Below are 69,400 nucleotides of genomic sequence, written 5' to 3'. Positions count from 1 at the left end.
GCCCTAGAAGTGACACACAGTGGAGGTGTCTGGGAAGGTGCCTGGGGGCTAGTCGCAATTACAGGAATGACCACACCCTGGACTGACTGGGGCTATAGATGTGCCCCAGGACGACCGCAGATGGAGTGGGTGTGGGGCTTCTCAAATCCAAAGGTGTCAATGTCTGGGATCTGGAGAGAGGTAGGCCTGGGTTCAGGGCAGCCTTTGCAGATGACTTGAGGTGTGGCCTTGGGCAAAGCACTCTGTTCCCTCTGAACGAAGTGTGATTGCTTCTCAGTCGACCCTGCTGGGATGCCATAGGCAGCTAATGCAATGGCTGAGAGACAGCTGCTTTGTAAACTGTAAAGTACAGTGCCAGCCTCAGCAAATGATAGTGCTGCCACCTCTGTCAGAGGCCTCCTGTGGCTGTTCTAATGAGTGAGCAAGGAGCTAAAGCTTTGGTCTCCTTGAGGAGCTCCAGGATTGGGGGGTAAGAGGGGACTTGAGAGGTTGGGGGTAGGGTTCAGCCTTGGGAGGCCCGGGGGTGAGATCACAGGGGCCTGATCTCAGCATCTGGTCTCTACCCACCAAAACTCACAGCCACAAGGCACTTCCAGCCCTCATGGTGGACAGAGATCTCGAAGTCAGCGACTTCCTTGTACAAATGGGGAGATCACGGCTCACAGAGGGCGCAGCCACACCCAGGGTCACACAGTGAGGGCAGAGGTGAGATCCCAGGCTTCCTCTCTCCCATCCGGCAGGTTTAAGGTGAAACACGTGTCCTCCAAGCAGATGTGACTCAGTGACGTGTGTTTATTCCCAGAACCCAGGGAGACCGGATTCCACAGTGGAGTGAGGGGTCACCCTGTCTTCCTCTGACCCGGCTTCTCCTCCGTGGGGCACTCAGATGCGAATGTGGAAGGTGCTGTGCAGAGAGAAATGGAGTCAGTCATCAGGCAGGGTGGCCCTCCTTCGTTCCCCGCCCCCCGAACTCTCCCCCAAGGAGTCCCTGAGACAGGCAAGGAACCATAGGGGGAGATGGATCCCCTCGAGAACCCCAGACCATGGCCCCCCCTGACTCCCACAGGGGTGGAAAGCACACCTCTCTGGATTGGAGTTGACATTCCAGCTCTGCCCCAGACTTGCCGTGGGACTCTGAGTGGCTACCCCTTCCTGGGCTTCAGTTTACTCTTCTGTAAAATGGGGATAATAGCCATCCCTCCTGCATGGGGCTGATATGAGGGCTAAGGGGGCAAATGCGCAGAGGGCTGTCACACAGAGGTGCTGTCCTCAGTAGGGTTCATTCAGTTGTCATTGTTTGTGTCTCTGTCTGCTAGGAGACCAGCTGTGCTTCTCCAGGTAGAGGAGGGGGGCCCTCTGTGCATATCAGGACGCCACCCAAAATAATAGCCACGACAGCAACGCCAGCACACACATACTGAGCACCTATTTTGTGCCAGGCACTGCTCTAAAGCTTTTCCGTGTGCTGACTCAGGGGTCAGCCCACTTCTCCGTGAAGAGCCAACCAAATGGTTGATATTTCCAACCTTGGGCAAGGACTCAGCAGTCGTGGCCAATACATACACAAGCAGGCCTGGCTGTGTGCCAATAAAACCATTGATGGACACGGAAATTTGAATTTCATAACCATTTCATGTGTCATGGAGTATTATTAGTCTTTAATCTTTCCCCACCATTTAAGAAATGTAAATACCATTCTTAGCTCGCAGGAGGTACAAAAACAGGTGGCTGGTCACCCCGTGTATTAATTTGCTATCAGCCCTACTGTGGGGGCTCTGCTTCTCTCCAGGACTGCCAAGTACAGTTGTACACTCTGTTCACTGCAAAATGTTTGGACAAGAGAGGGCTGAAGACCAGCCATGTTCCATTCACCCAAAGAGCTGCATTCACCCACAGGGGATCCCCAATTATCCCCATTTTAAAGATGCAGGGACTGAAGCCAGGGAGGCTGGGAAAATTCTCTAAGGTCACGAATGAATGGAGGAACTTCCACAAATGGAGTCTGCGAACTAGTTCCGTAGCAGCCCCTCTCGGACGAGGACATGGATTGTGCAAAGTGGCGAGGAGTGGCACACCTGAGGAAGTCGGGTGCCCGCAGGATCATGTTCTGGAAGTCTTCCAGGGAGAGCCGCCCATCATGGTCGCCATCGGCCTCATCTAGCACCTTCTCGCACACCAGGCTCACCTCCTCAGCGCTCAGCTCCCCCCGTGTCAGCTTGGTCACTGTCTGCTCCAGGTCCCACGCACAGATGTAGCCGTCATTGTTAAAGTCTGTGCGGCGGCATGGAGGGGATGTGGGGTAGGGGCACAGCTGGGGGCAGGTGGGCTGGGCCTCTTGCCCCCATGTTACAGAGGAGGAAACTGAGGCACTGGAGAGAACCCAAGACCCTGGGGTAAGAGCTGGGTCCTGCTTCGGAATTGGGCAGAGTCCCACTGGGAGCTCATTCATTCACTTGACAAGTATTTATTGAGCACCTACTATGTGCCAGGCACATGTGACTCTTTTTCATCTACTCAACAAGGATTTAGGGAGTGTCTACTATGTTCTAGGTACTGTGATAAGGTTTCATTCATTTGACAAGTTTTTAGTGAGCACCTACTGTGTGCTAGGCACTGTGATATACTTTCATTCATTCATTCATTCATTCAATCAACAAGTATTTATTGAGCACCTCCTTTTTGCCAAGCATGGGAGACAGATGGGGAAGAAAACAGATACTGTTGCTGCCCTTGGGTCTCATCAGAAATAAATCAGTAAGAAATGAGCAAGTTCTGAACAGAAATTAAGCAGCACTGCTCCGAGCTGGGAGAGAACTAGGATGTGGGGTGGAGAGTGATTGAGGGTGGAAGATGCTTTCGACCTAGACTTCAAGGTGAGCAGGAGTCACGGGAACAGTATTCCAGGCGGAGGAACAGCAGACACAAAGGCCTGGAGGAGGAAGAGTTTGGCGTGCTGGAGGAAGAGGGAGGCCAGTGTGGCTGGAAAGGAGTAAGTACTGGGATGAGGTCAGCAAGTACCAAGGTGGGGTGCAGGACAGGGTCAAGCAGGGCCTCGAAGCCCCCAGGGAGACATCTGTGACGGCAGGGCAGCCCCTGGCCCCAGGCCTGGTCTCGTTCCCTCTCCCCATCCCACCCCCGAGCCCTGCACGCACCATAAATTTTAAAAGCATAGTAGGCTTTGAGATCGCGGGGAGCCATTTCGCTCATCACGGAAAACATGTCCAGAAAGTTGTCCAAGGTCATGTGCCCATCCCCGTCCTCAGAGAACACCTGGGCAATCCTCTGGCGGAACGGGTTGTCCTGGGGACAGGAAGCAGGGAGGCCACCCCTGACCCGGAACTCAGGGCTCCATATGGAATCGCTCTCAGCACCCACCTTCCTGAAACCTCCAAGTACTCCCCACCTTAAAATTTCCTCCCACCCACGATCGCCGGGACAGGACTTCAGGCAACTCCTCTCTCTGCCCCTGTGGTCTGGGCAGCCTTGACCCCACTTCGGGCTCCAGATGCACCCACGTGACCTGGTTGAGGCCAATCAGAGATCCTATGCTCGGCAACCATGATTGGCTCTGGGGTAGGCAGGGTGACTCACACTGGCCAATCAGGGGCTGCACTGAAAGATGTCGCTGGAGGGACCTGCTTTCTGCTAGTTGCAGAGCTGGCAGGAGGAATTTGGGACCGCTGGGGCTTCTCTTCACTAACTCAAGCGGACAGGCTGCCTGAGACTGAAGCCCCTTTCCTGGAGGAGCTGAGAGATGGAGGGTGACTCCGAATACATCCACAGAAACCCTGGTTCCAGCTGTACCTGGCGCTAGCTCCGCCCCTGGAGTTTTTCCTCCTGTGTTCCAATACATTTTGTCCCTCTCCAATGAGGTTTCTGTCCCTTGTGATAAAATGATCTTTTCTCAGTCACTCACCTCACAAGTCCCCTTAGGCAACACAAACTATGTGACAAACATCCAGACGAGAAGAACTTGCTTTTTTAGTGGCTCCCGCTATGAAAAGCAGAACTCGCATTCCCTGAGTACTTGCCATGCAGTAGGCCCCGCGCCAAGCCCTTTACCTCCATTACCCCCATCCCGTCATTCCAACAACCCCGAGTTTGAATCCTGTCTCTGTCACATCCTAGCTGTGTGACCATGACCAAGTGTCTTAACCTCTCTGAACCTGACTTCTTTCATCTGTAAAATGCATCCACTTCATAGGAATGCAGCTGGGGACCTCCCTACTATTTTTTCCCTGCTGCCCCTGCCCCATGCCCCATGTATACCTTCAGCTCAGGCATGCTGCCGATGAGCTCGTAGGGCACCTTCACATCAGGACAGCTGGTATAGTCGAGGGGGACAAGCTGGGGAGCCAAGTCCTGGTAGCGATAGAAGAGCCTGGTGTGGGGAGGGAAATACCGGGAAGGGCTGGGAGATGGGATGGGGAGGACTTGTCCCCTTTCTCTCATTCTTGCAGCTGCTCCTACACACGGAAGGATCGTGGGTCCCCAAGAGTCATCAGCTCTGGGCTCAGTCCTCAAGCATATAGAGCCAAACACAGGCACGTCTACCCCCTGGGGACTGGGCCAAAGTGGTGAGAGGGCCCCAGAGCTAGGGGAGACTCAAGTAGGAACACTGGTACTGGGCTTTGAAGAATGAGTAGGAGCTGACCAGCTGATCTTAAGGTGAGATCATGTCACATCAAACATTCAGAGAATCTGAGTGAATCTATGAATCTCTGGATATCATCCCATTGTTGACCTCTGACTCTAAAGACCCCCCATTCTCACATTTTCCTTCTCTTGCCCCATAATAAAAGCATTCCCTAAATTGGGCGGGGCAGAGACAAAAGGCCAATATTCAGGGTTTTTTAAATGCATGCAAGGTATTTTGCAAAACACCAAATTCCACCGACACTACCTAAATGGTGAGGCCACCTCTCCACTCCCATGTCCTCACCCGCTGACGCCCTATCTTCACTGGGGGCATGAGAAGCAGCAGCCTTGTAAAGAGCATCCTTGGTGAGTCAGAGGTCCCCAAGCAGCTAGGGGCTGTTTCTGAAGGAGACGGGAGCCCCTGGGTCATATGATGGCTAGGAACTCAAGGAGGGGGTATCTGGAATTTCAGTCCTGACCTCACAGGTCCCTGATCAGGCCTCCTCGGGGAACAGCTTGGGTTTGAGCTTCTGTGTGGACTTGAGCATATCCCTCTTCCCCTCTGAGCTTCTGTTATTCTGCTAACAAACAAGAGGCTCAGGGTGAACGAAATGTCAGCCCTCAAACTCCTTGGAGCTCTGCCCATCTGCAGAGCCCGGGTCAGCCTCCCCTATCCAAGCCTCAGTTTCCCCATCAGTAATCTGATCGTGATGGCCAGGGTGACCCTACGAGCTGTCCTCACCCAGACAATGGGGCTCACTGGTGAAAGGTGTGCCCATCAATAATGGATATCCCGTGCCCACACAATTGGGGCCTTGGCCCCTATCACTCTGTATCTGAACCCCTGCCAGCTTGGGTTTCACAGCTCCAAGTTCATGGGTCGGGGCCTCTGGACAATGGCTCCACGGGCTGAGGAGCAACGTGGGATACCCATCTATGCCTCTCTCAATCATGCCAGCGACCTGCAGCGGCCTCAGCCTGCCTTCCCGCACCCTTACCTTGATGCCACCCCCGCAACCCAGGGCTGACTCTAGCCTCTGCCCCCAGGTGCCCAGCCTCCAGTCCCAGCCTCTTCACACTGGCTTCAGGGGGATCTTTCTAACATGCTGATCTGTCCCTCCCCCACCCCTGCTCACATCCTCTCCATGGCTCCGCACAACCTTTGGGAGAAAGCCCAAGTTAATCAACCTAGAGACTGTGACAATATGACAAGATGTGTCTTCTCAGCGTCCCCGTCTCTGCCTCCATCCACTGACCATGCCCGTAATCCTTCCCTTTGTGTTTTAACCACCGTGAGGCACTTAGACCTGTCCCATTACAAATACCCTCCAGCAACGGATAGAAGGTTGTTCCCAGGTCTCCCTCCCTTTCTCCCCAGACTGACCTCATGATTTCCTTTCTTGTGAAGAAGGTGCAGTCCTGCGGAGAGAGAGGTTGGCTTGGCCCAGAGCCTGCCTCAGGGGCCCCCTTCCTCTCCCTCCCACTGCACACCCATCCCTGCCTGATGCTGCACACAGAGCTGCACCAGGAACCCTTGCTGACTGCACTCCCGAGACAAATGATGCTGCCCCCACTTCCCAGGCCAGGAAACCAAGGCTGCCGAACCTCCTGTGGGCCCAGCCCATCACCCCTACCTGATATGCTTCCAGCTGCTCATGAGTGAAGACTGTCTGCTTGTTGCCCATGGTGAAGACCACTGCCAGGACTCTGGAACTAGCTCCCAAAGCCCCAAGTCTCTTCCAGACCACACAGGTTGCCAGGCTGCTGCACACCAGCGTCTGGGCAAATCTCCCTGCCCTGGCTGTCACCTGCCCACCCGCCCTATCACCCCCAGCCTGGTGAGATCAAGTTACAGCCAAGCTCTCTGGGCAACAGCCTGAGTATGTCCATGGCCACCAGGACAAGAAGGACTGCCGGAAGTCATGGAACAGCAGACCACATCTGCCACAACTGGGTGAGGCTGGGGGTATGGGGCCCCTTCCAGAGACAGGCAGGGTGATGGAGAGACTGCAAGCATATCCCAGCTCAAATACTAGCTCTCCACCTACTAGCTATGTGCCTTAGACAAGTCACCTGACCTCTCTAAGCCTCATTTGTAGGATGGAAGTTATATTAGTACCTAACTCTTTGAGTCATCCTGAAGATCTAATGAGATCATTAATGCAACCAAAAAATTTTTTTGACGATTGGGCATAAATTTTAGACGCTGGGAATATAATAACTGGGTGAACAAACTAAATGAGGTTCCCCAGATATCCACTCCCCAGAGATGATGATGATGATGGTGATGGTGATGTTATGGCTTAAGAAAAGTGATCCAAGGTGTAAGTTAGAGAAACAGTTGGTTAAATAATACCAAACAGAATTCTTTATTGCAAGACTTGTCAGAGCCTTTAGCATGCTAATGTTCACCTTGCAGCCTCAATGGGTAGATACAACGTAGCAGCTGCCAACCTTATTAAGACCTAGAATCCTTTTGCGCAGAACAACTGGGAGTCAAAAGTCCTTAACCTGGTGCTCCATGCTTTTCTTGCTCTGTGTCTTTCCTGTCTCTCCCTTTCTTCTCCTGCTCAGCCTTTTCCACTGTCACACCCCAGCCCCCCTGAACTGCTCTTGGATCATCCCCTTCCCTCTTCCCCACTCTCTGGACTATTACAGTTCCTCCAAGTCTCATCAACTCTCCTCTGGCCCAGGGTGTGAAACCATCTTATAGCATATGACTGTGATCAGGCTTTAAAGACCCCCTTAGGATGATTAAACAAACAAACAAACAAACCCCAAAACCTGACAATATTGAGTGTTGGAGAGGATGTGGGGCAACGAACTCTTATTAATTGCTGGTGGTGATGCAAGATAGATCGGCCACTCTGGAAAACGGATCAGAACTTCCCTGTAGTTAAAGATGCACTTAACCTGTGACTCAGCCATCCTGAGTAGTTACCCAAGGGAGATGAAAAGATCTATGGGCACACGAAAACCTGTACATGCCCACAGCATGGAGAATATACTTGCAAATCATATATCTGATAAGGTACTAATCTCCAGAATATATCAAGAACTCTAATGAGACTACAATAAAAAGATAAATTACCCAAATTTTTAAAAATGGGCAAAGATTTGGGGGAGGGGATGAATAGATGGAACACAGAATTTTTATGGCAGCATTTTTCTTTTTAAGTTGGCTCCACACCCAGCATGGAGCCCAATGCAAGGCTTGAACTCATGACCCTGAGATCAAGGCCTGAGATGAGATCAAGAGTTAAATGCTTAGCCAACAGAGCCACCCAGGAGCCCCTATGGCAGTGAATCTATTCTGTATGATACTGTAATGTGGTTACATGTCATTATACGTTTGTCCAAAACCATAGAAAGCACAACACCAAGAGTGAACCCTACTGTAAACTTTGGATAATATGATGTGTCAATGTAAGGTCGTCACTCATAACAAATGCACCAATCTGGTGGGGGATGTTGGTAGTAGGGGAGGCTGTGGGTGTGTGGGGGCAGGGAGCACGTGGGAAATCTCTGTATCTCCTGCTCCATTTTGTTGTGAACCTAAAACTGATCTAAAAACAAAGTCTATTAAAACAAAACAGAACAGGTAAAGGAATTGAGTAGACATATCTCCAAAGAAGGTATACAAATGGCAAATACGCATATGAAAAGATGTTTAACCTCATTAGTCATTAGGGAAATGCAAATTAAAACCATAATGAGATACCACTGCATACCCATCAGGATGCCTATAACAAAAAAGACAGATAATAGCAAGTGTTGGCCAGGATGTGAAGATACCGGAACCCTCATACACTGCTGGTGGGAATGTAAAATGGTGCAGCTGCTTTGGAAAATGGTTTGGCAGTTCTTTAAAAAGTTAAACATAGAGTTACCATATGACATAGCAATTGTCACTCTGAGGGGGAGAGAATTGATGTCCACATAAACACTTGTATGTGAATGCTCATAGCAGCATTATTCACGATAGCCCCCAAGTAGAAACAACCCGAATGTTCATCAATGGGTGAATGGATAAAGACATTGTGGTCCATTCGTACAACGGAATATTCTTCAGTCATAAAAAAGGAATGAAGCACAGATAAATGCCACAATGTGGATGAGCCTTGAAAACACCATGCTGAGTGAAAGAAGACACAAAGGCCACATAGCGTGTGATTCCATGTATATGAAACATCCAGAAGACGCAAATCCATAGAGACAGAAAGTGGTGGTTGCCGAGGGGTTGGGGGAGGGGGATGGGAATTGACTGCTCAAGGGGGTGGGGTTTCCTTCTGGAGTGATAAAAATGTTCTGGAACTAGATAGTGGTGATGGTTGCACAACTCTGTGAAGGTGATAAATCGCACCGAACTGTGCACTCTAAAAGGTGACTCTTATGGTATGGGAATTATATCTCCATTTTAAAAAATATTTGTACATGAACAGTGATAGCGATTTTGTGCATAAAATCTAAAACCTGTAAATAACATAAATGTTCTTCACCTGGAAAATGGTTAAACAATCTGGGGTCCGTCCATACAATAGACTACTACTCAGCCATAAAACGAAATGAACTATTGATAGACACAAAATGAATGAACCTCAAATGCGTTATGCTAACTAAAAGAAGCCAGACTTAAGAGGCTACCTACTGGATGATTCCATTTATATGACGTACTCAAAAGGACAAAACTATAGGGACAGAAAACAGATCAATGGTTTCCAGGGGCTGCAGATGGGGGAACAGGGGAATCTTAGGGGTGATGAAAACTGTCCTATATTTCTATTGTAGTGTTGGTTATATGACTGTATTCATTTATCAAAACTCATAGAACTATACACCAAAAAGAGTGAGCTTCTTGCATGTAAATACATTTAAAAAAATGAAGACAATAAGAAAACTAATTAGCAAAGATCTCCTTACTCCCCAGTGCCTCATGGTTGAAATCCAGATTCCTACGCCTGACCCCATCAGGCGCTCTGTGATTTGGTTGTGCCCCCACTACCCATCGACAATTAGTTATTGGGCACCTACTGTGTGCCAGGCACTGTCCTAGGTCCTGATAATACAAAAGCAGTGCTCTCATGGAGCTCACATTCCAGTGGGCAAGCAATCAATAAACACGTAATTAGGAGTGCTTCCAGGAGGAAAAATAAAACAGGGCAGGGATAGAGGGAGAAGAGGTTGAGCTAAATAGATTGGGAAGGGAAAGCCCCCTGATGAAGTGATATTTGAGTAGTGACAGGAGGGAAGTGAAGGAATAGTGAATGGAAGAGAGTCCTTGCCAGTGAGAAGAGCAAGTGCAAAGGCCCTGAGGCTGGAGTAAGGTTGACACAGTTGGAGGAGGGCAAGCTGGCGGTGCTGTGTTGGAGCTCAGCAAGCACTAATTACAATTAGTAAGCTGCTGCTCATGTCAGTCAGCCACCAGAGGCTGCCTCGCTGACACTCAACTCCAATAATGGGATTTTTTTCTTTTTTGCATTTCCAAGAAATGATTTTTCATGGTATAAATAAATTAATTTTATCTCTCTATGGATAAATTCCAGCTTTATTATGATAAATAATATGCAACTATATCCTCTTATAATATAGGATAGAGAACATAGAATCATAATGACAATACAGTGTTTCAATAATCATCAGGGGAAAACAAATCAAAACAACAGTGAGATATCACTGTCAGGATGGCTATTATCAAAAAAACCCCGAAAGGCAACAAATGTTGGTGAGGATGTAGAGGAATGGCAGCCCTGTACACTGTGGGTGGGAATGCAAAATGGTGCATCCACTATGGAAACCAGTATGGAGGTGCCTCGAAAAATTAAAAACAGATCTCCCATAGGATCCAGTATACATCCAAAAGAATTGAAATCAAGGTCTCAAGAGAGATATTAATACCCCTGTGTTCATTGCAGCATTATTCACAATAACCATGATATGGAAACAACCTAAATGTCCATGGATGGATGAAAGGATAAAGAAAATAGGGCATATACACGTGATGGAAAAAAGAAGGAAGTTGTGCAATGTGTAACAACATGGATGACCTTTGAGTGCATTTGCTCAGTGAAATAAGCCAGTCGCAGAAAGACAAACACTGTAGGATTCCACTTAGATGAGCAGAAAGTAGAATGGTGGTTCGCAGGGGCTGGGTGGGGGCGGGGGGGGGGGAGGGAGAATGGGGCTTACTAGCCAACAGGTGCAGAGCAAGATTCATCAAGCAAGCTGAGTGAGCTCTAGAGGTCTACTGGACATTGTATCTATAGCCAACGATAATGCACTATACACTTAAAAATTTGTGAAGAGGTTAGATCTCATGTTGAGTGCTCTTACTACAATAAAATACAATAAAAAACAAAAACGTAACCACCAAATGACCCAGCACTTGCCCTCTCGGGCAATCCCAGAGAAATGAAAACTTACGTTCACATAAAAACCTGTAACGGATGTTTTATTCATAAGATCCGCAAACAGGAAACAACTCTTGTATCTTTCGACAGATGAATGGTGAAATGAACTGGTCCAACCATATCGTGGAACGCTACTCAGCAGTAAAAGGGATACACCTGACAACTTGGATAAATCTCTGGGGAATTATGCTGAGTGTGTGTGTGTTGGGGGGTTGGGGAAGCCAATCTTAAAATGTTACATACCGTGTGATTCCACTTACATAGTGTTCTTAAAATGACAAAATTATAGGAGTGAGAACAGGTTGCTGGCTGCCAGTGTGCAGGGATGGGGTGGGGGGAGGTGGGTGTGAATCAAATGCATCAAGAGGGATCTTGGTGATAATGGACAGCTCTGCATCTTTCCTGCAGCAATGCCAATACCCTGGTTGTGATAGCGCACTAGAGTTTGATAAGATGTTACCATTGAGGGAAACTGGGAAAAGGGTACAAGGGATCTCTCCGTGTCATTTCCCTGTTGTTTTAAAATGTTTTATTGTGGTAAAAATAACACGTAAGGTTTGCCATTTTGACCATTTTTAAGTGCACAGCCCAGTGGAATGAAATACGTTTCACACTGTTGTGCAGCCATCACCATCTGTCCCCAGACCTCTTTTCATCGTGTAGAACTGAAACTGTCCCCATGAAACAGCTCCCCATTCTCCCCTCCCCCAGTTCCTGGAACTCACCATCCCACTTTCTGTTTCTGTGAATTTGCCTATTCTGGAAACCTCATGTAAATGGACTCATATGGTCTTTGTCCTTTTCTGTCTGGCTTCTTGCACTCAGCGTGTCTTCCGGGTTCGTCCACATTGTAGCGGGTCTCAGAATTTCTTTCCTTTTGAAGACTATGGCTAGATCCCATTTTGCTTATCCATTCATCCATCAATGAACATTTGGTGTCTTTCCACCTTTTGGTTATTGTGAACAACTCTGCTGTGAACATGGGTATATACTATCATGTCCTTTTTTCTGTGTCAGGATCCCACATTGCACTTAGTATCTTAGGCTCCTAATCTTCAGTCTGTTTTGTTTTATTTGTTTTTGATTTTTCAGTCTTTTTTTCTCATGACCTTGATAGTCCTGAAGAGTACCAGTCAGGTATTTTATAGAATGTCCCTCGTTTTTATTTGTCTGGTATTTTCTCATGATTGGAGTAGATTTATGGGTTTTGAGGGGGAAGACCTCAGAAGTGAGGTGTCCTCCTCATCACATCATACCTGGGGTTACTTGATAACTACATGACATCACCGACAATGTTGACCTTGAGCTCTTGGGTAAGGCGACGTTTGCCGTTATTTTCCACCCTCGGATAACTGCTTTCCCTTTCAATATTCTATTCTTTGGGAACAATGCAGACTGTCTTAAAGAACTGTGCCTTATCAGGGTCCTTGATGGCACAGAGGGCAACGTTGTGTGATAAAACACCAGTTTGGACACTTACAGCTGGACAGTGATTTCGGTGAGTTGTAACTCTGTGTATGAAGACATTTAGAAAACCTTAGCTGATTTATTGTATTTTCTTTGTATGTATATGCAAGAATAGCATATAATAAAAATCTCTGTGTATTTAAATCTTATGACTCTTTAAGTGGATATAAAATTAAAAAATTTAAGTGAGCAAAAGCACAGGAATTTGGCACAAATCCTCTCTTAGAACATAAATTATCAGTGGGGGCAATATTGCTCCTAAAGTGGTGAAAATTGGTTCCAGGAGGAGGGGATGAAAAAACCCTAGATATTTCAATGGTTTGTTGCCCTCCAAAGCTCAATCCGTGACAAAAACTGAATCATTGGAATTTAACTTCTCTCATTAAATTAAATTGAATTAAATTCTCTTTAGGGGCTATTCTCTTTAGGGGATGATAATGGAAAAAAAAGGTTGAGAAATGCTTGTCATAGAGGTTTATAAAATAGTGACACATCTTACAATGGATGGCCTCATGCTATGGTGACAAAAGCAAAAATGGAAAGACTGGAACACACAGCATAGATTGGATTACAGTTTGTGCCTCAGTTTCCCTACCTGTAAAATCAGGATGGTTTGTGTGACAGGGTGGCTGTGGGAGTAAATGAGTTGATCCATGTAAATCCATAAAAAGTATTAGCTATTATTATCAGCAGCAGCAGCCCCATTTTATAAAAGAAGAAAGAGAAGGTCAGAGAGATCAAGCCACTTCGGGCAGGGCACACAGCCTTGGAGGTGCCAGAGAGGAGCTTCAAACCTACCAGGTTGGCTGGGGGAAAACAGATTTCCCCAGCTGAGTCTGTCCTATTCCCCCCTGAGGAGGTGATTCTGTCAAGAATCGCCCCACCAGCAAGCCTGGACCGGCTGGCAGCACCAGGAAGCCCATTCTCTCTGGACGCTGCTCTCTTCCAATTCCTGAGCACTAAAGGGCGAGCTTACAGCTGGAGAATTGGGCAGTCGCTTGCTGCCCCCTGCAGGTAGAAGTGGAAATATCAGGCCCGAGCCCTCCTTTGGCCTGATTCTGGGATGCTTGCTTCTCCCTCCTCCGCACTGCCTCAAAAGTCTTTGGCACAGTTCGAGCAATAGCAGTTTAAATTAAAATGCACAAATGTACATAATCTTGGATTATGTCTATGTAATATACATAATACTATAGTAGTATATAATACTACGGATTCGGGCCATTGCAAAAGTGAGCTGAGATTAGTGGGCATGTAGATGGGCGTTGGTTAGGGTGGGCCTCACTAAACTTTGAGGAAGGTGAGGGGAGGTAACTGGGTCCTTGGAAAGAGCTTCAAGACATTTTGATAATGTCAGAGCCTACACTGGGTTCTGGGCTTGGCGTGGAGTCTGCTTGAGCAGGCTCCCTTTGCCCCTCCCCCCACTCACACGTGAGCTCTCTCTAAAATAAATTTTAAAAATCTTTAAAGAAAAAGACATTTTGCTAAATGAAAAGCTGAGGACAGAAACAGAAGAACATTGCACAGATATACAGATGTTGGCATACGCACATTTGTGCTGAAAAGTATAAAAATGAAATTGCTAATCATTTTGGAAAGAGGTGGGAAGAGAAGTTTTTATTTTTTTGTTTTCCTTTTTCTTTTAATCTTTTTCATACTGTGTGGTTTTCTCACACGGGGCATATGCCTCTCTCTATATTTTTAATCCTCAGCAGAGGATTATGGGAGATCTGTTGGTGTCTCTTCTCTGCTTTCCTCAGTATTAACATACAAAAGCAGTCACAACATTCTGTTGGGGAGAAGGTCAAAAATAAAGCAAAGATAGAATAAAATCCCATTTTATTTATTTATTTATTTATTTATTTATTTATTTATTTATTTATTTATTTATTTTGAGAGAGAGAGAGGAGGGGCAGAGGGAGAGGGAGAGAGAGAATCCCAAGCAGACTCCATGGTCAGTGCAGAGCCGGCTCCATCCCACCACCCTGTCAGGCAGATTACCTACCTAGTGCTGATCAGAGAATTCCTGATTGACTGGTTTAACATTTCATTTCCTTTTTTTTTAAGGTTCTTTTTAAAAAGATTTTATTTATTTGACAGAGAAAGAGAGAGCACAAGCTGGGGGAGCGGCAGGGAGAGGGAGAAGCAGGTTCCCGCTGAGCAGAGATCCCAACATGGGGCTCAGTCCCAGGACCCCTGGATCATGACCCCAGCTGAAGGCAGACACTTAACTGACTGAGCCATCGAAGTGCCCCAAGATTTCATTTCTGAATAAAAACTGTAATGAAGTTAAGTCTCTGTTTGGTGATGTGGAGATTAGCATAAGGCATTTTGGTCCTGTTGCCTTATTTTTTATTAAGTGTGTATGTCCCAGCCAAGGAAAAGGGAGACTATTCTTTCCAAATCAAGACATTCTACATATTGAATTGAGAACTACGTGCTACTTAAAATGGCAATAGTACTGTAGATCCCATAAAAAGTGAGAGAAAAGCTATAAGTCCTGACAGCATTTTCATCCAGGGCCAGAGGAAGATGACCCACACTAAGAAATATGCTTAAAAGGATGGAAGGAAAGAAAAATAGGAATGTTTCGGTTATGACAATAGTTCTGCTTGTTTAATAAGCAAATTACTTGTGATATCAGGGAATTAAAAAACCCCACTCATTGGCACCCCAGGTGTTACCGCGTAAGTAGGTCAGGGCTTTCGGTACATCCTATGCAACTCTTTCTCTTATCAAACTCTCAAAACAGAGTGGCTGAGACTCAATATTTTATAATGAGAAAAACCAAACCGTGCTACTATTCTGCTTCAAGTAATGAAAGCATCAGGAGCGAGCCCAAGAGAGATGAAACTTACATCCATACAAAGACTTATATACTGATGTTCACAGCAGCTCCATTCATTAGGGCTCCAAACTGGAAACAACCCAGGTGTCCGTCTATAGGTGGGTGAGTGGATTAAAAAAAAAAAATCAAATATATGTATACAATGGAATAACACTCAGCAATACAAATGGAGTACTTTTGTAACTAACAAGAGGGGAGCGCCTAGGTGGCTCAGTCAGCTAAGTGTCTGCCTTTGGCTCAGGTCATGATCCCAGAGTCCTGGGATCAGGCCCTGTATCTCTTTCTCTCTCTCTCTCTAGTGTGCTCTCTCTCAAATACATAAAATCTTAAAAAAACAACAACAAGAGGAAGAATTTCAAACACTTTATGCACATTGAAAGAACTCTAGCTCAAAAGAATGTGTATAGTATAATTCCATGTATATGAAACTTTTACAAAAGACAAATCTAATCTACAGTGAGAGAAAACAGGTTTGGAGTTGCCTGGGGAGAACAGTGAGGAGGGTTAATTGGGAAGGGGAATGAGGGAGTTTGTGACACGGAATGTTCTAGATCTTGTGGCGGTGATTGCACAGGTGTGTAAACATGACAATACTCATCAAAATGTACAATTAAAATGAGTGCATTTTACTGTTTATAAATTATACCTCAATAGAATATATTAAAAAAAAATTTTCAAATGCAATTGACACGTATTTCACGTAATACCATTAGTCACCAAAACCTGGAAAAAGTACTGATTAGGTTTACAAATTTAGGTTATCTGTTCAACTCTCAGGGGTGCCTGGCTGCCTCAGTCAGTAGAACATATGACTCCTATCTTGGGGTTGGGAGTGCAAGCCCTAAGGTGGGTGTAGAGATTACTTAAAAATAAAACCTTAAAAACAAAACAATTCTCAAAATACAGCAATAAAAGACAACAGAACATTCAAGTGCACACAAACACTCAAGAGAACACTGCGTTTTAGGAAATGGGGATTTTGGGGCACCTGGGTGGCTCAGTCGGTTGCACATCCGACTCTCAATTCCAACTCAGGTCACGATCTTGGGGTCTTCATGGAGCCCCACCTTGGGCTCCCCGCTAAGTGTGAAGTCAGCTTGAGACTCTCTCTCCCTCTGCCCCTTCCTCCACTAGCCATTAGCATGTGCTATCGCTCTCTCAAATAAATAAATCGAAAGAAGAAAAGAAAAAAGAGAGAGAAAAGAGAGAAGAGGAAGGGAGGGAGGGAAGATATGGTGGAATCTCTCAAAGGAGCTTCGCTGATCCATGGAGCCCAAGCCTGGAGAAACCCAAAGTGGGCGTCAAGCCGGAAGTGCGGCAGGAGACTGGATGCAAAAGAGGAGTTCCAGTCCGACGCTCCAGGCACCACCTATAACCGGAAAGGGTGGTCCAGAGCCAGATGCCGAGAGCGCAGGCGCAGCTCCTAGCTCAACCAATCAAGACGAAGTGAGGCGGGCATTCCGACGTAACTGATGTACTCAAACAGGAAGTGTGGCAGTTTACCTACCGAACTGCAAGGGGCATCATGGCTGCCTACGAGCAGGTTCAAAAGGGGCCCCTGAAATTAAAAGGCGTTGCAGAGCTCGGCGTCACCAAGCGGTGAGTCCCCGAAAGCACCGCAAAGGCTTGTCTTCTGCCCCCTTAAGCCTCTTCTAGAGTCCCCGAACTCTTGCTCCCTGATGCTCCCTCACCTTCTCTCCCCGCTTCTCCCCTCCCAGGAAGAAGAAAAAGAAGGACAAAGACAAGGCGAAACTCCTGGAAGCGATGGGAACGAGCAAAAAGAACGAGGAGGAGAAGCGGCGCGGCCTGGACAAGCGAACCCCGGCCCAGGCGGCCTTCGAAAAGATGCAGGAGAAGCGGGTAAGGCAGATGGGGAAGCTGGGGATACCCCGCGCAGCAGGTCTGGGTCTCCGGAAGTGGATGGAGAGGCAGGGCCGGGCGACTTGAAATTGGGGTCAGCCCCGGGTCTCTCGGAGGGATGGTGAGCGGTCAGAGAGATCTCGATTCCGGGATGATGCTACGTGGGTGAGGAAGAGTCCACGGTTGGGGGAGATCCGAGGACAGGAAGCTCCTCTGGCCAGAGTGGATGGCAGAGGAGAAAGCCTGGACTGGCGTTGAAAGGCCAGAGCTGGGGACCGGATTTGGATTCCAGCGCAGTTTCTCGGTTGCCCAGTGACAACGGGGCTAATGACTTATCTTCTTTCTGCCTCAGTTTACTTATCTCTAGGGATCAGGATAGTGCTTTCTTCTAAAAGGGATGGGAACTTTAGATAAAGTCATGCAGATAAAGCATTTGGCACTCGGTCTGGCATAAAGTCAGTGCTCAATTGATGTTAGTTCTTGATATTAAATGGTCATGCACCCGGCTATAAGTTTCCATAGTCTGTTTCCATGATGACTTTGTTTAGCAGATTCAAATAAGTTGTATCTGTATCCTACATCCATTCCCAAGAAGACATTTGGCAGTGGTTAAGGACATTTCTGTTAGTTAAAACTTCAGGGTGTGCTGGTGGGGGTGGGGAGTAGTGCTACTGACATCTAATGGGATCAGGCCAGGGATGTTGCTCAACATTCTACAGTAATCAAGACAGCACTCCCCCCCCCCCCCCCCCCCCGGCAAATGATCTGGCCCAAAATGTCAAGTGTCTAGGCTGAGAAACTCTAACCCTGATCTGGGTGATTTGTCCAGTAACATCAGGAAGAGTTAACTCATCACTCTCAAGCTTAATTGAGTCATTAAAAAAAAAAAAAAAAAAAAAAGGTGAGACTCACTGGCTTCAACAAGACCAACCAGGGTTCCATTCTGTCTCTACCGCATCTTGGTGGTGGTGTAACTCTGGGCAGGTTGGTTAACCTCCCTTGCCTCTTTCTTCGCCTGTAGAGTGGGGCTGAAGTCCCTACCTAACAGATTTGTGGTGAGAATTTAACAAGTGAATGCACGTAAGTTCCTTCTCTGAGGTTATAGTCCCAGGCTGCGCTGGGATGTTACTCCTGGAGTGGAAGTGGGATAGGGGAGAGTACCCATCAGGCGACTAATAACAGTGGCTCAGAATAGGACAGTGATAGTGGAAGCAATGGAAGGTATCAGGGTTGGGATTGATTTTGGAGCAAGAACAGCAGGATTAGTTGATGAATTGGGTGTGGACTGGGAAATGAGGAATGACCAAGATTTTTGGTGGGAGATGCTGGCTAAATGAAGATGCTATTTACTGCAGTAGGAAGGACAGCAGATAGAGCAGACTTCTAAAGCGGGGCGTCAAGACCTTGGCTTTAGAGAACGCTTGAATGTTTGAATGGCTATTAGAAGTTCAAATGGAGAATTTTTGTGAATAGTTTGGTATCTGAATCCACAGTTTGGAGGAGAGGTCTGGGCCTCTCCTGCAAACGTTCTGGGATTGCTGTGGGACTGGATGAGAGCCTCTGATGAGGCACAGTGATAGAGATGAGGTCTAGGATCTGAAATTGCAAAGGGAAGGATCACAGGAAGGAGGACAACCAGGAAAGTGTGCCCTTAGGAGCTGAGTGGAGAACGCGTTTTAAGAAGGAAGAAGTGATCAACAGTGTCATGCTGCCAAGGGGTCTTGTGGGGTGAGTACCAAGAGCCCTTAATTGGCTTTTGGAATGAGGGGGAAGAGAGGCTGATTAGAGGGGATCCAAGGGAGGACAAGGAAAAGCAGAGGTGGAGACAAGATGCAGAAATCACTTTTGGGAGATCTATCGAGAGGAACAGAAATGAACCTGTAGCTGGAGGGTGGTGGAAGGTCAAGGGGGTTTTTTTTGTTGTTGCTATTGAAAACTGGAAGTACTGCTGTGGGTTTTGTTTTGAACCAGGAGAGACACGGGGGAAAGTGTGGGCAAAGGTAGGCGGAATTGGGAAATATGGATTCCCTTGTGGAAGGGTGTTTGATTGAGCACAGAGAGCACGAAGGCTGGACAGTTCTTAGAAGAAGGGCCCATGGAGCAGGGACCCAGCCTGAAGGGTTAGGGCTTGGCATCTCCAGCCCCATCACCCACTCTGCAGGCTGGTCCTCATTTTTGTTTGTGAAGTGGGGGTGGTGACAGCACCCAAGACACCCTGTGAACTTGATACATGGAGGGGGGAGAGGGGAGGCAGAGCCCTACCAAGTGCTCGGCATTGGTGGCAGCTGGTCAAGTCAGTGTGGCCTCTTGTGAGGAGGCACAGGCCTCCCAGGGGCTCACAGCAGCAGGAAGAGAGGCAGGGATGGGAAGGCAGGGTCAGCCGGGTGGGAGCCAGCTGGAGGCAGAGGAAGATAGAGCAGCAAATGAGATGAGGGACAGCGAGGAGCAGCCAGGTGGTGGCTGACAGATGGGCTAACCCACCTGTGGGTTGACTTGGCTTACCTGGATAGTTCTCCTGTTTGCCTCACTTGGAGTCTGTGCAGTCAGATGGCAGCTGGGGTTGGAGGCCCAACTGAGCTAGGACGTCCAAGACAGCTTCACCATCACATGTCTGATGCCTTCTTGCTCCTCCCCGTGGCCTCTCTCCCCAAGTGTCATCTCATTCTCCAGGTCCTTTCTTTCCAGTAAGGTCATCAGACTTCCTGCATAGTTCTAGCTTCCAAGAACACAAAGCCAAAGGCTGCCGGGTCTTATGGCTTCAGCCCAACACTGGCACTGCATTCTGTTAAGTAAACTGAGTCACAGGGCTAGCCCAGAGTCATTGTGGCAGAGAACTGCACTAGGGCACCAATACCAGGCAGCATGGGTCATGGCGGGGAGGGGGCGTCAAGGTCTGCCATAGTCACCCAGTCAGTAAACGTAGAGCCAAGTGCAGCCCCAGGTTCGTCTGGCTCTGCGTCCTGTGCTCTTAGCTTACTAGGTCCCGTCCGGTGTTGGGAATGAAGAGTGGGGCACGTCATGGTGGGGCAGGATACACATGCCACAGTCGCACTCATCAGGGTGATGTGGATCTCGGAGCCCTCGTGGCACTGGGTCACCAGCACCTACTCCCTTGAGCTCCTACGATGTGTTGGGCCCTTTGCCTTCTTCATTTTTCATCCTTCTTCAAACCCCATCTGAAATTTCTTCTGCAAAATGGGGATGCAGTCTGTTGCCCAGGGATGCAGGAAGCACACATACAGCTCCCAGCAGTCTACTCACGTCAGGCCTAGTACATTCCTTGCCACTCTGACCGAAGGGCAGCTGGCCTGCGGTCCTGGTGGGACATGTTGTGGCCAGGCGTCCCTGTCGGACCAGCCTGAGTAGAGTTAAGGGGGGACAAGATATATACCCTGAGACCTCCAGCCGTGCTGGGTGTAAGAGCAAGCTGGTGGGGGCTTCTGTCTTCCACCCCATGCTGGCCTGGGCTGTGTCAAGTGTGTGAACTCACCTCCATTTCTCTCCTCTCTTCAGCAAATGGAAAGGATCCTGAAGAAAGCATCCAAAACCCACAAGCAGAGAGTGGAGGTAACTTACATGCCCAGTGGGGAAGACCAGGCTATGTCGGGCCCCAGCTGGGCCCAGAGGCTAGGAGCCTGGCAGAGGGAGCCCCTGGAGTGTTGGGGTGGGGAGTGGGGTACCCAACAGAAGTGATACCTCCCCAGGGTCATTTAAAGATAAGCCCAGGGTTCAGGGCCGGGTGGCTTTGAGAGGAGGGGGCCCATGGAGGAGAGGCAAGATGTGGAGAAGTGGGAGTGGGCAGTGCCACACAATCCTGGTGCCCTGTCTGAGACTGTGCTGATGTGGGTTTTCTTCTCGGCTTTCCCAGGACTTCAACAGACACCTGGACACCCTCACGGAGCACTACGACATTCCCAAAGTCAGCTGGACGAAGTAGCCTCCCCATCCAGGGTACGGAGTGGCATCAAGAAGTGGAAGGCAAAGTTGGGGCTCTGTTTGGTGCCTTTGGTATTTTCTAGAAACATTCTTTTACACATACTTTTGCATCTTCTGCTGAGACAAGTGCTTTCCAAAGCAGTGTGCCCTCTTTCTGGAACTGGATTAAAGTAAGACTGTCCTTTTACTCTATTTTGGTTGGTCAGTAGCGTAGAAGATAAACCTTTTAAGTCTGGGCTGGACATTTTTGCAAGTTTATCCAGAGATTAAGGATCTCTGTGTGTCACAGAAAAGTGTCTTTACCCCCAAGTTGCATCTAACTCTGATAGTCCACCAGCTCTCTTGCCCTGGATAAAACAAGATAAGGAGCTAATGCCGGCACGGCCTGCAACTTGCAGACCCCACAGGGCCCTGCGTGAGCTGTCCTCCCAGGTTCCCTCTAGCTTGGGGCGTAGGCTGTTCCTTCCAGAGCCTAGGGAAGCCACTTTACCTTCATGGACTTCAGAAGGCCTCCCTAGCCACCTGGTGTGAGACAATGCAGCCTGGAAAGCGGATGGAATGCCCTCCTGGTCCCTGTCTGAGCCTGTGGCCAGCATGCAGCCTCTTCCTCTAGTGTCTCCATTCCAGACATGTCAAGAGGGTGTTGCCGTGGCAGACGTCGCTAATCAAGCACGGCATCCCTTTCTAATGGAACCCCAACACAGCTGGCCTCACTACCCTCAACCTTAGGCTCTAAGCATCCCCTGGGTTTATTCAGAGTTGGCACATACCATGTAGCCCACTTGGTCTTTCTGGCCTAAGGACACGTCAGGGGTGACGGGACCTGGGCAGAGCCCAGTACAGACAGTGCAGTCAAAGGGGAGGACCCAGGTCTTGGTGCTGGAGAGCCGTGATCTCTGAGGACCTACGTGTACCTACCTGCTGCGGCTCAAGCTGCATGTACTACTGGGAGGAAGACTCTGTGGACCTAGGTAGGGACAGAATAGCAAAGTCAAAAGAGAAAAAGCAAGTATTGGGTTTGGGGCTGTCACCTGTGCACAAAATAAAGGAAAAAATAGTTATTAAACAGAAGTCTGAGTGTCTTCATCCGTTATAAGCGGTTTGATTATCACTAGAAACGCTGCTTTTGGATTTATTGCACATGTGGAATGTGCATACTGCAAAGTGACCATTCACCCTCAACTTGGAAGAAATTAGGTGACGTGTTTTTCCACCTGTGGCTTGCAGCCCCCCTGAGAGCCCACTCATTCATTAGTAGTGGCTCTTTGGGGCAGGTTCCCCCACTGCCTAGCGAAAAGGCCCTTGGAGGTCTTTTCCATCCATGAGCCAGCAGCTGGGGTTTGTGAGCCTGATGGGAGCTGTGAAAAGCCATCGTCGGTATGCTGGAAGTTACATACTCCATCTCTCTGCCTACCCAGTCTAAAGCCAAATGACTTAAAACAGCAGGGTTTCTCTTCTGTGGGTCGACTGCTGGGCTGGATGGTTCTATGCCATGTGGTGCAGTTCACTTGTGTAGCTGTGTTGGCTTGCCTGTGGCCAGAAAGTCTAAGGTGGCAGCTACTCCTTCAGAATCTCTGTGTGGTCTATTCCATTGGCCAACACAAGCCACGTTGCCAAACCCAGTCAGGGAGAGAACTCCACGGGCACAGACACCGGGAGATGTGGTTGATTCAGGCCATCACTGTTAAGTCTACCACAACATTTCTTGAACCCTTGTGGATGTTAGACTCTTCTGGGAGCATTAAGAACCACTGATGCTGCCTAGGGTGGGGTTCAGTCACTGAGATGTTTCAGGGCTTCTCAGGTAACCCTAATAGGCAGCAAAGTTTGAGAAACCCTGGTCTACCACAATGGGTCTGGTCTTTTCTGAGATGGTGCAGAGGTCAAATCTGGCTTGTACATTAAGTGTTAATGCCGGGGGTAGGGGGCGTCTGGGTGGCTCAGCCGTTAAGCGTCTGCCTTCGGCTCAGCTCATGATCCCGGGGTCCTGGATCAAGCCCCGCATCAGGCTCCCTGCTCGGCAGGAAGCCTGCTTCTCCCTCTCACACTCCCCTTGCTTGTGTTCCCTCTCTTGCTGTCTCTGTCAAATAAATAAATAAAAATCTTAAAAAAAAAAAAAAGCCAAGTATGGTGACTTGAATCCCCCCACACACATGGAGAAAGGAGGGTACGAGTAATTTATGTAAACAGTGTTTACTGTGATGTTGCTCTTGGCACTTGGGAGTCTTGTTTCTTCAGAAGACTTTTGTCCAATCTGTTCCTCCCAGCTCTGCCCCCCATGCTGATTTTAAACATCTAAATATTGCCTAGAGCAAGCCTGAAAGGAAATGCTCCGTAATGAGAGGGGTCACTTCTTCTGGGTCGTTATTTATTTTTTTGGTCTTACACTTTTTGGCATTTCTGTAGGGTTTTTTTTTTTTAGTGAAGTGTATAATTTTGTAATTTTCAAAAGACATGTCTTCCTAAAACGTTGAAATGTTTTTGGCAAACTATGAGGCTACGTATAATAGCATACTGTACAAGACAATTGTCAAAAACTGTCTCCCAGATGTTTGTTGCTGTGTTTTTTTTTTTTTAAGATTTATTTATTTAACAGCACAAGCAGGGGGAGCAGTAGGCAGAAGCAGAGGCAGAGGGAGAAGCAGGCACCCCGCCAAGCAAGGAGCCCTACATGGAGCTCAATTCCAGGATCCGAGGATCATGACCTGAGCTGAAGGCAGACGCCCAACCGACTGAGCCACTTAAGTACCTCTCCAGATGTTTTGTGAAAGAATGCTTCCAGCCCAGGAGTTACTTAGTAGTCTTTAAATATTCCAGTTTTCTCCTCTGGAATTTCTTGGAATTCATCTCTATCCTAAGCGGAGGATATATTGCAAAATCCATCTTTCAAAACCCCAAAGGAAAAAGGAGGGAAGATCAAAAGTCAGAGGCAGGCAGCCTGAGTGAATGGTCCTGATGCTGCAGGGTTGGGGTCCCCAGAGCACTGTGATGGTTCACTAGGACAAAATGCAGGCATTTCTCCACAGCCTGAGTGTTCATAAAAGCAATGAGATACTCGATTGATCAGGGGTCACAATTTGCATCACCCACTGCGGTCATTAACTACAGAAATGAGAGAAGTGCTTTTCACCAAGGTTTGGTAGGGCGTGGTTTTCAGATCATTCCAGGCAATAAACAGGCACTGACGAATGTTGACACTGACAGGTGACAAGTAGTGACTTGTTGGTAAGACTTGATTGCCGTTCAGAGAGTTTGGCCTCTTTCCAAGTAACCACCACCTTCCCCTTCCCCTGCAAAGCGTATCACAATTGGTAACTATATTTGTTCTAAGACCTCCCCACCAGACTGTGAGTTTCATGGGACTGGGCCCAAGGTGGGTTCCACCACCGGTCTATCAATCTCACTTGGCCCACGGAGGCGGGGCGGGGTTTCCAGCTGCCCTGGCCTCCTGGCCCCGCCTGGCAGCTGGAAAGTGCCCAGCTTCAGTTGGCCCCGCCCGGCCCCGCTCGGCCCCGCCCCTGCGGGCCTTACTTCCGGGATGCTTGAGGCAGGAGCGGGGAAATAAGGTCACATCGGGCGTACTGAGCCTGCGCGCACTCTGCCTCGCGCCTGCGCCTTTCTGGCAGCCCCTCCCCGACCGGACATAACGGTCCGCGCGCGGCTCCCCGGACCGGAAGTGGAGGCGAACTGTCGCGGGGCGCGCCCGGCCTTGCTCAACGCCCGGCAGTCCCTGCCGCCGCCGCCGCCCTCGGCAGCTGCCGAGGCTTCCCGCAGCCGTCATGTCAGCCAGCGCCGTCTACGTGCTGGACCTAAAGGGCAAGGTACATGTGGCTCTCCACCCTCCCCGTTGCCAGGCAACCGGTGGGGCCTCGCCCCCCTGGGGGGACCCACCCTGTTGCTAGGTAACCCGCCAATGGGACCCACCCTAGTCTTAGGCAAGGAGGCTGGTGGACCTCACCTGAGGGCCGCACCCTATTGCTAGGTAACTGGGCGGGGGCTTCGATTCGGGAGCCCCGCCCTGTTACTAGGTAACACAGCTGCACGGCCCTCTCCCACTGTGGGTCGGGTGCTCAAGCCTCTGTGGGGACATCGGGGAACCCGAGGCAGCGGGGAGGGCGGGCCGCAGCCGGCTTCGAAGCCAGGACTGGCGCTCAGGGGCTGTGCGACCCTTGGTCAGAGGTGGTGAGGCGTGTCGGGGACAGTGTGCCCTCGGTCCAGTCCCGCCCTCTTTATCCGACGATTTCTCTTTGCAAGTCCCTGCATGAATTTCTCAACGTTCTGCGTGACACCGAGTTACAGGATTAAGTCAAATGGGTGGTGGGAGGGCCATTTTACAGAGGGAGAAACTGAGGCACAGAGAGACGCACAACCTGCCCAAGGTCACACCAGCCACAGAACGTTATGTCTAGGAGTTAGCTAATATTTGGGGAGCACCTACTGAGTGCCCTGCGTGGTGCTTAGTCTTGGGCTGCCTTTGGTAAGCAAAATCAGAGTCCTTCTGGAGCTCAGTGTGGTGGGAGAAAGGGACACTGATCTCAGAAAGCACAAATCAATGTCAGTTGCCATGATGAAGCAGTGAGGATGTAATAGGAGACTATGCCTGGGCTGGGGGTCAGGGAGGGCTTCCGGGAGGGAGTGACAAATCTGGCTGAGACCTGAAGGGAAGATATGCATATGACTAGGACCCAGGTGCCTTTCCCAGGGGGTGCTGGGAAAACTTAAAGGAGGGATCTCAAAGCCTTTCCAGGTGGGCTGCTGCCTTCCCCCAAGTCTGTCCTGGCTAGAAGGCAAGTGAGTATTGGCCTCTAGCATGTGGAAGTAACAGGGACAGTACCAGCAATGCTAAACAGGATCACTGGAAGATAGGTGGGCCTTGGGCCAAGGGGGGCAGGCAGGAGTTAGCTCAGAAGCAGTGTTATATGCAAATAATGAATCATGGAACATTACATCAAAACTAAGGATATACTGTATGGCGACTAACATAACATAATAAAAATTATTATAATAAAAAAAGAAATGAAAGAAATGGAAACTACAAAAAAAGAAGCAGTGGGGAGTGAAGAGGTGAAGTGGCTATCCCTTCCTGCCCTCCTCCCAGAGTACCCCGCTGTAGCACTTTCCGAGAGTCCCTTGAGTGGGTCGCCTGCCCTGGGTGCCACCCAAAGTCAACAGCTAGTGAGGCCCAGTTCTGGACTCCCTTCCCCAGCCCTCAGGCAAGGGAAAACACAGGGCACACCAGGGGCTGGATGGGTGCAGTGTTCCTAGAGTCTTTGTAGCACGTATCTTTCTTCCACACTGTCCCCTGTGTCCCCAGGGTTCCCAAAGGCTGCTTTATCTCAGATCTCTCATTCCTTCAGCAGACATTTAATGAGCACCTACATGCACCAAGCCTGGTGCTGACTATCTCATCATGACTGCATTTAGGGCTAAGTTCAAAACCCATCTCTGCTGCTCAGCTGTGTGACCGCAGGCTAGTACCTTCTCCTCTCTGAGCCTTGTTTTCCTCACTGCTCACGCAGGCTCGTTATGGTGTTATTGTGCAAACTTTCTGAGCGGACGTTTGAGACAGGCTAGCACCACCCATGGCCTCGAGGTCTAGCAGGGGAAGCACAGGGAAGCTGATGGAGCCCATCTAGGTAGCTTGCAAGGGCATGGACACAGCCCCAGGTAATATAGATGCTAACCTCAGCTTTGGCTGCAGAAGGAGAAGTAGTTACAGAAGGCTTCCTGGAGGAGGGAGGTGCCAGAGCTGGAACCAAGTGACCGTCAGGTGGACAAGGAGGCATCGCAGTTGGCCTGAGGGGTCCGGGGCAGCCGGCTGGGGCTGGTGAGCTAGAAGCCCTGGGTAATGCTGGAGCCTGGAGGATGGCACCAGCACAGCCATGGGTGGTTGAGGACGTCCAGATGGGAATGAGGAACAGAGGGGACCATTGTGATCCCAAGAAGGAGGAGCCACCAGAGGCAATTGTAGCCTGGAAGGAGCATGACCAGACCTGCCCTTCAGGAAGCTCTCAGGACAGTCATGGGCTGGCCTCCTGTCCTCAACAACCATCGTTCTGTTTATTACTCCATTCCCCATGGACCTCAGGTTTTAAAAGGACCTTTTGTGCACACTGTATTTAATAAAAAGTAAGGTAATGGCACGTTAAGAAATTCATGACCACACGTCTGTCTGCCAGCCAGAACCTCTGATCACCAAGGAAACCAGCATGGCCACATTTAGCTGCTAGAAAGCCCTCCATGGATACTTCTTTGCCCTCCATGGATACTTCTTTGCCTTTATCTATCTTTCTCTACAGCTTCTGACACCAATACCACCGTCCTCAGTGGGCTCCCATTGGCCTCTGTATTGCTGCTTCCTCTTGTTTTGCCCATTTCTGTCATCATCTTTTGGCCCCTCCCCTTGGATGTTGACTCCTCCTGCTCAGGCCTAGGCATCCCACCTGCGCTGTCCCTCTCCTTGGACAGGCTTTGATTCATGTCCTTGTGCCAGGGACTCAAGTTTGTACCACAGTGCAGAGTACTTATCTGGAGATCCATTGTTCTCTGGGACACCTCGGAGGTCCCACAGCCACCACAAACCTGGCATTTCCCAAAATGAATTTGCTGCCACCCCAGACCTGCTCTCTCTCCCCATCTCAATGAGTGACACCGTCATCCATGGGACTGCCCTTATTGGAGACCTGGGCATTATCCTGGCCTCCTATCTCCTCACCCCCATGTTCACTCCACAGACATTCACTGAGCACCCACTGGGGTCAGGTTCTATTGTGGGTGCTGGGACATAGTCGTGAACAAGATGGCAGTGATCACTGTTCTCAGGGACTGTTAGACTCTGGAAGAAGGGACAGACCATAAAAAAGGATAGAAATTATAGTGCAGCAGTGTTGGGGGCAGTGAAGGAAAAGTGGAGTTAGGGTAGGGAGGGGCAGAATATGATCTCTCTGGTAGGGCAAGCAAGGAAGACTTCTTGGAGGAGGTGCCATCTGAAGTGAGGCTTGAGAAATTAGAAGAGGCCAGGGCATTCTGGGCAGAGGGAACTGCAAGTATGAAGGCCTTGAGACAGGAATAGATGTGGATGGCTCAGAGAGGGGTTAGGGGACCAGGATGGCTGGAATGGAGGGACCTAGGGGTGGGGAAGTGGGGGTGGGGACAAGATGGACAGAGAGATATTGGTGGGGCCATGAAGAGTCAGTTTGCCATGGGGTTCAACTTGCAGTTTGTTTTCAGCATGAGGGGAGACTGGGGTAGACAGCAATTTCAGCAGGGAGAATCCCAGTTTGAGCTCTGCTTAAGAAGACCCCTCTTGCTTTTTTGTGGGGAAGGACTTGTGGGGGTCAAGAACAACCTTAGGGGTAGAGGTTTTAACCTCCCTTCGATCTGTCCTGTCTCCTGCCTTTGTCCTCTCATCTGGGACCTGCAGCCCAAGCTCTGAGGCTGTCCTCACTCCACCTAACCAGTGTATCTAGGTCCCACCATGGGCTGCACCCCTGACTCTACCCCGTGGCTTCAGCCACCCTGGTCCCTTTGCGTCTATCCCCCCGTCCCCTCAGACCTCAGTTTGAAGGTCACACCGTTGGGAGGCTCTCAGTTCCTCCTAAGCAGGTGTCCGAGTGCAGGACTCTGTTTTGTCACCTCTGTGTCCCCAGGCCCAGCATGGCATATGGTAGAGGGCCACACAGCGCCTGCTTGTTGGATGAGCGGGCCTCTTTGCAGCCCTGGTGATGAAGGTGAGCAAGATAAGTTGCTCCCTGCTCTTTCCTTTGAGCATTCTGGGGGCTTTGGGACTCCCTGCCAGCAGCAGCCCCCAAAATTGTATACTAGGGGAAGAAGATGGGCCTTGGGAAGCCCAGGAAAGCAATGTTTAGGGAGCGGAAGGGGCTGTGCAGGGGGTGAGAACTGGTTAGAATCCGGACTCCCCTTTGCTGGCTGTGTGACTGCGGGCCGGTGGCGCCAGCTTTCTGGACATCACGGTGCGTCTCGGTAACAGTAACAGTCCCGCCTCGTGGTAGGGCCGGTGTATATTCCCAGCGAGGCGGGTCTGAGGGGGCGCACAGGAGTCCCTTAGCCCGGGTCTGGCCCACGTGCCCATGAGCTCACCTGCTGAGTGCTGCGTCCCTAAGGCCTTCTGGACCTCAGAACGAAGAGGGCACAGACCAGGAAAGGGACACTAGGAAAGGGGTTCTCGTCTTGACTCTCTCTTTCTCTGCTGCTCTCTCTGTCCTGGCTTGAAACAACAAAGAGAGTGAATGGTGTGGAACTAGGGGCTCTGAGGCCGGCGCCCTGCGGGGCCCGTCTCAGCGCGGCGCTGAGGCCTGCAGCTGCCATCCTCCTGGGCTTGTGGGAGCGGCCGCAGCACACGGCAAGCGATTGCTGCCTGTACGCGGCCTGGCCTGGCCTGGGGCTGCCTCTTGCACACGCTCCCAGAGCGCCCGTCTCAGCTAGAGCCTCACGCGGCCTGGCAGAACCACGGACTCCTCCTCGTCCCTTCAGCGAGGGGTAACGTACGCAGACCAGACTGCATTTGTTTGATGAGTTCCATCATTGTGTGAACCCAGGAAGCCGGATGCACACACTCCATCACCCCCATCCCCGAGGCTTCCACCCCTTGGGTCCAGCCCGTCCCCGGGCCGCCCCTGGCAAAACCACTCCTGAGGGCTCTGTGCACGTGGAATCCCATGGGACGGGCTATGCTATCCGTTGTCTGGCTGCTCACCTGGCCCGGGGGTCCTGAGAGTCCCTCGTGCGGCCGCCCGTGTCGGTGGTCATTCCTGCTCGTGGTTGAGGAGCCTTCTGGGCTGCGGGTGGGCACAGTTCTTATTTCCGCTCACCTGTTGGAGGACATTGGCACTCCCTCCAGCCGGACCTGTTGACAATAGTGCTGCAGTGAATATGGGTCTTTGTGTGGATGTACAGTTTGGTTTCTCTTGGGTAAATATCTAAAAGAGGAATGGCTGGGTCCGAAGCTAGGTTTACCTGTGTGAGAGCCTGCCAGACTTTGTGCTTGTCCCATGGTAAGTCCCGGGGAGCAGCGGACAGGGCTTCCAGATGCTGCATGTCCTAACCCACGGACTATGAAAGGGCAAGAAAGAAGAAGCCGCCCTAGGAGGGGCTCCTCCTTAGGCCCCAGGGGTGTTCTAGTGGACGTGAACTCTCAGCAGTGTCCCCTGAATGGGCACCCTGACACAGGCAGAAGAGCGGGGTGCGTTAGCATGGGAAAAGCTCTGGAAAGGTCTGCAGCAAGAGCCTACAGGGTGTTGTTTTAACCTGGCATCTCCCGGTTGACTCAGTCCTAGACCGTTGCCCCATATTCCCCTCTCCTGCAAAGCAGCCGGTTGGCCCCTGCGGAGTTCCCTTTGGGGGAATGCTCTCCTTGAGGAGTGCCCTAGGCCACAGAGATCGGCCTGGCATGGCGTCTCTGATGGACAGGGGTGTGACTAGGGCCCCTGCAGCGAGGGCGCTTGGCGTTCTCCCCTCCCCACCCCAGGCCCCTGGTCTGTGGGGCTCACAATGAAAGCGGCGCTCCTCCCCCACCCCTGCCCAGGTGCTCATCTGCCGGAATTACCGCGGTGACGTGGACATGTCGGAGGTGGAGCACTTCATGCCCATCCTGATGGAGAAGGAGGAGGAAGGGATGCTGTCGCCCATCCTGGCCCACGGGGGAGTCCGCTTCATGTGGATCAAGCACAACAATCTGTATCGTATCCCTTTGCGGGGGAGCCCCAGGGGCCTCCCGCGTGCGCGCACACACAGGCACACGCGGGCAACCTGGAGCTGCCAGTACCCAGCCTCGCCTGGCCGGGGGCTGCCTCACGCACACGCTCCCGGACCGCCCGCGGCCTGAGGAGAGGAGCAGGGAGCACACAGGAGCAAGTGCGATCGTTGCTAGGAGAGGAGAGGGTATGGCAGGGGACCTCATCTAGTCTGGGGATCCAGGAAGGCTTCCCTGAGGAGGTAACATCCAGAGACCTCAGGAAGACCAAGTGTCCACTCTCCAGAGCAGTCGTAGGCAGACACCAGAAGCGATAGGGCCCGGCAAAGGCTCTGCAGAGGGAAAGAGGCTCATTCTGGAAGCTGCAGTAGGGGTGGCTAGAGCACTGGAGAGGGGGCGTGTGGTGGGAGTGAGGTCCAGGTGGTCAGCAACACTGAGCGGTCTCCTAGGATGTCACCTGTCATGGGAAGGCCTTGGAGGATTTTAGGCAGAGGGGTGACAAAAAGTCAGATTTGCGTTTTCTGAATGTTTCTGGCTGCTGAGCAGAGGCCAGACTGCGGGGAACAGGAGCGGATGTGGGGAGGGGGCGAGGAGGCTGGGGTCAGAGTCTGCATGTTAATGCGCCCATCCCTCATGCCTTGTGTGCACATTACAGCATGGGTGCTGGCCTGTGACTCTCGTCTGGCTCCCTGAGGTCCAGCTCCTGCAGCCTGTTTCTCCTTCCCCCTCTCTCTGGAGGGCCTGGGGGGCAGCTCTGCGGAGTACCACGGGTGGCCTGTAACCCAGGAGTTAGCCGTCTGTGAAGCCACCCTGGGTCTGGGCGGTGGCTGCCCAGGTGTGGAGGTGGCGGTGGTGTGAGCTCAGCAGGAGCTGTCTGACCAGTTTCCAGTTGGGCCCCGGTTTCACGTGTGGGCAGCCAGGGAGGAGACAGCAATGTCTGGGTGCTGCTGCCCAACACCACTTCCTGCTCCCTAGTTCCAGTGTTGGGTGACAGTTCCAGCAGGGCCCAGGCTTGAGGGCCTATGGTCCCTCCTTAGAAAGCTCCTGAAGGGCATGTGGTCCCAGGCTGGAGGACAGAGGCCAGCACTCCTTTGACCGGCCCAGCATCCATTTCCTGGGCCCCCGCTCTAGGCAGGAAGTGAGATGAACAGGGGCCCTGCCATCCCTTTTGGCTGGAGCTCCCGGCTCAGCCCCAGGGGCCAGGTGGCACCGGCGTGTCATGAATGGACACGTCCAGGGCACAGCACATGGGCCTGCAGTGGGGAACCAGCCTCCCTGAGTGGGTCGAGGCTCGTTAGGGACAGGAACAGAAAGTGTCCAGCACACGCTGGCCCCGTGAGGCAGGGACCCTCCCCTACTGGGAGGGAGAGTCTGTGCCACACACCTCACACGCATCACCTCAGTGAATCCGCTGTCAGGTCCCCATCAAATGAGTAAGAAAATGGGGATTCTATTAAAAAGATTTGCTTTAGGAGCCAAAGCTTGCAGGAAGGGCTTGAGGCAGCGTTGGCCCTGGCTGCGGAGCCCTGGGCCTCAGGGGGATCACATAAGCCATTGGCTTTGGGGAAGGACCAACTGTGGTTCTACTTTCTGCTCCCAGAATGAGCCATGCTGCCTCCCTCCCCTGACCTGTTCACCCCACCCAGGTGCACCCCCACCACCACCCTGGGCTTTGGCTCTCAGCTCAGTTAATCACCTCCTCAGGGCTTCCTCTCACCCCCAACCCGGCGGCTGGGGTGGGTTCTCTGTGCCCCCTGCTGCCTCTCTGTCATGGAGGACTCCTTCGGGGCTGGGACCATGTCTGGTGACTATGTCTCAGGCCTGGCTCAGACCATAAGCTCAGTGACCCACTGAAGGCCAAGTGAAGGCTCAGGGTTGGGTTGAGGGAGGTTCTGAGCCCAGAGTGGCCTTGGGGGACCTCCCAAGACATGCAGTGAATCGGGGTCTGCAAGGCAGCAGCCCAGGCCTCTGAACACTCCTTAACTGGGGCCACCATGCAGTGGTTGCCACGTCCAAGAAGAACGCATGTGTGTCGCTGGTGTTCTCCTTCCTTTATAAGGTGGTACAGGTGAGTTGAGCCCGTCGCCCTGGCTCTGCTGTGTGCCTCCGCCCCCACCAGCCACCCGAGGGCTGTAGCATCCCTAGGGAGTTCTGGGGCTAGCACCCCAGGAAATGGGAAGGGGGAACCCCCGTGTGTGGGATTTTATGGCCTTCGTTGACGTGGTGAGGAGGGGAAAGTGAACAAGAGGTGGAGCTCAGGATAGGTCAGTGCGCCCTGACTCCAAGAGGGACAGCCGTGCCCCACAACTGGCTGTGGAAGGGTGGCGGGTGACCAGCTGAGAGTCAGAGCTTAGGGAGGTAGGCTAGCCAGGAGGAGGGCAGAACCAAATTCTGCTCCGAGATGGGGAAGCAGTGAGAACAACACACGCAAAGGCCCTGGGGCAGGAGTGCATGTGGTGTGGTACGGTTAGGGAGCGTCAGGCTGGCCGGTGTGCTCAGGACAGTGTGGGGCTGAGGTCAGCAAGTGGGCGGGGCTGGACTGTGGGGTGGGGGGCACACAGGGTCTAGTGAGGAATTCAGATTCTGTTCCAAGCCTGATGAGAGATGGTGGGGAGCTTTAAGCGGGATACTGACGAGACCTGATGGAGTTGAGATCGGCTGGCTGGCTGCTGAGTGGAGGAAGAGCTTGAAGGCAGCGGGGAGGCCAGTCTTCCAGAGGAGACATGGAGGGGCCGGACTGGGGCCGCGGGGTTGAAGAAAGGGGGGAATCAGCTCCGGGCGGCCTGAGGTGGGCCCAGGAGAGCCGTCGTCCTGCAGGCGGTGCCACGTGCCCCTAGCTCAGGAGTCGCTTGTGCTGCACACTGGGAACGGGGCTGGTCTGGGCGGTGAGGGCATACGGGCAGGAGAGCATGTGCCCCCTGGGGAGCCTGCGTACAGGCTGAGGACTAGGCCTTCGTACGGGAGCAGTGGCACCGTCGCAGGAATGACTTCTGAGTCAAGGCCCAGTGGCTGGTCCTGGAGTGCAGAGGGGCATCAGCAGACCAGAAAGAGGGGAAGGGAGAGGGAGGAAGGCAGGTTCTCCTCCCTGCAGCGTTTGGCATTTCCTTTTTGCCTCAGTGACTTTCCTTCAGGGTTAGTGCTAATGAAACTTTTCTCCCTTCCCTTCTTTGATCCTCTTAATTTTCTGTTGAACTGGGGGAGATGTGTCCATAGCTCAGGGGAATTGGAAAAGTCTGGAAGAACCGCTTGTTCTGTCTCTGGTGGCTCTTGGCCCTCACCTGAGTCACTTGTGACTCAGAGGCAAAGGGTGACAGTTAACAGTGGGGATTAAAGAGAAGCTCAGATGGAGCCCTAAACCTGGGGGGGACTGTCGGGGAGGAGAGGAGAGGGAACCCACGGGGGTGGAGATGTAGGGCTTCTGCCCAGGCCCCCGAGGACGTCTGCACCACCCACAGCCTGCTTCCTGCCTCTCAGGCGGCCAGTGCTGTCTTCCTGCCCACGGTCTCTGCGCCTGAGGCCTTGTCTGTGGCATGTCGCCAAGCCTCGCACAGGGGCAGTTGCAGCTTGTGGGCAAGAGGGTTGTGGGCTCCGGGCTCTGGGGCATAAAGGGCGAGTGGCTTCGTGCAGGTGCTTCCCCTTCCTTGGCCCCGTCTCACCCACCTGCCGCCCCCACGGCCCCCACCACAGGTGTTTTCAGAGTACTTCAAGGAGCTGGAGGAGGAGAGCATCCGTGACAACTTTGTCATCATCTACGAGCTGCTGGACGAGCTCATGGACTTCGGCTACCCGCAGACCACCGACAGCAAGATCCTACAGGAGTGAGTGGGCAGGGCGGGGACCCAGGGCTGGCAACATCACGGCGTTATGTCAGGTGTGGAGTCAGGAGCAAGCGAATGAGCCTTCGCGTTGTGGGCCACCACCCTGTCCCTGGTGTTTGTGGGGTCTTGGGCGGTTGTAGATTCTTGGCCGCTCAGCCTTCCGGCATAGCACGGGCATGTCCCTGGCGCTAGGTGGTGCTCTAAGTGCCTTGTCGTTAGGGAGTCACCTACCTTTTTTTCACTGTCATATATGAGGCTGAAGGAAAAACACATTCTCTGCAGCCCTGCCCTTCGCACGGGGGGCAGGTGGCTCAAGTACCTCTTGTGCACAGGCCCCGTTGCGAGCTCTCGGAGTGAGGGGCGCGGCTCCCCATTTTACATGGCGCAGAGGGACCCTCGGAGAAGCCACGTAACTGGCCTGCATCTCGCACCTGTTGTTCCCCAGGTGGTGTCGGGGTCACCAGCTTGCCCCCCATGGGTCAGTACCCTCTGCCCGCCCAGCAGCACAGCAGTTCGCACCTACTCCTTGTTTTCCTCACCAGTGCTGTCTCCTTGCTGCCCCCCAACCCCAAAATGAACGCTCTGCGCTCATTGTAACTTGAGTTTGTTGGGGCTTTTGGGATCTTGTAAGATATTCTTCTATTAAACAGCCCAGGTGAAACCAGAGCCTGCCTTTTCTAGAACCTGCTACAGGGAGGGGCTGTTTGCAAACTGTTGGTGCCCCAGCTCCTTAACTCTGGGTGTGGTCCCACAGGTATATCACTCAGGAAGGCCACAAGCTGGAAACGGGGGCCCCGAGGCCCCCAGCCACCGTCACCAATGCAGTGTCCTGGCGGTCCGAGGGCATCAAGTACCGGAAGAACGAGGTGTTCTTGGACGTCATCGAGTCCGTCAACCTCTTGGTAAGGCTTCCTTTCCTTTCTTTTCTTTTTTTTAGAGAAATTTTGTCTTTTCCGTGATTGAAAGAAAAGCAGCTAGACGGGTAAAGCTAGCAAGGCCCTGAGAGAGGTTTATGTTCTGTGGGATACTGACCGGCAGGATTCAGCTTGGGCGCTCACGCAGCTGCGGAGCCCGTTCTCTCCTCACTGGCTTTGGTTCCCATTGAGAATCAAGGCGGGCTCGTGGCGGTTGTTGCTGTTTAAGGCAGGGTGGAAAGTTAGGGAGCAGAGGCCTCCATACTCAGCAAGACCATCTCACTCAAGATTCATTATTATCCTAACGAGCCCCATTCTATACATGTACAAACACGTGCTGTCTTTCTGTAAAGCCGAGAGCATGAGATGTGTTCTCCTGCAACTTCTTTCATTCCTGTTGTTTGACTGTTTTGTGCACATTTGCTTTTTCCTTTGATTTTATTTTTTAAATTATCACTATATTAAACTGACCTTCTTTTCTGTTAATTTTAGCACATGTACAGATTTTTTGCCCACAGCCATGATCAGGATATGCGTGCCCTCTAAAGCCTCCCTCCTGCTGCCCGTTGCTCGTCCCGTCCATCCGCCTCTCCCCTGGCCAGCGGCCGCTCAGGTCCCCATCACTATCCAGTAGCCCCCCCGCCCCCCCACTCCATGGTTTCTCTTCCCTAGTCAGCCATGGTCCGGAATCAGATGGTCCTCCTCCTGACTGTTGTCAGGTCAGCAGCAGCCTCGCACTGCAGCACAAGGCCCGTGTCGCTCACCTCACTTCGTGTGATCACATGGGCATTTTGTCCTCCCATCATCACAAGAAGGGTGGGTCCAGTACAGTCCGATGTGTTGAGAGAGAGAGAAACCACATTCACGTACCTTTTCTTACAGTATATTGTTCTAATTGTCCATTTTATTATTAGTTTATTGTTATCTCTCTCTATGCCTCATTTATAAATTAAACTTTATCAGAGATATATATGTATAGGAAGAAACATAGTATTTGGAGGGTTTGGCACTGTCTGTGGCTTCGGGCATCCACTGGGGGTCTTGGAACGTATCTCCTGCAGATAAGGGGGGCTACTCTAGTGTTGTCTTCTTGAGATTGTCCTATGAATGGAATCATACAGTATGTGACCTTCTGAGTCTGGCTTCTTCCACTTAGCATAATGCCTTTGGGATTCACCCAAGTTACTGTGTTTATCAAAAGTTTGTTTCTTCTTATATTTACTTCTATTTATTTTATATCCTGAACCACACCTTGCTTATCCATTCACCGATTGAAGGACTGTTGGGTTGTTTCCAGTGTTGGGCAGTTGTGAACAGCGTTGCTGTAAACGTTTCACATACAAGTTTGTGTGTAGACAGAAGTTTTCATTTCTCCAGGGCAAATACCCAGGAGTGGGATTGCTGGGTCACGTGGTAAGTGTATGTTTGACTTTATAAGAAACTGCCGAAGTGGCTGCACCGTCTTTGCCTTTCCACCAGCAGTGGATGAGAGTTCTGGTTGCTCCACGTCCTTGATTGGTGTTTTGATTTTCGCCGTCCTAATTGGTGTGTCATGTTAGCTCATCATGGCTTCAATTTGTAATTTCCCCAACGGCTAATGATAACCACCTCTTTATGTGCTGCTTTGTCATCCCTATATTGTCGTTGAAGAAGTGCCTTTTCATGTCTTTTGAGTATTTTTAAACTGGGTTGTTTGTTTTCTGATTGTTGGATTTTGGAAGTTCTTTATGTATTCTGGATACAAGTCTCTCATCAGATATGTGATTGGCAGATGTTTTTTTCCCAGTCTGCCCCTTGTCTTTTCATTCTTTCGGTGCCGTGTCTTTCACAGGACAAAAGTTTTTAATTTTGAGAAAGTCCCAATTAGCGATTTTTTGGTCTGTGTGCTTTTGGTGCCGTGTCTGAGAACTCATTGCCAAACCCAAGGTCATATAGGTTTCCTCCCAAATTTCTTCAAAAGGTTTTATAGTTTTATATTTAGATCCGTGATCAATTTTGAGTGAAGTTTTACATAAGGTGTGAGGTTTATATGCAATTTTTTTGCATCTAGAACAGTGTTTTGCAGTTGTTCCAATGTCATTTTTTGAAAAAACTGTCCCTTTTTCCATTGAATTGCTTTTGTATTTTTGTCAAAAAGCAATTGGCCATATTCATGTGAGTCTATTTTGCACCCTCTTCTGTTCCATTGATCTGTCTGTTCATTCGCCCATACCTCACTGTCTTGATAACTGTAACTTTATTAAGTCTGAAAATCAGATTATGTGATCCTGCCAACATTATTCTTTTTCAGAATTGTTTTAGCTATTTAGTTCCTTTGCATAAAATTTTAGAATCGGCTTGTCTATAGCTACAAAAAGATACTCCTGGGATTTTGATTGGTATTTTATTAAATAACTCTATTAATCAGTGTGGGAGAAAATTGATATCTTTAGTACATTAAGTCTCACGGTCCACAAATGCTGTATGTCTCTTTCCATCGTTAGGTCATCTTTGATTTCTTTCATCAACATTTGGTATTTTTTTACCACGTATATGTTTTGTTAGAGTTATACCTAAGTATTTCATTTTTTTGAAGGTATCGTAAATTGTATATTTTTATTCTGTTTGCTACAATTCACCTGTGGAACTATCTGAGCTTGGAGATTTCTTTTTCAGAATTTTTTTTTTAAGAGAGAGAGAGGAGGGCCACAGGGAGAGAGAATCTTAAGCAGGCTCCACGCCCAGTGTGGAGCCTGACGCAGGGCTCGATCTCACTACCCTGAGATCATGACTTGGGCCAAAATCAAGAATCGGACCCCTAACCAACCGAGCCACCCAGGCAGCCCTTTTTCAGAATATTTTTAACTACAAATTTCAATCCTGTGATGGTTATAGGATTATTCAGATTTTCTCTTTCATCTTGGGTGAGTTTTGGTCATGTGTTGTGTTTAAGAAACTGGTCCATTTCATCGGAGTCATTGAGTTCATGTGCATAGCGTTGTTTATAGTATTCCCTTATTGTCTCTCTAATGTCTGCAGGGTCTATGCTGATGTCCCCTCTTGCATTCCAGATATTGGCCATTTATGTCATATTTCTTTTTTCTTTGTCTCTTTTGTGAGAGTTTCATCTATTTTATTGATCTTCACCAAGAATTGACTTTTGCTTTCATTGATTTTCTCTGTTGTTTTTCTGTTTTCAATTTCATTGGTTTCTGCTATTAGCACTAGTATTTTCTTCTCTGTGATTTGGGTTTATCTTGCTCTTCTTTTTCTAATTTCTTCAGTTGGACACTGAAGGTGCTGATTTGAAACCTTTCTTCTTTTCTAATATAAATATTTAATACTATTAATGTCTAAGTAATGCTTTAGCTACATCCCATAATTGGTATATTGGATTTTCATTTTTGTTCAGAATATGTTCAAATTTCCCTCGAAACTTCCTTTTTGACCCATGGATTATTTAACAAAAGTGTGTTGTTTAATTTTTAAATGTTTACAGATTTTTCTGTTATCTTATTGTCACTGATTTTTAATTTAATTGCATGATTATCTAAGAATTTTATAATGTCAATTCTTTAAGTTTGTTAAAGTTTATTTTAATGACCCAGAATATGATCTATCTTGGTGAATGTTCCATATGCATTTGAAAAAAATGTATATTTTGCTGTTGTTGGTTGGAGTGTTCTATAAATGCCAATTAAACCCTCTTGGTTGGTGATGTTCAATTCTTCTAGCTTTTTTTGTTAATTTTCTGTCTACTAGTTCTACCTATTATTGACAGAGTGTTAAAAGCTCCAGCTGTTAATTGTAAATTAATGTCTTTGCCTAGCAAATGTTGACACTGTGGTGATAGGTGCAAGCACATTCAGGATTCTTATGTTTCCTTGGTGAACTGACCCTTTCTGTTATCATTATATTATATCCCTCTTTATCCCTGGTAATTTTTTTGCTCTGAAATCTATTTTGCTATAAATATTGTCATTTTAGAGTTCTTTCGATCAGTGTTTACACATTATGTGTCTTTCTATCCTTTTACTTCTTTTCCTAATCCTTTTATTTTATATTTAAAGATTTTATTTTTTAGTAATCTCTACCCCCAATGTGGGACTCAAACTCACAACCCTGAGATCAAGAGTCCCACACTACTGACTGAGCCAGCCAGACACCCTGTCCTTTTATTTTTAACATACCCATATCATCTATCTTGTAGACAGCATAAACTGGGTCACTTTTAAAAGGTTTTTATTTAAATTCCAGTAAGGTAACATACAGTTTAATATTAGTTTCAGGTGTACAATATAATTCAACACTTCCATACATTACCCGGTGCTCAAACTGGGTCATTTTTTAAAAAATCTATTCTGGGAGTCTCTGTCTTTTAATTGATATGTTTAGAGCATTTATATTTACAGGAACTATTACTTTGTTAGATTAAAGTCTGCCATTATATTATTTGTTTCTTTTTGTTCCTTCTATTTTTCATTCCTTTGTATTTTTCCCCCCTATCCTTCTATGGTCTGTTTGAATATTTTCAGCATTCCATTTCATTTCTTCATTGTGGTCATTACTATATCTCTTTGTATAGTTTTTCTAGTTGTTGCCGTAAAATGCATACTTACCTTTTCATCATCTACTTAGAATTGATTATTTTATCACTTCAGTTGGAATCCAGAAACTTACCTACCCCTTGATGCTGGAGTTGTTCCATATATTCATCTAGATACATTGGAAACCACATCAGACAATGTTAAGATTTTTTTTTAAGATTTATTTATTTATTTATGAGAGAGAGAGAATGTGAGTGAGAGAGTGAGGGAGAGCATGAGCAGGGGGAGGGACAGAGGGAGAGGGACAAGCAGACTCCCCACTAAGCAGGGAGCCTGGGATCATGACGTGAGCCAAAGGCAGACACTTTACTGACTGAGCCACCCAGATGTCCGAGAGTTTGTTAAAATTTTTGCTTTCGATTTTCAAATATACTTGAAAGCAATCAAGAGGAGAAGAACAACAGTCTTCCACGTAACCCTGACATTTGCCACTTCTGTTGCTTTCCCTTGATTTCCTGACTTTCCAGGTTTTCTTCTGGGATCATGTCCCTCCCACCTAAAAGCTGCTTTTGGCAATTCTTTCAGAACAGGCCCACTTGGTTTTCCCTCATCTGAGAATATCTTCATTTCATCTTCATTCTGAAGGATATTTTGACTGGATATCAAATTCTGGGTTAGCAGTTTTCCTTTGGCACCTTGAAAATGTCCTGCCATCTCTCGGGGTTCCATGCTTCCTGGTGAGAAATCCAGTTACTCAAATCCGTATCCCCTGTAGGTAATGCATTGCGTTTCTCAGGATGCCTTCCAGATTTTGTCTTTGTCTTTCATTTTTAGCAGATTATATTGTGTTTGGGTATAGGTATCTTTGGGTTTCTCCTGTTTGGGATTTGTTCAGCTTCTCAAATCTGTAGGCTTATGTCTTCTACCGAAATTGGGACGTTTTCAGCCAGTGTTTCCTCAAATAGGTTTGTACCATTTCACTCTTTCTCCTTTCTTTTTGGGCTCCAGGGACATGAATGTTAGACCTTTTGTCAGCGTCCCAAGGGTTTCTGAGGCTCTATTCATTTTACCCCATCTTTTTTTTTTTTCTTTTTGTTGTTTAGATTGGATGATTCCTTTTGATCTGTCTTCAAGTTCACTGAGCCTTTCCTGTTTCGTCCCCATTCTGCCATTGAGCCCATCCAGCAAATTTTATATTTCAGGCATTGTATCTATTAGCTCTAAAATTTCCATCTGATCCTTCTTCCGTCTATTTCTCTGCTAAGACTTTCTATTTTAACATTTGTTGCCAGGCTGTTTGTGATTTTTACCTAGCTGTTTAAAGTCTTTGTCAGATAATCCCAGCATCTGCGTCAGCGTTGGCACCTGTTGACTGTATTTTCCATGTGAGCTAAAGTTTTCATGGATTTTTGTACGCCGAGTATTTTTAGATTCGATCCTGGACTTTTGGTATATTATAAGATTCTAGGTACTATTTAGATTATACCAGAACTGTCAGTATTTGTGTTTCAGCTGACAGTGGCCTGGTTAGGTTCAAGCCACAAGTTGCAACCCTCAATCTGTGGGCCGTGAGTATCAGTTCAGTTTTCAAAACCTTCATGCCATTTGCTATTTGAGCTTATCAGGGGTATGCACCACCCCGTGGTCAGTCTGGGACTGTGCAGTTTGTCTCTCAAAGTCTTCGGCATACTAATTAGGATCATAGCCACTCATGCCCAGTTCTAGAGAGCTCCAGAGACATAAACAACTGCATGGGTTTGTTTTCCTGGACTTCTCATTCTTGGCTATCTTTCTGGTACTTTCCAGCTGCCTGGGGCATCCCTTTTTGCTTCTGTGACCAACTGGGGGCTCCAGATCCCCATTCTGTCATGCTTATCTGCAATGGGCCCCCATCCTGGGTTTGTTCCACCCTCTGGGAACAGCAACTAAGTTGCCTGGGGCCTGCGTGTGAGAGAACAGACAAAAGGGGGAATTAGGGGGTTTCTGTACTCACCCTAAGAGACAGGAGTTCCCCTTCTGGCCTTGAAGCCAGAGCTAGAGGCTTCCGCGAGCTCAGTCTGCACCCCAGTGCTCACTTCCACTTCCAGGTTTCCTCTGCACTTTCCCACGTAAGGGAGGCGGGGAGGGCACCGCTCCTACAGCGGTTCTTCCGGGATCCACCTACTGAGCCTTTCAGCCTTCCACGGTCGCCCGTGCACCCTCCCTGGGTTTGTTGTTGTGGTCAGTGGCAGGCAAACGGGATGCAAACTGACCCCATATCACCTGCAGCCTGCTTCGTCTTCACTTCGGAGGTTACCATGACGGAGCCAGTCCCGTCGTGCGGCTCACTGTGTGCCCATTTCCAGCTGCTGCAGACAGTGCAGAAATGAGCGAGCTTGTTCATCCTCAGACATGTGTTTGGGGCATCTCCCGTGCCTGGGTGGGATTCCTGGAAGGGTGAGTTCCTGGTCGTGGAATTGTCGAGGGTGCTTCCCCAGCAGGTTCTCCCAGTGGACTTAATGTAAGCCTATTAGCCTTTTTACTGTTTAAGTCATGGAGCAAGACAGCGGCCTCAGTAACCACATGCCCCTCCTGTCTCAGGACCTTTGAATTGTTTATTGAGCCTCAAACATGGTCGCTCTGGCTCTAGAGTGTCCTGGGGGTAGAAAAGCAAATCCCAAGGAGCAGCTTCTATATGTGAAAGCAGTAGTTCAAGGGGTGTCCAGCCACAGTGCACCCCAGCACATGTCTATGCCTGAAGGACCTCTGTTCTTCCATACATGGGGCAGCACGAGGCAGGTGTGGATATCTCAGACGTGTCAGAACACATCTTCCTAAGTCTGAGTGCAGAGCTGGCAGCTGAGTCAACAGGGGCCTCCAGATTCTGGAGATCTGGCCATAGTGGTTTACTTAAGCAGCTCAGCAAACATCTCTTCTGCGCCCACCCATCCTGGTTGCTGCCTGCAAGGGCTGCACAGCTTTTCTGCTCCCCTTCCTGAGCCTGCCTTCCCAGCGTTCATGACTTCACATGTTCAGGGACAGAGGGCTGTGCGGTCCCTGCTCCCCAAGGGGAAGCCAGCTCTCCCAATCTAGGGGCAGTCACGGTTGGGAGCATGGAGGGCCCCCTGAGTAAGGCCAGTCAGAGTGCTGGAGCCTGGCCAGCCAGCGAGGGCCCACATGGGCACGTGCTCTCCGAGGACCTTTTGCCTCCAGGCGCTGTCCTCATGCTGGTGCAGCAGTGAGCAGCCCGACACAGCCCCTCACCAGAGGGGGGACAGAGATGGGCCGGCAGACAGAGCTGGCAAGAGGCAGAGGAGGAAGAGGATTGCTGCTGTGTGCTGCGGGGTCAGGGAGCTGCCTGCCAAGTGGGGACAATGAGAGGCCACTGTGGCCGGAGTATGGTGAGCAAGGGGGGGTGTGATGGACCATGCAGAGCCTCCTGTCCTGCTGTGTGCCTTTCCTGGGGCTGACATCTACTTGGTGCCTCTGTTCTCTGCCTCCACCAGAGGCGGAGGGCTCGCATGTGTGCATGTGGTGCTTTCCAGACGCTCGAGTTAAAAGCTAGACATTCTCCTCCTCTGCAGAGAGAGGCAGCTCGGGCCCTGCACCATGTGAGTGTGGCAGTTCCCTCTGAGTGGTGGCCTGTGTGGCCCCGAGGCCCCTGCGTTTGCAGCCCTTGCTCTCACCTGTGGGTGTGGACGTGCTGATATAGGGTGGTGGCCACAGCTGTGGCCCCGGCACCTCTGCCAGCCACCGTGCGGCCTCTGCTCTGTGCCTCAGTGTCCTTGTATCTAAGATGGGAGTGTGAAGAGGTGTGGCAGCAGCCTGGCTCCCTCCGGACAGTCTCGGGGCTTGCCTGTTGGCCTGCTGTGACTTTCTCATCGCACTCGGATGCTTCCTGGTCTGCACGTGGGGCATGGGGTCGCCCGGGTTGAGGCACGCAGAGCCCCACCTGGCGCAGAAGATGGGCTCAGTCTCTTATGTCGTGACTATATTTTTAAATGTACTATCACTTTGGATCAGTGATATCAGGGCACCCCCGGGGAGCAGGGCGGGTTCAGGGCCCTGGAAGCTCTATCTTTAGGAAGTGGGGGATACAGGCTGGGTGGCCTCAGGCCCCACATGGAGAAACAGATTTCAAGAAAAGCAAGTGTGGCCTGAGGCCCTCAGGGCAAGGCCCCCGTGTTGGCCCCCGTGGCCCTGGCACAAAGGCAGGTGAGGCTCACCCAGCCCAGGGATGGTGAGAAGGGCACCGAGAATGGGGTGGCTGGTGGGCGGGGACCTCCCCTCACGCCTGCCTCGCCCCCCCCCAGGTCAGTGCCAACGGCAACGTGCTGCGCAGCGAGATTGTGGGCTCCATCAAGATGCGTGTCTTCCTGTCGGGCATGCCTGAGCTGCGCCTGGGCCTCAATGACAAGGTCCTCTTCGACAACACGGGCCGTGAGTACCCTGCCAACCCCACTGCGTCCCTGTGGCCAGAGTGGGCCCTGAGCTGAGCTCAGAACAGAGCTGAGGGGATATTCAGTTGCATGAGGGAACACACGGATCTCAAGCACTTGATTCAGACACATTTTCACGTTGTGTACAAGACAACTGTGAAAACTAATAAATTGATACCTGGACATAGAAAATACAAAAGAGTGAAGATCCCAAAGTCAGGGCCCCTCACCGCCCCACGGGCCAGAGGACACCGGCCAGTGCCTTAGATGTTAAGTTCAGGGTGGGTCACACAGCGGGTCTGTGACCCCGCCCTACACCATCTTGGAGGAAGCTGCGGGCTCAAGGTTAGGCCTTGTTCTCCCCTCCCTGCAGAGCTCCTGCCCCACGTGGGGCGCTGGGTCTGGGCTGTTGGAAGGCTGCACACAGTGCTCCCAGCTCTCCCACCTGGCCTGGATGTGGCACCACTGTGCTGGGGCAGGGGCCACAGTGACCCTGGGGGCCCAGCTTACTGAGGCTCTGGGTTGACAAACTGGACCGCCCCCCGCGGGAGCAGTGGCCACGCCGTCGGACTTACCTCCACAGCAGCAGGACTGAGGGCCTATCTGGTGTTGGCCCCTCCGGGTGACTCCTCTCCTTGGCTGGGCCCGGACTGCACAGCTCCTCTGTGGGGTGCAAAACCAAGACAGGAATCCAGATCCCAAGGGATGATGATGGGGCCAGAGCACACTGGGAGCCCTGAGCCCTTGCCAGGCATCCCCCAGCCCGATCTATTAGTCATTCAGCAAACATGTCCCAAGCGGCCACCCTGGCTAGACCCGGGGCTAGTGGCTGCGGACTCAGAGTAAACCAGGCCACCCAGCCCTGCCCTCAGCATGTGCCCAATGTCAGAATGCAACAAGGCTTCCAAGGGGCTGAGGAGGGAGTGGGGAGGTTGTCTGGGAACCTGGGCCTCTTGGCCTTCATAACCCAGATGTGAAGGGCAGCCGTGCTCTGCCAGGGGTGAGCCCCAGACAATGGGAGTCTTGCTGACAGAGTGACCCAGAGGGCCTAGGGTCTGTCCTGCCCTTACCCCTGCCTCCCCTCAGGTGGCAAAAGCAAGTCCGTGGAGCTGGAGGACGTGAAGTTCCACCAGTGTGTGCGACTCTCACGCTTTGAGAATGACCGCACCATCTCCTTCATCCCTCCAGATGGCGAGTTTGAGCTCATGTCCTACCGTCTTAACACCCACGTGAGTGCGCCCACAGGCACCCGCTCCCCGGGGCGGGCTTTCACCCAGCCCGCAGTGCGCAGTGCATGGAGGCCCCAGAGAGGCTCCCCCCTCCTCCCCGGTGGGTGGGAATAGTCCCCGTCCAGGATGAGTCTCACATCTGCAAGGTGATACCCGGGGCAGGCAACAGCCCCCCACTCCTCCCCGGGCTACCCAGACTCCACAGAGCCCGTGTTCAACAGCGTGTGCCTTTGAACATTCTGAGGGGCCAGACCCCATTCTAGGCAGCTCCAGTGATGTTTTCTGCATTTTCACAGAGGCTCTTCAGTCTCTATGTCCATCCCGGTCTGGCTGTGGACTCCTTCGATAGCCCTGGGCAGTGGTGTGCTGGGCTCACGCCTGGGCAAATGGTCCCTTGCCCCGGGCCTCAGTTTCCCTTCTGTGAGATGGGCCTCTGGAAGATGACCATGTGTGAGTGCCACCTTCTCTCTCCCCAACAGGTCAAGCCCTTGATCTGGATCGAGTCCGTGATCGAGAAGCATTCTCACAGCCGCATTGAGTACATGATCAAGGTGCCAGCGCGTCGCACACGTAGCATCAGCCTGGGGACGCGGGCAGTGAGGGGGCTGGCGGCCCCGCCTGTTCAGGGCCTTTGGCACAGGGTCCTCACCAGGACGGGAGCCCCGTGGGGGGCTGGGCTCCCTATCCTGGGAGATCAGTCCTGTGGCTGATGCTTGTGCTGCCTCACTGTGAGCCAGCGGGAAGGATGGGGAGCCCTGAAGGCCAAGGGGACTGGAGGGCGTAGAGGGAACCTCAGGAGGTGAGAGGGTGTGAGCTGTGCCTGGAGGACTCGGGGTCGGCTTCGTGGAGCCCCCAGGGCAGGCCAAGGGGTGTAGGGCACTGGTGGGAGCAGTCTGGGTGGGGGCTGGGCTGTCTTGCCTCTGCCTTCCACAACCTTGGCGTGACCGGCCTCATCTCCAGGCCAAGAGCCAGTTCAAGCGGCGGTCGACGGCCAACAACGTGGAGATCCACATCCCTGTGCCCAATGATGCCGACTCCCCCAAGTTCAAGACGACGGTGGGGAGTGTCAAGTGGGTCCCCGAGAACAGCGAGATCGTGTGGTCCATCAAGTCCTTCCCGGTGAGCGCCCTTCTCAATGGGATGCCCCCCTCGACTTCCACCCACACCCCATCTGCTCCCTGTGCCCATCACAGTGCAGCAGCCTCGAACAAGACACAGGCCAGGATCCCCACCGGGGGGTTCTGGGAGGCCAGTGGAGAAGAGCTGAGGGGCTGACTGAGCAAGGAGGGGAAACTGGAGCTGGCAGAGGCAGCCTGCGTGTGAACGGCCTGTCTCCAGCATCAGGGCAGCACCCCCCTTTGCCCCCTCTCTGACACTGGTTCGGAACTCAACTTCCCTCGAGGGGACAACACTGCCTTGAGGCCCAAGCAGCGTGGGTTTCGGGAATCCAGCACCAGCTCCAGGAATGTAGAGCACTTCATGCTGGCCTAGCGGCCTGGCTTGTGTTCAGGATTTTCAGCGCTGGAGTCTGGGTTTGCAGCCAGTAGTGCCTAGAGAGCCTGGAAGGTGGATGTGTGCTCCCCTCCGATTATGGCCCGTTGCTATTTTCTCATTATAAGCAAGGTGGAGCTCCTTTTCTTACGTCTGAGGGCTGTTTGCATCTCTTTCTCTGGAAACTGTAGCAGCCATCTCTTGCTCATTTTTCTGTCAGGTTTGGTCATTTTCTTCATTTCCGAGAGCTCTTTATATATGGGCAAGATGAGCGCTGTTTCTTTGATATAAGTTGCAAATGGTTTTCCCCAGTTTGATGTTTATCTTTTGGCTTGTTTTTGGTAGTTTTTGCTGTGTGACCTTTTTTGATTGCTTCTTTGTTTCATTATTATTTAATGTAGTCAGATTTCTTGGTCTTTTCCTTTTATATCATCTGAATTGTAAGTCATGCTTTGAAAGACTTCACCGTTCCCGGATGTAAAGGAATTAACCCATATTTGCTTCTAGAACCTATACAGTGGCATTTTTCACCTTAGACTTTAAGTGCTTTCAGAGCACTCTGGTAAACGGGCAGGTGTGGGTCCAGTTTCATCTTTCTCCCATGGCTCTCTGATTTTTGAACATCATTTATTAAAAGGCCCATCTTCTCCCCAGTGGTTTGAAATGCCATGTTTAATTAAATATCAGATTTTCACATGGCATTAGATCTCTTTCTGGACGTCCTGTTGTCTCTCCATCCGTCTCTCCATGCAGCAAGGCTATATTTTAATTCAGGGCTTTATTCTCTGTTTTTTTTTTTTTTTAAAGATTTTTTATTTATTTATTCGACAGAGATAGAGACAGCCAGCGAGAGGGGGAACACAAGCAGGGGGAGTGGGAGAGGAAGAAGCAGGCTCATAGTGGAAGAGCCTGATGTGGGGCTCGATCCCACAACGCCAGGATCACGCCCTGAGCTGAAGGCAGACGTTTAACCGCTGTGCCACCCAGGCGCCCCTATTCTCTGTTTTAATATCTGATAAGGGCAGGCCCACCCCACCCTAACTAGCCCCCACCCCCCATGCACATTGCGTGTTTGTTTCCTGGTGATTCTTGCTTGCTTACTTGTTTGGTGTTCCTTAGGAATTTGAGAATCCGTTTGTTTGCACTAAATTTATAAGTCGAGTAGGAAGAGCTAACACCTTTATGAGGCTTTGTGCCATTGTCACCTCCGTGCTTTGGGAGCTGTCTTCACATTGACCTTATATCCCTCATATAGCCTCTCCCTTGGTTTAAAAAGTATTTTCATTGAAGTACAACATGCAGAAAAGTAGACAGATGAAATGTGGACAGCTCGATGAATTTCTTCAGGGGGGACACATCCATGTGTCTGGAACCAGATGAAAGCTGCAGAACGCCTCCTGCCCTCAGGAGCCCCCAAGGCTCCCGCCCATGTGCACGTTTCTCGTTACGATAAACTTTAAGTCAGTGTTCTGCTGAGTGGGGTCTTGTCTTCCGCTGCATCTTCCAGCAGGTAGCTGGTGTTCGCATGGTAATTTCATGCCTGGTTCCTTACTGTGTGTCTGCTTTAGGGTAGTTTTTCTTTCAATTCCCGTGGGTCTTCAGGTACTCTTTCCAATCATTTACAGCCAGATACAGTTTTCCCTTCCCCTCTACTCCTCTTGGGCATTTAATGGCTCTGGCGCCTCCTTGCTCTGGCTGCTGTCTCCAGGGCCTGTAAATGACGGTGGACAGTGGCCTCCTGGTCCTGCCGCCACCCAGTGATGCCAGCCAGGTGTCCCCTCCAAGTGCAACGCCATGTTGGGCCATGGACTTGGTCCAGCCCTACTTGACTGTGGTTTTGGCACAAACGGGTAACACTTATCCAAGTGCCCCTTCAGAGTCTGTCAGTTCAGGTCTGTCAACGGGTGGAGCTGGACCCTCCCTGCATTCTGGTAAGCTCCACTGGTCGAGGTAGCTTTCCTTTTCAGTGCACCATTGGATTCTGTTGATAACATTGTACGTCACATTTTCACTTTGATAATCATAACTGAGGTTGATTTTTTTTGGTGCCCTCTCTGTCAGGTATTAGTGTCATACCTGCTTCGTAATGACTCTGTGTCCCATTTCCGTGCTGCAGAACAGTTTAAGTGGCCGGGACATTGTCTGGTCTTGAGAAGGTTGATAGAATTTGGCTGTGTGACCTTCTGGATCTCAACTACCTTCTCCATCTCTTCTGTGGAAATCGGGTCATTCGGAGTTTCCATTTCTATTGGAGACTCTTTGGGTAAATTATATCTCCCTTCAACATTATCCATCCTAACCAGGTTTTCACGGTTGTCTGAAAAGTTGGAGAAAGTGGTCTTTTTCTTTTCTTTTTTTTTCCACTTATGACAGTTGCTTCTCCCTTATTCTTTCTTCTTGTGTGTATTTGGGCCTCTGTTTCCCTGGATAAGGCTGCATAGTGGCTTGTCTTTTTGGTTTTGTTTTTTTTTCCACGTTTGCTTTTTAATTTTGTTGTCATATTTTTGTCTTTTATAAGTCTTTAATTTGAATTTCTTCATCCTTTCTTTGTTCTAATTTTTCACGTAGATATTTTCATTTGATGATTTATATTAATACAAGTATTTAAGCCATAGATGTTCCTCTGAGCCCTGCTTTACCTGGGTAACCCATAGATTCTGACATGTAATATTTGACTTGCTCATCCAAAAATTCTGTAACCGGATAGAGAGTTGGTTGTTGTTGTTGTTGTTTTAAGATTTATTTATTTGTTTTAGCACAAGCATGAGCATGGGAGGTGGGGCAGAGGGAGAGACACTCTCAAGCAGACTCCCTGCTGAGTATGGAGCCCAGTGTGGGGCTTGATCCCAGGACCCCGAGATCATGACCTGAGCTGAAATCACGAGTCAGATGCTCAACGAACCGAGCCACCCAAGCGCCCCGGTGGTTCTTTTTACATTTCCTAGGGGACGGGCCTTCTGATTTTCATTTCTCCTCACTACCGATTTGGAGCACTGGAGCCAGAGGGCGGTATTCTTACTGTTCCTACTTCTGGGATTTCTCGAAGTGTTCTGTTTGTGCTACCAGCAGGTCAGAGTTTGTACCTACCGCAGGTGCCCTTGAGAGGCGACAAGGCTTCTGTTGTCGGGGTAGCGAGCCCACGGTCTGCTGTGACGCCGTGGCGGCCTCCGCGCGGTCAGCGCTGCCTTCCTCTGGTTCCCTGCACGTTGTGCAGCATCTGCTTAACAGAAGTTGCCGCTGTGTGAGTTGCAGCGCGTCGATGCTCGTGACTGTGATACCCTCCGTGTGGATCATGGGACTGCAGCCTCCAGGACCGTGGCCTGTCCTCCCTCCTTGCCCTGAATTCTCCCCTGTGACAGCAGCCCTGGCTCTGTTTCGTTGCCCTTTGGCTGGCGCACCCTCACCCGGTCTTCCGACAGGTGTCGCTTTTCTCCGCTTTCGCAGCACAGAGCTGGGTTTCAGTCTGTGATCCAGCCTGTAGGTCTTTCTCATTCGTGGGAGAATGAAACCCATTGACATCGACGTGACCGACCCAGGGTAGGGGAGCAGACTTCCACCGCTCCACTGGGAGGGCCTGCCCCTCTGCCTGTGCTTGTGCTTTCAGTTTCCCTTTTGTCTTCGTAAGGCTCAGATTTGGGGTCTGGTTATTCTCTCATACACAGGCTGGTGGAGCTGATTTTATTCCTTTGCCGCCTGCTTTGTCTGCTGCTGGCGTCACATTATTCTCCCGTCATTGTCCCAGAGTCTTTACTCAGCACATGTCCCTGACTCAGGCAGAGTCCCCACTCTCGCACTGGCCCCGGTGGTGGTGAACTGAGACTGGCACCATCCCAGGGTGGGGAGCCGGGGCTCAGCGCTGCTCCACCCGAGAAGCATGAGGACAGCCCCCGGCTCAGGGTGGAGGCGGCCCTGGTCGGCAGCCACTCCTGCCAGAGGCTCGAGGGTCAAGACTACAGGGTCCTGGGTGGGGCCAGAGCCGTGCTGTCTTTGCTCCTCACTGCGGTAGGCGAGACACACCAGGCCCTTGGACAGCCAGACCGATTTGCCTTCCTCCTGTGCAGGACTGGGCTTCCAGTCCTTCCTGGCTCTGCTTCAGGTGCCATCTCTAGAGTCACTGCTCAGCCTCCCGGGCCAGAGCTGCACCCTTACTTACCCTCTGAGAGCAGGACTCCAGTCCAGCTCATCAGTCAGCCCCCGCCCTGGTCTCTTACTTTTGTTACCTCCCTCTGTTCACCATCCCTCACTTTGACCTTCCCCCCTTGCTTGCACATGCCGCCTGGATGTTGGGCACGTGGGGGTGTTCCCTCGGACTCTGGCCTGGGCAGGGGGGCACATGTCCCACGGCAGCACCTGCACTGTCTGTGTGTCTGTATGCTCCATGCCCTCCCTTCCTGAGGCCTATCAGGCTAGGATTCCTTGAAGCAACTAGTCTTCCCTCCCTGAGAGTTTGTGAAACTCGCTTGATCCTTAGAACTCACCGATTTTCCCCAGCATGCCTCTGATCTGCCCAGCATGGCTGGCAGGGCAGTCCATGAGGCCTGGGGTAAGCGTAAGTGAGCTGAGACTCTGGGTGACCACAGCCACGCAGGAAGGGGCTCGGTGGCCAGGTCAGCAACTTGCAACTCTCTGGGGGCAGCTTTTGGCCTGACCGTCTCTACCTCGTCTGCTCCCCCAGGGGGGCAAGGAGTACCTGATGCGGGCCCACTTCGGCCTGCCCAGCGTGGAGGCAGAGGACAAGGAGGGCAAGCCCCCGATCAGCGTCAAGTTCGAGATCCCCTACTTCACTACCTCTGGCATCCAGGTACGTGCGGCCAGGGTCACCAGGGCCCCGGAGCAGACGTGGGCAGGCCCAGGTGTCCGTCCCGGCTCAGAGAGCTGCAGATGACGGCTTAGGCAAGGGTGCCGGTCCAGTCAACCTGTCCCGGGGCTACTGCGGCGCTGCCCTGCTTCTGCCTCTCTCCACACCTGTCTACTCAGACCCGACCCTGTGCTTCAGCTCCAAACTGAGATCCGTTTGACCCCCCGAACTAGAGTCCAAGCCTCTAGTGTCCACGCATTTCCCACCATGGGGCCTGTTTTCCTAGGCACCTCCATGGCGAGGGGAAGTGAACTCTGGGCCCCCTCCCCAGGAATGTGCTGGAGGGCTGTGCCTGAGACTACTGCATCCTGGCTCCCTTCCACCCCTCCCAGCAGTGACTCCCTCCTCCCACAGCATCCCACGCTGCAGACAGGCACTCGCCCCTCCCCGCTCCCACCGCCCTGCCAGCCCACTCCTCATCCCAGCCTCCCCTCCGGGCCTCAGGGGGAGTGGAGGGGACCAGGAGGGACAGCGCGTGCGTGCTCAGGGCCCTGCTGCCTGTGCCCTAGGTGCGCTACCTGAAGATCATCGAGAAGAGCGGCTACCAGGCTCTGCCGTGGGTCCGCTACATCACTCAGAACGGAGGTGCGTGCGGCCCACCTGGGGGTGGGGGCGGCCCCTGTCCCATCACGTACAGAGCACGAAACCAACGCCTGCCTCCCTGATTCTAGATTACCAGCTCCGGACCCAGTGAGGGGCCGTGTGGCCAGCACCCCTGGCCCCGACGCTGGGGCTCCTGGTAGAAGCACCAGGAGGAAGCACCTGCCAAGCCCTCTGGATGGAGGAGGGCACCCCTGGCCACCACCAGCCTCCCGGCTCCTCCCAGGACCCCTCCTTTTCCAGGCACACCTGCCTTGCCGCTGCCACTCTCGTCTCTGGGTCCCTTCTCCCGGAAGAGGCTCATCTTCGAGAAGTCTTGTCTCTCTGCCCCTGAGTCAGTTTGAGGGGAAGGAAACGAAGTCTTTCCCTCTAGAGATCAAATACAGCCTTCTGCGCTGTTTAGCTCCCAGGCACCAAAAAGCTGGGGAGATGCTCACCCGGCCGCGGGCTATGCACGGCCTCTGGCCAGGCTGGCCGGCCGCTGTTCGGTTGCTGTTCTGTTCACGAGTGTTCCTAGTTCCTGTCTCGTCCGTTCGTTCTTGTTTACTTGAACCTCACTGTCCGCGCCTCCCGCCCCTTGTCCTGAAGCTCTCGGGCAGCACTTAGTGAGGGCCCAGCGCCCTCCTCCTCAGCCAGGCCCACGCGATGCTGGGTTCCCTTCCGCGTCTGGCCTGACCCCGGCACGCGCCTCTGTGGCGAAGGCTCTGGCCTCACCCCGAGGCTTCAGCGGAGGTGCCTTCCCAGGGTCAGCTGTGCGTGTGATGCTGTCACGCAGCCACATCAGTGTTTGTCCCACCAGGGAAGTGGTGTCCAACGAGGACCGCTGGCCTCGGAGGGTTGGGGGCACAGGTCACCATGTCTGTGCTTGGTCACCCCACCACCACCCTGTCTGTGTTCGTGTCATGATTACATTAAATTCCATTACTTACACCCGCCGCCTGCTTTCCCTCTGATGTGGCACGTGGCAGACTCCTGGGTGAGCAGGGGCAGGTGCGGGGCTCACATCAACCCCCGCCCTGACCCGATGGCCTTCCTCAGAGTGTGGTCGTCAGAGCAGCAGTGTCAGTGTCCCCTTTGAGCTCACTCAAAACGCACATTCACAGATCTGCCCTGACCTGCCAAGGCAGAGGTAATGGGTTCCATGTGATTCGCATGTGCACTGGAGCTTGAGAACTGCTGCCTGGGCCTCAGAGGGGATCATCAGGGAGCACCTGGGCAGGAAGCACCCTGTCTTCCCACCGTGGGCACCTGCCTCACACACCCCCTCCCCTGTCTGTCACTGGCCCTGCCTGGATCACCCCCTCTTGCCTTCAAGGGCTCTGTGCTCCCCCATCCCTCTCCTGTATCATCTAGCTCCCCCTTGGAGGGCTGGTGGGCATCAGGCTGTGATGAGGAACTTGCCCTTCCACCTGCATTAAGGGACACTGCCCTGGTCCAGGGCTCAGGTCAGAGCCCTTGGAGGCACCCTTGATGCCCCATCCCTCACTACCCACACCCACATCCACAGCATGGCCTCCCTCCAGAAGACCCTGGGTCCAGCAGCATTTCCCATCCTCACTGCCATCACTGGAGGCCAAGCTGCAGCCTCCAGAGCCCTTGTGGGACAGAGAGAGAGGTCATCCGCAGTATAGAGGGGGGCCTCCGTTCCCAGCAATGCCTGGGACCAGGTTGTCTGCAAGCTCTCCTGCTATTAGTGCATATGTATATGATATTAAATATATATAAAAGGAAGACTGAGAAAGGTGGGCTAAGCGTCCATCTCAAGAAGCCAGAAAAAAACAAAAAAAGCCTAAGAACATAGAAAGAAGGAAATAATAGACATGAAGGAAATAGAAAAACATTCAATAAAAAGGAGAACCACAAGTTGGTTCTTTTAAAAGATGAATGGAATTTAAAAGCTGCTAGGAAGTTGCATCAAGATGAAAAGGAGGCACAAGTCACTCTCACTGGGAATGAAAGACATTGCTACAGCTTTTCAGACATGAAAGAGGTTAGAGCAGGGCAGCTGCCACCTCACAGGGCATTCAGGCTGCCTTGTGCCCCCGGAGCTCCAGCCACCTGGGGGAGGGGCTGTCCTTGTCCAAGCCACCCGAAAACCCCAAAGGGGGCGAGGGATGCTGGGAGTGACTTTGAGCCAGCACACTTGAAAGTGTTAACTAACGTGGGTAAGTTCCTAGAGGACAAAAACTGACTCAAAAAGAAAGAAAAAAATCTGAGCAGTCCTATGGCTGCTAAACCAGAGCCGGAGCTCTGGGCCCAGATGGCGTTATTAGGAGAGCTCTACTCAACACTCAAGGGGAAAAAGGAGAATTGAACAAACTCCCGGGGAGTAGAAAAATAGGAAACATTTCCCGACTCATTTTGAGACCAGCATTTCCTTGACACAAAAGGAAACAATTCTAGACTAATCTCACTGATGACCATAGATGAGAAGATCCTGAATAAAATCACAGGGGAAGTGGCGATGTGTACAAAGGACATAACCTTGTGTCTAAGGTTAAATCTTAGGCAAAATTGCTTTAATGCTGGAAAATGCGTTAATTTAATCCACTGCCTTTGAAACAGTAAGGGAGGAAAACTTTTATGATCCGTCCAATAGGTGCAGGTAAAGGGTTCGATAAAATGAAACATTCATTCGTGATCAAAAAGAATGAACAACCCTTAAGCCAACCACAAACAATTGACAATAGTACCCCCCAAAAATGAAGTAGCTGGGGTTAAATTAAAAAAATACACAAGGCCTCTCGGGGAACCTTATGAAGGGTGTTCAGGGAAGACCTAAAGGAGAGGGGGATATGTCCTGATCATAGAATGGACGTCTGTATCAAAGATGCCACCATTCCCTGTGGTCAGTAAAGTAACGGCTCCCCCCCCAGAGCTGTCTGGGTTCCCAGAACCTGTGAATATGGTAAAGTGCATGGCAAAGGGGATTAAGTTTGCAGATGGATTTAGGGTTCCACTGACCCTAATCCACTGACCATAACGGGGAGGTTACCCTGAACCATCTGGTGGGTCCAATGTAATCACAACGGTCCTTAACAGCAGAAGGGGACAGAGGAGGGAGAAGCAGAAGGCGGCAGTGTGGGAGGGACCTGGTCTGCGGTTGCTGGCTGTGAAGGTGGAGGAAGGGGCTGTGGGCCAAGGATGCAGGCTGCCTCTAGAAGCTGGAAAAGGATGAGACAAATTCTCACCAGAGTCCCCAGCAGGAACACCGCCCCGCAGACACCTTGGCTTCAGCCCCATGAGACTCTTTCAGACCTCTGACCTCCAGGATTTAAGTTAAGTGTTGTTTTACGTTTGTGGTGATTTGTGACAGCAGCAATAGGGAATGAATAGACTTCAAAACTATTTATAGGTTGAAGGCATTCCCATTCAAAATCCCAGTCGGGTTTTTGTGGAAGTTGACAAGCAAATTCTAAAATTTACATGGAAGATCAGAGCCAAGAATAATGAAGAATCTTGAAGAATGAAATGGGGCACCTGGGTGGCTGTCGGTTAAGCATCGGACTCTTGATTTCGGCTCAGGTCATGATCTCCGTGTCGTGAAATCAAGCCCTGCGTCGGGCTCTGCTCTCATTGGGGAATCCGCTCGAGATTCTCTCTCTCTCCCTCTCCCCCTACCCCTCACCCAGCTTGCACTCTTTCTCTCTCTTTCTCTCTCTCTCTCAAAAAAAAGGGATGACCTATTTGGGCATCAAGGCCTACTTCATCGATAACTAATTACACAAAATCACACATACCATGTGGTCACTTCAGAAGGAAGTTCAAACCAGGCTTCAGTGAGACTGTTCTGTAAAGATGCTTCCACCGTAAGGCGCAAATCTAAAGAAGAGGAAGTCGGAATGGGTCTACCTGGGGGGGATGAGGGGAAAGCACAGGGGGCTCTGGGGTGCTGGCCGCTCGCTCTTTATTGAGCAGGCGGTGGTGACGGGGTCTGCCTCACGATTTTGTTGGCCTGTATGCTTATGTTTTATGTGTTTTACGGTATGATGTTCTTTTTTTTTTTTTTTTAAAGATTTTATTTATTTATTTGACAGAGAGAGAGACAGCCAGCGAGAGAGGGAACACAAGCAGGGGGAGTGGGAGAGGAAGAAGCAGGCTCAAAGCAGAGGAGCCTGACGTGGGGCTCGATCCCATAATGCCGGGATCACGCCCTGAGCCGAAGGCAGATGCTTAACGACTACACCACCCAGGCGCCCCTACGGTATGATGTTCTAATGATGTTTAATACATCAAAAATCAGACGAATTTCATGTCATTTAACAGTGCCTGTTATTGTTACGTAAATCAAAAAGATGGAGAGCCCCCCAATTCATTCTTTTAAGCAGCCAGCACTTGAATCCCAAAACCAGTTAAGGATGGTAGAAAAGAAACCATGGGCGAAACTTACAAATAACAAAGCAAAACTCCTTGACAAAATATTAGCAACCAGATGGAGCAGCGGGTGAATAGTATCATATGCTGTGACTAAGCGGGTTGATTCCAGGAACATGAATGGGTTCCTCAGAGGCCACTCAATCCATGTAACTCATCCCACCACCAAACCAAACCATATCCGTAAGTTTTGAGAAAGAAATGTTGCCACAACAGATGTCTCTAACGGAAACAGGCCCAGCAATAGGAGGGAGCAGCTTCCCTACTACACACGATCCCATTTCCCACCAAGCATCAGAAAGTGCCCCTCTTGGAGGTTGTGGCAGACAAGCAGGGAAGGAGGGTTTGGTTGGTGGCTTTCTCTAGCAACTCGCACAGCAGGCAGGAAGGGCCAGGACCCGGGTTCCCGAAGCCCCGGTGATGTGACAGGTGCAGCTGGGAGATGCTGAATCTCACTTAGGGGCTAGTGAAAGTGATGCTGTCATTGCCGTCCTGCCGCCCTGGCCCGAGTTCCATCACGCCCCTGCACCCCGCCTCGTACAGGCACAAATGTTCAAGAAGGCTCCCCACAGCCCTGTAAGAATGTGCAGCGGGACGTGGCCCAAACACAGCCAGGGGAAGGAGGGCGGAGCAGCTGTGTGTCCATCCAGGGGAATATTCTGCTCACTCAGTGACCAGCCAGGGCTGGGTGTGCTGACACGGCCACACCCCATAGCTATGCTCACTGGTTCCCCCCAAAGCTGAACAGTCGCCCAGCCTGAGACCCCGCAATTCCACCCCAGGGCATCTACCCAAGAGAAATGAGCATGTGAGTCTCTGAAAAGACACGGACGCAAATGCTCATGGCAGCCTGACTCACGGTAGCCCTAAACTGGAAACACAAATGGCAGGGGCCCCGCTCAACCCCATAAGACACAACGATGAAAAGGCACAGAGGCTGCTCCCCGATACCACAGAACAGAGCCAGGGCAAGCGCAGAAGCGTCTACGCCTGAGGCAGGAGGCTGTGGACTGGAGGGAACCTTCTGGAATGGAATGATGCAAAGGTCCTACATTCTGATCCGGGTGCTGTTCCTGCTCGTGGGCATGTAGTAACACACACCGAGATGGACATCTAACACTCATGCACTTTACACATTTCGTGTGTGTGTGTGTGTGTGTGTCAGTCACACCGCAGTTCTTCAAAGCTTAAAAAATAAAAATACTAATAGTTAAAAATATAAACGATATTAATGAATCGCTGGAGGATGTTGTCCTGTTACTAATATAAAATTTAGAATCACATAAATCATGTTATGTTGCCCAACAAAGTACTAATGAAGTATAAAGCACGTGAAGGAAGGACTGACTCCGGATTCCAGACAGCGGTCAGCTCCGGGGCAGGAGAGGGGCAGTCAGAGCCACCTGCCTCCATTGCACCTGCAAGTTCATTTCTGCGGGTCAGGGGTGCATAAACAGCTATTTGTTAAATTATCTCCAGTGTTTTCCCGATGGCCCGAGATGGCTCTTAATAAAGGTCGCAATTCAGATCATGCTTCTCCTCTGCTCAAAATCCTGCCGTGGCTCCCCAGTGCCCTCAAGAATAGAACCCCTCATCCCGCAGGTTGGCCCAGCCCCTGCTCTGGCTTCCACTCACACCCCCCTTCCCTCTGCTCCTGCCGCCCCTACCTCTTTGCCCCAAGCTTGTCTGCCCCCGGAGCCCTTGTTCACGCAGTCCCCTCTCCTGGTACAGCCTTCTCTTGGCTGCCTTCTCTTGGCTGCCTTCTCGACACCGGCAGTTCGACTCAAATGTCACCTTCCCCCTGCGACTCCAGCTTGTCGCTACAGCCAATTGTCCTTTGTCCCACATTTTCCTGTGTTCCCCATCTGCCTTAGAAGGTCCCCAAGCTCCGGGTCCCCTGTCTGGTTTGTTACTGCTGTGTGCCCAGGCTCCAGGGCCATCCTGGGCTGGGACAGGGCTCTGTGGACACGCCCACAGGTTCTGCCAGTCATCGCCACAAGGGGGCGCCTACAGGTCAGAAATCAAACCTAGGACTAGGTCACTGGGAGAGGGGGGCGGGACAGGCCCTCTCTGAACACAGGGGCACCCCAGACCCCTGCTAGCCCTCCTGGGGGGCTCTCACTGCAGCCTGACTGTGACAGATGTGCCAACGGAGGCTTGGGAAGGTCACAGAAAGCTTTCAGGTTCTGAATGCTCCTTGATAGCCCAGGGGTGCCTTCTCAGACCCTCTGGAAGAAGCTAGGGAAGCTGCAGATGGCGGTCAGGGGGACTGAGAGCCCTGATCTCGGGGTGGGGCCTGTGAGCCCCTCTGGCCACTCTGTCCTGGCTAGAAGGACCAAGTCAGGGCTAGCTTGGAGTCAGGCTGACCCTCCTAAACTCAGGGAACCTCCGCTCAGGGCAGGTTGCCCAATCCCTGCTTGAGCCCTGCAGCCCCCACAATACACAGGGGAAACTGAGGCCCAAAGACAGGCCAGAGCAGTCCTCTGTGCTCAGTGCTGCCCACCCACCTGCTCCAGCTGCCCCCTGGGGTGAGAAAGGGAGCCTAGGGGGAGAGCAGGCAGGGTGACCCTCACCCACTTCCTTCCAGCTCCTTATTCAACGAATGGAACCAGGTCTGTCCCTCGCCCAGGCTTTCCCGGGGTCCCCAGTCCAAAACTGAGCCCCGCAGACCAGCTTCCCTTGCTGTGTGACCTTGAGCAGGCTCCTTGCCCTCTCTGGGGCTGTTTCCATGTCCATGTTGGGGCTTCTGCAGGCCACTTGGTTAGAAGAGTCTCTTGAAGGAAGTTCCAGGTTGTTGTCAACCAGGTGGGAGCTCTTGGGTCGCCCTCTCTAGGGCCCACGATCCTTTCAGAAAGACCACAGCATGCCGAATTGTCGTTTTTCAATTGAGGCAAAGTTCACATGACATAGAGTTCACCATTTTAAAGTGAGCAATTCTGTGGCATTTAGGGCATTCACAATATTATGCAACCACCACCTCTACCTCATTCCAGAACATTCTATCACCCCAAGAGGAAACCTGGTCCCACAGGCAGTCGATCCCCGCCCCCTCCCCCAGCACCCTGGCAACTGTTAATCTGCTTTCCACCTCTTCACCTTTGCCTTTTCTGGACACTTCATGTAAATGGAATCATACGGTATTTGTCCTTTTGTGACTCACTTTGTCACTCAGCGTGATGTCCTTGAGGTTCATCCACGTTGTAGCGCGTGTCAGGGCTTCACTCGTTTTTGTGGCTGAGTGATATGCCGCTGTGTGGACCTGCCACGTTTGTTCATCCGCTCGCCCCCTGAGGGACACGCACGCTGTTTCTGGCCACTGTGACTAGCGCGGCCGTGAACGTGGTGTAAAAACTCTGTTTAGGTCCCCTCCTTTGGCTCTTTGGGGTATATACTTGGGAGCAGAATTGCTGATCATATGGTAATTCGGGCTTAGTTTTTGAGGGATTTCACTGATTTTTATAAGGTTGAAAGGTCATGGCACCTGGGAATACTGTGGCTGGAAATTTCTGGCAAGTTCTTTTGGATGAGCACTTTCCTCTGCGTCCACCTGCCTCTCCGCTCAGCCCCTGCTCCGCCTGACTGACCACGGCCCCTCCTCCAGTGACCCCAGCCCACCAGCCCCCGCCCGCCAAACCTCAGAGCAGCAACGACACATTGCTTCACATCCACACACCTACACACTTTCGTTTTAAGATTTTATTTATTTGAGGGGGAGAAAGAGAGAGAGAAGGCAGGGGGAGGAGCAGAGGGAGAGGGACAAGCAGACTCTGCACTGAGCACGGAGCCCGAAGTGGGGCTTGGTCCCCGGACCCTGAGATCATGACCTGAGCTGAAATCAAGAGTCTGACGCCCAGGGGCGCCTGGGTGGCACAGCGGTTAAGCGTCTGCCTTCGGCTCAGGGCGTGATCCTGGCGTTGTGGGATCGAGCCCCACATCAGGCTCTTCCGCTATGAGCCTGTTTCTTCCTCTCCCACTCCCCCTGCTTGTGTTCCCTCTCTCGCTGGCTGTCTCTATCTCTGTCGAATGAATAAATAAAATCTTTAAAAAAAAAAAAAAAGAGTCTGACGCCCAACTGACTGAGCCACCCAGGCGCCCTAACTCACACACTTTTAATGCTACTGATAGTTCACGTATTTAAAGTCTACCCAATTTTTTGTTCATTTCGTGACTATGGATATGCACTTTTGGACTGGGATGTAACAGGCAGAAAACGTGCGCAATACTCAGATCTTGTATGAAGCCTGGTGCATGTTTACCTCTGTGTGTTGAGATCAACACAGAACACCCCTCCATCCACCCCTCCCCACCCTCCCCCGCCCCATGGGCTCCCTCCCGGGGCTTCCCAGAGGGATCCACGGTGCTGGTGCGTAAGTGATCACCATTGCTTCGTCTCCCCTGTTCTTGAATTCAGACAAACACAGTCCACAGTGTGTCCAGTTTCGGATCCGGCTGCCCTTGCCCGGCTCTGTGCCTTTAAGATTTATCCACGGCCTGGGGCACCTGGGACTCACTTTGCCCCATCTCCTCACCAGCACTGAGTGTTACCAGCCTTCTTCACCGCAGCCCTGCTGGGGGTGCTGGGATTCAAGCACGTTCCAACCACACACGGTAATCCGGACCGCTGGCCCTCAGGCTCCAGTGGGGTGAATCCAGTGGGGTGCTGACCACACCCCCCTGTGGAGCCGCCCCCTCAGCCCTTGGCTTCTGAGCCACCCCCTCCTCCTACGTTTTTCTCCCACCGCTCGGGCTCCACCCCTCAGATGGATCCTTTCTCCACTTGCCCTTGAAACGAGGATGTCTTCCGGTCCTCCAGCCTCCCAGGAAAGACCACAGGGTAGACGGGTCCCCGGAAGAACTCGGTGTCTTTCCCGACACCCCACTCCTCCTCCTTACTCTGAGGGCCTCTCCTGCTTCCGTGAGCACAGGCCGGGCTATTCCATGGCACAAACAGGAAGTTGAGGCTCGCCTTCCCCCATAGCATCAGCGACGTTCCCACTCTTTCATCTCCCGAGTCGCACCTGCCCACCCATTGCCCTGCTTCTCGCCTCCCCTCCCACCTCTCCTAGCCTGAGCCCCTGCACCGGCTGAGCCCAGCTCCAACAGCTTCCCTCACCCCCCGGTTGGCACTTACCCCTTCGTCCAGCCCACCAAAGGGACGTTCCTTAGACCATGAGGGGCCCGGCTCATGGTGTTTCACCACCTCCCCAGCGTTTGTCCCCTGACCAGGCCCCGACCCACAGGCCAGTCCTCATCCCATCTAGCTCCTCTTTCGTCTCCAGCCCCTCCCTCACCCTCACTCATTCAGGGATTTAGTGAGAGCCTGCTGTGTACTGGGTCTTGTTCTCAATGCAGGGAGGCAACCAGATTGGACCAAACCCCTCCGTGGGGGGCAGTGGGGTGGGGGTGACAGCCCTCTCCATACTCGTGGCATGTGCGGGCTGATGGGGGCACAGCAGGCCCGGCCCTGGCATGAACTCCATGTGGAGCGTGAGGCTGGGAGCCCGGGGCTGGAGCCATAGAGGGTGTTAGGTTTTCACACTTCCGCTGACAGCAGATGGGAGAGAAGACAGCTCAGGCAGGAGGGAAGTCGGGGACCAGGGGCCAAGGCCGATGGAGAGAAGAGGTCAGATTTGGGGTGTGGCCAGAGAGCCGAGAAGGCTTGCAGACCGTGGGGCTACAGGGCGGTGTGGGGGGCCCTCCCACACCCTTGGGGCAGCAAACACATCCGACCAGGGGATTCGGTTCCTCAAAATTGCCACATAGGCACGTGGGCACACATGGGAGCCCTGCACACTCCGAGATGCACACACGACAGGCAGACACACGCACGGCACTCAGCACACACACCAACACAGCTACACGGCAACACACGCAGCACGCCTGCGCACGAGCCCACAGAATGTGCACGCACACAACACACAAACACACAAAGAAACACGTAACAGAGACACGGATACAATGCGCAGACACACGCGCTCGCTTTCGAAGCTGTGAAAGGACAGTCCTTTCTGCCCATCCTGCTTCTCCCCGCAGGGCCCCTAGCTCCCCACTGAGGGCCAGGCCAGGTTCAAGTGTCGCTGAGTTAGTCGAATGTCCCCCTCTGCCCCTCGGGCCCTGCCCAGTCCTGGCCACACGATGCACATCCTGTTCCATCCGGCGCGCCGGGGTCTCCTTGGGCCACACAGCAGGGGTGGGCAGGGGAGTCAACAATGCCTATTGAGTGAAGGGGTCTTGGTCCCCTAAGCGTCCCTTCCCTTGCTGCTGCCCTATTGTCCTACCTTCAAAGCAGGGCTCCCCACTCCCCAACCCCTCACCCCAGCCTAGCCTCACTCCTTGACAGAGATGGACAGACACGCCAGGTCCAAGGGGTCAGGGATGAGCAAGAGGAAGGGCCGGGGGGCCGAGGGGCCGAGCTAGACTTGACCCAGGAGATCAGGGAGGGCTGCCTGGAGGGGGAGGCATGAGTACCAGGTTTTTGCAGGTTGAGCTAGAGCATGCCAGGGGTCTGGGGAATCCTCTAGTCAGAGGGACACCCCAGCAACTTCCTCTAGTGCAGTCCGAGCCCACAGCAGCTCCAGCGGGAAGGATCATCAGTCTGGTTCCTCTTTTTTTCAATTGTGGTAAAATACACAACCTACGATTCACCATCTTTAAGCGCAGACTCCAGGGCATGAAGTACCATGCCCGTCGCTGTGGGTCCATCACCACCACCCAGCTCTAGGACTTGTTTATCGTCCCAAACTGAAACGTGTGCCCATGAAACACTAAGTCCCCACCCCCTCCCCCAGCCCCTGGTGCCCACCGTCAACTGTCTCTGAATCTGACGACTCCAGGGACCTCCAGGAAGTGGGGTCACACAGTATTTGTCCTTTCGTGACATGATTTCATGCAGCACAAGTCCTCCAGGTTCATCCACGTTGCAGCCTGTGTCAGAACGTCCATCCTTTTTAAGGCTGCATAGTATCCCATTGCGTGCACGCACCACGTCTTGTTCACCCATTCATCTGCTACAATTCTATTTTTAATTTTTGAGGAACTGCCGTAGGATCGGCTGTTTGCTTTAAAACCAGTGTTTCTCAGTCTTCTCATCCAAGACCCACACGGCCCCCTCTGTCCCTGCCTCTGGCAGAAAAGTGGGGGTTCCCCTCTGCTGAGCCCCTCACTTGTTTCATTCATCCCTCAGATCTACTCTGAGAGGCAGTGACTGCTAGATGGCCCATTTCACAGAAGAGATCTGAGGTCAGAGAGCAGAAGGGACATGCCCAGCGTCACTCAGCAGGGACTGGCATGTCCCAGCTCCTGAGACCCAGAACCTGGGAGCTCCCTCTCCCCACCAAAGCCCAGAATACTCCCAGCCTCTTAGCCGTTCCTGCACAGCCTGGCCCCCTGCTCTGCCTGCGCTCGGACGCTGACAGCTTTTCCCATCCCACTCCTGGCTCTGTTCCCTTCCAAGAGAAACAGGTTGCAGCTGGCACTGCGTCCCAGAAGGCCCCGGGCGGCAGGAGCCTGGCCACGTGAGTGGGTGTGTGTGGAGGCATGTGATCACGTTGCAGCCCCCACCACACCACCGCTCGGGAAGGGAGGGTCTGTGGGCTCCAGACGCAACAGAGGGGGCCCCGGGACGCATGGAGCCCACCGGACCTGAGTGCGACCTGGGCTTTCGGGCCTCAGTCCATCATGTGGGAAATGGGCTCACAGTGGCCCATGCTTCTGCGAGGGGATTTGGGGGACATTGCAGGAAGGGCCCCAGCGGGCTGTGAGAGCTGAAGTACTCCGAGGCACTAGTGTTGACATGGCCATTATTACAGCAGGGCTGGGACCCCACCCAGCTCCGCAACTGGTCTTCCTATCAAGCGCTGATTGAGTATAAAGGGGGAGCCCACCCTACCCGCAGCCAAAAAAATCAGAAAACAGAACGTGCAAAGGTTCACCATGTAAAATTTCTAAAAACACCCAGAAACTACCCCTGAGAAATGGCCACACGTTTTTTTTCAATCTTTTTGTTTTTTTTTTTAATTCAGGTGAAATTCACATAATATGAAATGAACCATTTTAAAGTGGACAATTCAGTGGCATTTTGTGCTTTCACAAGGCTGGGCAACTACCACCGAGATCTGATTCTAGAACGCTTCCATTGTCCTGAAAGGAGACCCCGCCCCCGCCAGCAGTCGCTCCCCACCCCGCGCCGCCAGCCCCTGCCAAACCCCCGTCTGCTTTCTCCGTGGATTTGTTTCCCATACGTGGGATCATGCCCCACGTGGCCTTCTGCGTCTGGCTTCTCTCAGCACGATGTTTTTGGGGTTCAACCACGTTGTAGCCTGCGTCCGGGCTTCCTCCCTTTCTATGGCTGAGTACCATTCCACTGTCCGGCTGGGCTGCCCTTCTGTCATCCATCCCCCCGACAACGGACACTTGGGCGATTTCCGCTTTTTGACGGCTGTGAATCGTGCTGCTGTGAATATTCACGTACACGTGTACTCGTACGCATCCCTCTGACACACGGTTTTGTGTCCCCGCACCAGGAGGGAGCTCGGGCCCCACGGAGGCAGTGCTGACTTACTGAACAAAGTTGCACTGTTTGCTTACGTCTCTTGAAAAACATTAAAGAGACCCAGACCGAAGGAGCCCTCACCTCCTTCCCCACAGACCCTTCCTGTGCTGTGCACAAAAGCCCCAGACCTGAGCCAGCGAGGGAAGGACGGGGTGAGCGCGTGGGGGCTGGGACCTCTGGGGTGAACGGTCCTGGGCGCCTTGGCCTCTCCGAAGGCCGCAAGGGTGTAGACGGCCTCCCTGAAGCCACAGGGCAAGACAGATGCAGGGCCAGAGACCCTTTCTCCGACCCCGGCCGGTACCTGGGGACTCACCTTTGACGCCAGCCCCTTCCTTCTGGGTGGCTCCGGTCAGAGCCCCAGCCCCAGCCACCAGGACCTTGAGGCCCTCTCCGGCCACCGCAGCAAAGCTGATGTCACAGAGGTGAATCAGAGGGTGCATGAAAAGAGTAACATTTAATTTTGGCAAATCGGTTCATAAAGCAGGGCAGGTGTGGTGAATTAGGACACAGAAGGGTGGGAAAGTGTGCCACGCTTACACCGAATTAAGCATGTGGGGTTATTACTGTAGGACACTGTAAGCTACAATAAAATCGATTTCAAAATCTAAAAAATCCCTGAGGTCCCAGGATCCCATCTGAGAGGGGACATGTCTCCCCCCAGGAGCTCAGGTCTTGGGCAGCGGGTGTGAGAGGAAGAGTCGGGTTTCAGAAACACAGCATCGTTTCCTCTGGGAATCTCGGTTTCCTCCTCTGTGAACTGGGGAGCGTGGCACTCTGACTTCAAGCATTCGCTCACACTGTTCCCTCAGCCTGGTTGTCCCTTCCACGAGTTCTGCCTGGGGAGCTCCTACATATCCGTTAAAGCCCGGCTGTGACTCCCCTCCTCCAGGCAGTCATCCCAGATGGACACCCGGATCCCTCCAGCCAAGCCTGGATGCTGCAAGGCTGGGGGTGTCTGTGTCGAGCTCTGTCTTCCCCAGACACGGGGGTCCTTGAGGGGCCAGGCTGGGGGGTTGGGAGTGGGGTGGGGAGTGTTGCAAGAAACTGGAGACACCACCATCCCCACTTAATGGATGAGAGTAATTTTGAGAGGGGCCCAACTGCCCAGGGTCACACAGCCATTTAACCCCAGATTCACGACTCAACTCTGGAGCAGTTGGGCTCCAAGTACAGTGCTCCTTCCCAAAACTTGTGTGTTGGCCAAACAACCTGCCACCTGCCAGGGGCTGCTCGCCCTGACCTCCTCCTGGGTCCCTGCAGCTCCTGTTTGGGCCAGAACAGCCTGTCCTCTGTGTGTGGGGGGGGCTGTCCTTCCAGTGGCCCCGGGGTCAGAGATAAGGCCACTGGGCTCCGCTATCGGCAGGAAACATCTTGGCAGGACAGGAAGCCACGGCATTGGCCAGCCGCGCCCTCGCCTGCCTCGGCCTATCCGCGGCCAGATATTTTGGGAGCCACTATATAAACCCCGACTCAGCTCCGAGCTGTTCCCGGGGGAAGCCCGAGCCTTCACGTTCTTCGGCAGCCCCTGCCACCGGCGAGGCTGCAGGGACACGGGCACGCGGGGGCCCAGAGCGGCGGGGGCAAGTGCCAGCCGAGTGCCACTGCCCGCTGGAGGCCCCCCGCTCTGGAGCCAGAAGACCCCTATTCGGTCCTGGGGCAGCCGCTTGCTTGCTGAGTGACCCGGGCAAGTGTTTTCACCTCTCTGAACCTCAGGTGCCCCTCTTCACAGCCTTCCCTTGGTCCTGTCCCAGGAAACACGGACGAGGGTCCTGAAGCTTCTGGGCCCAACGTGGCACCGGCTCACAGCTACCTGGCAGGGCCCAAGAATCTGCATTTTAAACTGGCCTCAGACGGAGATCCTCATGCAAGCTCAAGTTGCCCAAACTCAAGGACAGAGGACTGGTCCAGCCCCTCCACTCCCCCAGGCTTCTCCTCACCTTCCCCGGCCCAGTACCCAGCCAGACCCTGCACAAGTGGGGGATCAGAGAGACCACATTATGAGGATGTGGCTGTAGACATCCTCCTTTTACGGAGGAGAGAATTGAGGCCCAGAGAGGGGAAGGGATTTGCCTGAGGCCACACAGCCGAGCGGAAGCAGGGCTGCATCAGAACCCAGGCCCAGGGTCCCCTCCTGCAGCCCATTCCCCTCACAGGAGGCTCAAGGGGGGCCGAGGGCAGCTCCAGGGGTCACAGGCCAGCCAGGGGCAGGCTTGGGATTCCAGCCCGGGCCCACCTGCTGCCCACCCCCAGCCCTGGTAGGCCCAGGACAGAGCCATCCCAGGCCCAGTTGCTACTGCTCGGGGGGCTGACAAACATGCACATTTCACCTGGGACAGTAAAAGTGAAACGCAGAAGTGAAATAAAATACTCAAAGAGCTCAGTGGGGCTCGGAGTCGGCTCCTGCTCTCAGACCCTCAGCCTTTTCCTGGTGAGAGCTGAGGGGGTGGGACAGCAAGCCAGGCGGGGGAGACCAAGCGTGGTTATGTAAATGGCCAGCCCAGCACCTGCGGGCCACCAGCCAGTGCGAGTGGCGGAGCATGCCCAGCCGTCCCCACCCGGGGCAGCTGCAGCCGGCGAGAGGGAACGGCCGTGCCAGATATAACCCGACCTGAACTCCACCCAAAGCCAGAGCTCCAAGCCAGGCCTGTGCTTGGACAGCTGGTTTTGGCTAGATGACCCGGGCAGGTCGTCCCAGTTCGGGGCTTCATCTGCCCCCAAGAAAGGTCTCCGTGTGGCTGCATGTCTCCTGCCTACCTCTCTGCAAGGCCTGGTGGGGGGCAAAGGGCAACGCCCCCGTCTTGGTCAGCCTGGGTTCTGAGCTCCTGCTCAGTTTGCAGCCCAGGGGGCGCTGGGCTGGCATCTCTCTGCTGACAGGGTGCTCACTACCACTCGAAGCAGCCTGCTTTATAGCCCAGAAACTGGCTGATGAGAGTTGGCGGCTCCCTCGAGTGGACCCCCACCTCACCCTGCTCTGTCATTGAGCCACCTGGAGAAGGTGACAGGGACCTTATCTGTCCTTGTCTAGTTAAACACCTTGAACCTCTAGTGCCCTCCCCCAGGGCACCACTCAGAGGCCTACACGCGCACACACCCCGTGGTGGTTGGTGGTCTTCCCTGAACCCTCTGCTGTATGTCTACCCCCTTCCGAAGTGGCAGGGCCAGCTGCCTGCCTGCTCTGTCCAGCCCGGCATGAGGAAGAAAATCACCTCCCTCCTTCTGGAGTCTATACTCTATTAATGCAACCCATGAACACAGCAGCTTAATGAGCAGCTATGTCACAGACAGAGGGCCCCTCATGTAATCATTAATCATCAATTCAAGAGGGAGCTTTATCTGAAGAGGGCGAGGCTGGGAGTGTTCTGTTTCTGATCTAGGTGCTAGTTACACGGGTGTGTTCACTTTGTGAAAATTTATTAAGCTGTGTATGTAGGATCAGGCTTTTTTTTTTTTTTTTTTTGGTCTCTATGTCATTCTTGGATAAAATGCTTAAAAAGAAGGGAAGGAAAGAAGGCAATCTGACATCAGGCCGAAACTGGCGGGCGAGCAGGCCGTAAGTAGATCATTTGGGGGCATAGGTGGACACAGGAAGAGCATCCCAGGCGACAGGCACAGCAGGTGCGAAGGCCTGGGGTCCTGAGGGAGCCAGATGTGTTTAGGGATCTGGCGGGGGCCCGTGTGGCCCAGGTGGAGGGCAGAGACTGGCCAGCATGGGATGCTACTCCAAGATCAATTCGATGCCACTAAGACGTTGCAGTG

General features: G+C 51.9%; 3 protein-coding genes across 3 annotated transcripts; 2 read left to right on the top strand and 1 right to left on the bottom strand.

Moving 5' to 3' along the window:
• Window positions 1–774: 774 nt before the first annotated feature.
• CIB3 (calcium and integrin binding family member 3) lies at window positions 775–6,323 on the bottom strand. Its single transcript, XM_045778715.1, has 6 exons — window positions 6,273–6,323; window positions 6,023–6,057; window positions 4,270–4,381; window positions 3,153–3,300; window positions 2,076–2,271; window positions 775–904 (listed from the first exon to the last, which is right to left on the bottom strand). The coding sequence occupies exons 1-6, from the start codon at window positions 6,321–6,323 to the stop codon at window positions 883–885; spliced, it is 564 nt and encodes a 187-aa protein (XP_045634671.1). The 3' UTR covers window positions 775–882.
• Window positions 6,324–16,832: 10,509 nt separating this feature from the next.
• On the top strand, window positions 16,833–21,345 carry FAM32A (family with sequence similarity 32 member A). The gene is made up of 4 exons (XM_045778717.2): window positions 16,833–16,956; window positions 17,076–17,217; window positions 20,731–20,784; window positions 21,086–21,345. Exons 1-4 carry the CDS (start codon window positions 16,883–16,885, stop codon window positions 21,152–21,154), a joined length of 339 nt encoding a protein of 112 aa, XP_045634673.1. The 5' UTR covers window positions 16,833–16,882; the 3' UTR covers window positions 21,155–21,345.
• A 3,466-nt stretch (window positions 21,346–24,811) lies between these two features.
• On the top strand, window positions 24,812–53,649 carry AP1M1 (adaptor related protein complex 1 subunit mu 1). Its single transcript, XM_045778551.2, has 12 exons — window positions 24,812–24,974; window positions 30,698–30,854; window positions 32,866–32,933; window positions 34,553–34,683; window positions 35,438–35,585; window positions 44,416–44,542; window positions 45,628–45,770; window positions 46,250–46,321; window positions 46,731–46,889; window positions 51,937–52,062; window positions 52,629–52,704; window positions 52,791–53,649. The coding sequence occupies exons 1-12, from the start codon at window positions 24,933–24,935 to the stop codon at window positions 52,811–52,813; spliced, it is 1,272 nt and encodes a 423-aa protein (XP_045634507.1). The 5' UTR covers window positions 24,812–24,932; the 3' UTR covers window positions 52,814–53,649.
• Window positions 53,650–69,400: the final 15,751 nt, after the last annotated feature.

Source organism: Ursus americanus, chromosome 14, assembly GCF_024610735.1.
Source record: "Ursus americanus isolate L20-20 chromosome 14, mUrsAme1.1.p, whole genome shotgun sequence".
Lineage (NCBI taxonomy): Eukaryota > Metazoa > Chordata > Mammalia > Carnivora > Ursidae > Ursus > Ursus americanus.
Note: the sequence above shows the minus strand (reverse complement) of the source record. Positions and strands in the feature narration are given on the sequence as shown.

Coding starts and splice junctions, on each gene's coding strand:
- CIB3 (XM_045778715.1), bottom strand. CDS start 6,323: ATGGGCAACAAGCAGACAGTCTTCACTCATGAGCAGCTGGAAGCATAT. Junction 6,058..6,272: donor AGCAGCTGGAAGCATATCAG/GTAGGGGTGATG, acceptor CTCTCTCCGCAG/GACTGCACCTTCTTCACAAG. Junction 2,272..3,152: donor CTATGCTTTTAAAATTTATG/GTGCGTGCAGGG, acceptor GCCGCCGCACAG/ACTTTAACAATGACGGCTAC.
- AP1M1 (XM_045778551.2), top strand. CDS start 24,933: ATGTCAGCCAGCGCCGTCTACGTGCTGGACCTAAAGGGCAAG. Junction 35,586..44,415: donor TCGAGTCCGTCAACCTCTTG/GTAAGGCTTCCT, acceptor GCCCCCCCCCAG/GTCAGTGCCAACGGCAACGT. Junction 52,063..52,628: donor TCACTACCTCTGGCATCCAG/GTACGTGCGGCC, acceptor CCTGTGCCCTAG/GTGCGCTACCTGAAGATCAT.
- FAM32A (XM_045778717.2), top strand. CDS start 16,883: ATGGCTGCCTACGAGCAGGTTCAAAAGGGGCCCCTGAAATTAAAAGGC. Junction 16,957..17,075: donor GAGCTCGGCGTCACCAAGCG/GTGAGTCCCCGA, acceptor CTCCCCTCCCAG/GAAGAAGAAAAAGAAGGACA. Junction 20,785..21,085: donor CCCACAAGCAGAGAGTGGAG/GTAACTTACATG, acceptor CGGCTTTCCCAG/GACTTCAACAGACACCTGGA.